The following is a 72,089-nucleotide window of genomic DNA, read 5'->3' as shown; positions in this document are numbered from 1 at the left end:
ATATGCAAAGGAAAACAAAGGTTGCTCGTGTAGAGGTTCATAGCATGTACGGGCAAGCTCTGAGCCAAGTTTAGTTTCCGCGTTTTGCTCCTTCCATGCTCGGACATATAGTATTTCACAGTTTTACAATTAATGGGATTCTCAGCAAAAATTCTTCAAATTTGTTAGCCTAGTAGAAATAGGTGCTGCGGCTTTTTCTGGCTGTGATGTTGTTAGTTAAGCAGCAGAAAACACATGTTCTGCTAAGACAGCTGAATTTTAAAATGAGATATTTTCTTCCCGCCTGTCTCTTCAAACTCGTGACGTCATCACGAGAAAAGACTCAGCGATAAGTGTTCGGACATGAACGGCTGTGTAGCTTAGACCTAATCATGCGCAGCTAAGAATTGCCTTGACTGTTGCCATCGCCGATGTTTACATGAGAACACGGCCTGCAATAGCGGTACCTACTTTTTATTTTTGCATCCTTTTTTTTGAGTTTCAATAAAGTTAGCCTGCTGTAAAAGGCTCACGGCAGTTTACCGATATCCCTCAAGAGAAAAGTGTGCAACAGCTGTATCTTACCGGTACTCACCTATGGGGCAGAAACGCGGAGACTAACGAAAAGGGTTCGGCTCAAATTAAAAGCAACGCAGCGAGACATGGAAAGAAAAATGACAGGTGTAACGTTAAGAGACCCGAACCGGGCAGAGTGGGTGAGGGAACAAGCGCGGGTTAATGACATCCTAGTCAAAATCAGTTGGAAGAAATGGGCTTGGGCGTGGCATGTGATGAGAGGGCAAGATAACCGCTGGTCTTTAAGGGTAATGAAATCTATTCCAAGAGAAGGCAAGCGTAGCAGGGAGCGGCAGAGGGTTAGGTGGACGGATGAGATTAGGAAGTTCGCAGGTATAGGGTGGGCGCAGCTGGCAAAAGGCAGGGTTAATTGGAGAGACAAGGGAGAGGCCTTTGCCCTGCAGTGGGTGTAGTCAGGTTGATGACGATGTTGATGGTGATGATGGCGGTTTAAAAGGTCAGTAAAAAGAGGCAAAAAATGTTTAGAGTTACAATTTCTTTCGCGGGCCAGCTTTCACACTGCTTGAATAAAGGGGCTAGCAGATGTCACCTTGTGGGCTGTTCACGTTTACTGGCAAGCTGGTGCGGCTGTCTGCAGCTGTCAGTGCATTAAAAAAAAGTCCTGTCAAAGGAAACACATCGCCCAGCTTGTCGAATGCAAAATGGCTGTTTTGTATGCAATTCTACTTTTGCAAAAAGAGATGTCCGGCTAACTGGACTTTGAAAGAGGCAAAGGCTCATGAATCACTGGACAGCGTTTTATCCGCTTATACAGGCGGCCTTCGAGTTGTTTATGGCGAAGGTCTGTTGATTTCCAGGCGTTTCTGGTACTTCTGCTATACGCGCGGGTGGGACCAGCAAAGATCTAGAGAGATACAGTATACCTTTCACTTATGCAGAGAAGGAACACTGCGTGCCAGTGTTTCGAGAGTGACATTTGAAATGTAAAAGGTCGACATTTTGCGCAGGAGCATGCTTCGTATGCAGGCGCGGAACGCTTAAGAACGAATAGTAGACTCACATAAGACGCAGTTTGTTTTGCCACTATTTGGTCACTCGTCTAAGGTAACAGGGCGAAATTTTACACAGTGCTTACAATGTGTTTCTTAGTAGCGCATACGGAGTTTGTGAAAAAAGCCTGAAAGCATAGAGAATTTATCTAACCTACATTTATTAGTTTTTGCTGTCAGCGAGGAAAAAGTTTTCAAACTTTTCCAGAACGTGGGCTTTTTGTCAAAGAATATGATAATAATTGTTTTGTTGCTTACAAAGATATAAATCGTCGACCAAGCATAATTCTTTTAGGGAAGAATAAGTGTCATGCATGCTGTAAAGCTTGAAAAAAAAAATTAGATGAATGATCTGCTGGTAGCAAAGAAAATGTTCCTTAAATACGCAAAACTTCTGTTTTTAAGAACTGCTGTGAAAAGTTTTTTCTCGCTACCACATTCATAAATATTGGTTGATGTGCGTAGTTTCACTGAGCTGCTGTATGCAGCAGTTCTTGGGAGACTCCTTCATCTTCCTTTTCTTCTTGCTTTAATGTGAACTCCAAAAGCCTGGCTTTGTTATCACTGCTGTCGAAGTGGATGACCGCCACATTACAAAAAAAAAATGGCAGCGCTTAGATCGGCTATGCCTGGTTATACGTAGCGAGAAATTGATCTTCTCCTGCCGATACCGCCGCTGAAAAGCGGCCGGACTCTCCTTCTCGTCACCCATGCGAAACGATTGTGACACGGCCGCTGCTGCCGCGGCTGCTGCTGCTTTTGCTGATAGGAAGAAAGAAAAGGAATGTGCATGGGTGTCACCTCCACATTTTATACACGCAGCTGTGCATGCGAAGTTATGCGCATAGCTAGCACGTGGCATCCACGTGTGTCATGCGCGGCCCCAGCGGCGAAGGCCAGCCAGCTGCTCCTCTCTGGTTGCCGCGCGTGCGCACATCCTCTCTTCGACGTGACGTCACGCGCGGCGCTGGCTGTGGAGTCGGCGCGCGGCGGCGGCGGCGGCGAAGCTCTGACGTCACGCGCGGCGCACCTGCTGCTCCTCTCCAGCCGCCGCGCATGCGCACAACTGGCCTCTCCGGACCCCGGCGAAATGCTCGACTGGTAACCAAGCGTAGCTCTCGCTACAAAATACATCTGCTCTGACGTGCAACTTCGCTTAAACCCTGAGCCTCTTTCAGGCATTGCTTCAAAAAGGCGCCATGGTTGGCTTCATATTTAATTCGAGAAGAAAAAGTGGCTACCAGCTTTCAGAAACTCCAGAAAGTAGGGTGCACAGTAAGTAAACAACTTATAGAGGCCCAACAAAAACTTGCAGCTACATTGTGCTCAAACGTGCAATGTGTTAACTGTTTTCAAGTGTCAGTCTTTTTGCTCGTAAAGTTAAACACGTTTCGGAGTCTTTTAATTCTTTTGAAGTGAATAAACAGCTATGTAAACTTTAACTGCCTAAAACGCGCCTCACTGAAAGCGGGAAACGGTGCGGGCGGTACCACTTTAAGGCATTTTCTAGTACTGACTGGCACACGCTCTTTGGATGATATGTTCTGCAACAATGCTAATATTTTAGGTGCGTAGTAAAAAATACACTTCTGTGCCCACTTTGAATGGGACACAAAAAGATTACTTCTAGCCCAAACGAACATTACGATTTGTTTGCGGGGCGTAAGGCGATGCCTTCTGGAAAGTTTCAGTCGCAGCATTAATTTAATATGCTTCTCTATGTTGTGCGAGGAGACCGTTGGCATTTCTTTTCGTAACGAGTGACGTCAGGTGCACTTGCCGCCATTCACTGTGACGTCACCTTGATCTTTGGTAGTTGGTCCTTGTTGCTTAGCGCTGTTTTAGTATTATGGACGTCACCGACCTCAGTGGTTGTACACAGGAACAACCAGTGCTTGCCGGTGACGACAGCCTCATCAGAAATGTAAGAGTCCCTGTTTGCCGGTACGAATATACACTTCAGCGCTTCAGACCAAAACTCCCAGCAGAAAATTGTTTTTCAAGAATTATTAGCTCTGCTCACTGTTTTCTTCAGCTCATTGTCATACAAGTGAGGCCCGCAGGGCTCTTTCAAAGTATGAAAAACGGACACCCAAGCACTCTGTGTCTGTACCACTTTACGGAAATTTGGATATGTTATTTCAGTGCTGCGTGCGCCTTGTATACCGCGAATGTATAAATGTTATGAGCACGTGAAGTAAAAAAAAATTGAAGTTTAGCCATTGTCCTCTAAGTATTTTTTTTTCAAGAAGCGAACCTCTTTGTCTAGTTAAAAATGTGAATGGCGCCATGGTGCTCTGTATCTTTCCGTTCTATGTTCTTTGGTTGACAGATTCGAAAGTGGCCGTACATTACTTTCGTAATTTGGTTTTCGTTCAATATGGCCCCTTTCACTCTTGACTGTCCTGTTGCTAAAATATAGGCGATGGAAAAGTGTGTTTCATGTTGAGAGGGCGCTTGCGAAAGCCGCTGCTTTCGACCATAGGCCCGTTCGATGAGGCGTTTGACAGGCTGCAAATAGGAGAACAGTTGGCGTTTTCTGACGCTGACCCGTCTCATGCCTTGCGGAGTGTGCTGAGGCGGGAATAACATTAAAATGGTTCCCACATATTCCGCAATAAACCAAAACATGGCGCAGTAAATATTTCGTAAAAAAGAACATAACCGCAGTCTTTGAAATGACACAAGCTTGAACGCTCCTGCAGGTCACTATAAACGTCTCGGTTTCAGGTGCTATTCGTGAAGCGCTTTTTTCACGACGCCACAACATTTTGCACCAAGGTGAGCAGTTACGTCACTCATTTTGCAGAATGCACCCGCCCAACAAGATTTTGAAAGCTTCGTTGCTTTGCAGGCAGGCACTGCCAAGGGTATACGCCCTACCAGTGGAAGAAAGTAACAACAAAGAATCGGCACAAAACGCAAAGTGAAACAGGACCTTGGGGGGTTGAAGAATGCGGCCTGAAATATCTTTGTGCGCATTGCCTTTTCACTTTTCGTATGTAATTGCACTCACTCCACCACCTACAATATAATAAATATACCTGCTGTCGAATACAACGACATTCAACAATGTCGAGGTCAACTTTGACAGAACTTTTAAGGAGAAATGTTAGCGACAAGACACGTACCAAATAAGCGGGCTGAAAAGCAGCGATTTTTCGTTGAAAGCAAATAGCGACGCGCGCACGTGGAACTCTATGAAAGGAGCATGCTGCGGCGCAGTGATAATTCTTTCGCATTGTGTTTCCCTTTCCGTTGATATTTTTCGTAGATGTTTCCGTATCCGTAGAAATATTTCCGTTAAAACCCTGACACTTTTTCATCTCGGTGTTTCCCTTTGCTTAGTAGCGACATCTTGTCGAAAACCGGCACGGGGTGTTTAAAATGTCTACAAATACGCAGAAACTTAATTCAATCGCACATATTTTTGAAAAAGAGCTTCAAATGGGCCTAGTTGGTTTGTAATCTTCGACATTCCTATTGCGCTACTCAAGGTTTACACAGACAATAACGACACATGCAGAAAGGGCGCTAACTATCAACTGATTTTATTGCGTGGGAAATTCGTTTTATATGAACTGTGTGGGGGTTGAATTGGGGAGATAAGTACGTTCTCCCCGCTCAATCGCGGCTGACACGGTTCAAAGCCGCCCGGACCCCACCCCGTGATCGCGTACGCTAACGAGCGCTCGCCGACCACGGCGGGCCTTGCTCTGGGGGAACAAAGGAACGACACATTGGCTGACACAAAAAGGCATTTATTGCTACAGAAACAATAACGCCAGCTAGCAACAAGGTACGCTAATGAATCGAGGTCGTCCGACTCACCAGCAAGGTTCCGAGCGAATGTTCGCCCGCGCTAGGGCAAGGGATATATACTCCGAAGGCCGGACGGGACGAGTACGGGAGCCTGTCTCCCCGTCGCTTCCTCGCCCCGCCGGCGAAGAGCGGAGCCGCGAGCGACGCGTCCGCTCAGGCCGACGATCCCAGCCGAAGCCCCTCTCCCGCGCGCGGGCTTTGGCAGCTCTCGCGCAGCGATGCTGGCGCCCTCTCTTGCAAGTTAATGTAACTGACAAGGGAATGCGCTCAGCCTCGAGGTAATGCTGCCGCTGCACTGTGCCTTGCGGGAAAGCAAACTCAGGGGGCTGCAGGGCAGGTCCCCACATCCCCCCAACCTTAAATAGACCCACGTGCCTGAAAGTACATGCTATGGAGGAGTCTCCTGGTCTTCATGTCCTTGAGGCACGTCTTGCAGCGGAGGTCACGCCGACAGCGTCCACGCAGACTTCCGCGGTATTCCGAAGGTGGCGTGAAGGTCTCCGCTGGGACGACTCGCATGGCCCGCGGACTACCGTGTCCGCAGGCCCGCGAATCGAAGGCCGGTGGGATAACTGCAGGCCAGGATCCTGCAGTAGTCGCCAGGGCAGCAGCAGCCGGAGGTGACTGCTGACTGGTCTCGCCATAGCTGCTCCGGATGGATGCGGCGAATAGGATACAGGCCGCTCCGTCGCAGCAGGTGGCAGCGAGACGATGTGCACCGGACAGCAAGCCTGGGTGGCTCCACCGAATCTGCAAAATTGCCGAAACGCTCTCAGCGTGCCTTTAACGTAGGTCACGGGAGGGGAAACGGCATCCATAAGGGCCTCGTGGCACAATGCCTAACTCGCTAGCAAAACGTGTCGGCGGCTGTGCAAACGCAAAGTTCGAGTGAACAAAGCCCTTTCTTGAGTTGAACGAGACTGCTCAGTTCGTGCGAGGTTACAAACAAAAAAAAAGGCGGGCAGCAAAGTGCTCCCCTCTCAACGACACGGTCCGGTGGTCGGGTCTCTTTTAACGTGGTGCCGGCAGCTCCGAAAGCCTCAGGCCTAACTACCACTCCGACAACGACCGTGACCACAACAAAGACCCGAAACGGGTTATGTGCGCGCAGCCGCGAGGAGACGTCAGCTTTGTGGGGTGGTCCTACCCCGCTCACTGCACAAAGCAGCTTCTGAGCGGTCGGCGCCCACCGTATCGGACGGTGTCGGAGCGCCTGGGCCGAGCTGCAATACCAGCGAGCTCGTAGCGGCACCCGTGGCCCCAGGCCACCCGGCTCCCGGAGCCGCGACTCCCAGAGTCGAAAAAGAGACAGTAGAGAAAATATATACAGATACTCGGACCACCCACGCGGCTTCCGTACTCACTCGCTTCGGGCTCGGCGACTCCGCGGGCGCTAGGCCTCGCGCTCCCTCGATGCGGACCAAGTGATTCTCGCGAAGAATCTCCAGGGGAAAAAATGCGCTGAGCATGTCGAAAAGTTCAAACATGCTGCAGCGCAATACACCTCGCACTCTAGAAAGCATGCCGCAGGTCCTAGCGATCAAAATTCATTCTAGGCCTAGCACTTGCCAAATCCGGACAAAGAGCGTTCCTCGAACCGAACCGACAGTCGTCCAATGTTCCAAGAGCAGGCCCCACGTTGGGCTGCCAGATGTGGGGGTTGAATGGGAGATAAGTACGTTCTCCCCACTCAATCGCGGCTGACACGGTTCAAAGCCGCCCGGACCCCACCCCGTGATCGCGTACGCTACCGAGCGCTCGCCGACCACGGCGGGCCTTGCTCTGAGGGAACAAAGGAACGGCACATTGGCTGACACAAACAGGCATTTATTGCTACAGAAACAATAACGCCAGCTAGCAACAAGGTACGCTAATGAATCGAGGACGTCCGACTCACCAGCAAGGTTCCGAGCGAATGTTCGCCCGCGCTAGGGCAAGGGATATATACTCCGAAGGCCGGACGGGACGAGTACGGGAGCCTGTCTCCCCGTCGCTTCCTCGCCCCGCCGGCGAAGAGTGGAGCCGCGAGCGACACGTCCGCCCGGGCCGATGATCCCAGCCGAAACCCCCCTCTCCCGCGCGCGGGCTTTGGCAGTCTCCCCCGCGGCGATGCTGGCGCCCTCTCCTGCCAGTTAATGTAACTGACAAGGGAATGCGTTCATCCTCGGGGTGAGACCGCCACTGCACGGTGCCTCGCGGGAAAGCAAACTCAGGGGGCTGCAGGGCAGGTCCCCACAACTGTTAAGATGAAAAGACACAAAAACAAGTAGCTTCATGGCGATGAGTTGTCTAATCTTCTGCTGACAGGCATGCGTAAAGAACGGAGTCTTTTCACTTCCTTAAGAAGTTTATCTCTCGCTTCGTCAGCGCTACCGACGTGTCGCAGTGGGTTGATAGCACCACTGTCATCCTGCGATCCCAAGATAAAATGCTAAGGGAGCTATATGAAGCATTTTGCAAGACGTCTTAGGAGGAACGCACTTGCGTAAGCGACCCATCGGTAGCGCTGACGAAACGAGAGATAAACTTTTTAAGGAAGTGAAAAGACTCCGTCCTCTACGCATGCCTGTCAGCAGAAGAAGATTAGACAACTCTTCTTCATTAAGCTACTTGTTTTTGTGTCTTTTCATCTTAACGGTTCATATAAAACGAATTTCCCACACAATAAAATCAGTTGATAGTTTGCGCCCTGTCTGTATGTGTCGTTCTTGTCTGTGTAAACAAACAATGTCGAAGATTTTTGAAAGAATTATGTTCACGTGCCCGGTCATCCACGAGTCTGCTGGTCAGTCTGACATGTATAGACCCTGAAAGGGGAAAGGGGTATCTTGTGCACGCTACGTGTGGCACATCCAACGAACTTGTAGTCATGTTTGACAGTGGATCCGTGGGACACTAGTTTTCTTAAACTGCCCTTTGTAGTTCCAGAACAGAGAGTAGATAGGATTCGTCTTCAAGTGACGTGAAACGCCGCATAGACAAGGCACTACTTCGCCCTCATTTCTTTACAGCCCAGCGTTTTCCATGCTCGTCCATTCTCTTCCTTCGTTGGCTCCAGCACGCACTCGACAACCGCACTCAGCACATCTGCGAGACAACCTGCGTCACTGTGGCGAAAGACCTATGGACGAAAGCTGCAGACATTTTTTTCCTGCACGGCATTGTTCAAGCAACGACGCTCCCTTGACAAGCGTTTACTTATAACTATATAAATAAAAGCCTGAGTTATACCTCTCATGGCTTTTATGCTGAAGTATGCTTTTGCCGACGGAGTTGGCTTGTTTCTGAGAATTGAGCAGGCAGTCTAGACGTCATGTGGGTAGGATTTTTCGATTAAACTTTATCAAGCTTTCGAGAGAAACAGGCACGTGCTACTTGAGCCGCATAGTTCAATATTTTCTTTGGACATCTGTTCGCAAAGTGCCGTTCAGATTTTGATGCATTGATGCACAAGTTCGAGATAGGAGGAATTGATTTTCAGAGCGGAGGAGAGAAATAGAAGTGAAGGCATTGTTGGAGAGTTTCAGCAAAACGTGATGAAAGGTTTGGCTCTATCGCTTCAGGGCTACTGCAGTGTGCATTGGAGGAGCCTTGGTGTCGGGACCGACATTCCAAGTCTACTAAGATAATAGGCATGTAGACACCGCAGCAAAAAAAACAAAAAAAACATAACTATAATAGTTCGGGCTCCCCGTCTCATTCATTCGGTAGTTGTAAACAATATGCACTAGGTTCTCTTCAAAGAATTTTCGCGTGACCTACACAGGAGCTGTTTTTGCCTGCGAACATATTCTCGCTAATAGTGGAACGTCACTGGCAATACCGGGCGTCAGAACGCAATGTATAGAACTGTTCGCCGCGTGCAGCTTGTTTTGCAACCTGATAAGAGAAGCGCTCACTTTGAAAATTTAAATCGCAAATGACTGCCTTGCTTGTCGAACAGAGGGACTTGCTGTTCATCACAGCTCTAGGAATTACGAAAAAAAACATAGAAGTGTAGCTTGTTGGGAGACACTGGAGGCAGAAGTCACAGCTTATCAGGCGCGCGGCTTGCAACATTTTTTTATTTTTGCTTTCTTTCCAGCTGCTTGCATCACGACGGAAAGTAAGCACAACGTGGCTGCGAGCTGAGCAAGCACTCTTTCTTCCGATCTCAACCTGCACCGTTCTTACCATAAAAATGGCATTTCAAAGAACTGCAGGCATGTGATCTAACGCGTCCTTATTTCTTATATGCCTCACTGCAGTTCCTATGGTATTCTTTAACTACGCGGTGCAGCTAAGCGGAAAAGACTACCGCTGTGTTTTGTACTGCGTGAGAGTGAACTTTGTCTTGTCGAAACACTGCTAATTTTACACCATACTATGTGTTTGTTAAGCTGAACTGGTTCCGGCTGTAGAAGCCTAGTTCGCAGGATAAGTGTGTTCGTCTCTTTCTGTAATTTTTAGCGCACACCATTACTCTCAAGGATAAGTTCTTCAACAGTACTTTTACCTTATATTTAGCAGTGTGGGATTCAGTCACAGTTGAAATATGACGATAATAATAATAATAATAATAATAATAATAATAATAATAATAATAATAATAATAATAATAATAATAATAATAATAATAATAATATTAATAATAATAATAATAATAATTTTATTTTGTCACCGTCAGTAGCAAATACAGGAGAGACAGGCCGGTCTAAGCTTTAAGATGGCTTGTAGGACCGTGCCTAAAAAAACTGACAGAAAAGTATGACTCATGCGTATATAGGCGAAGAAAGCAAAGTAACAATAAACATGAAAAAGAGCACACTGGAAGTTAGTACGTTCATTCGAAACACAACTGAAAATAATTAATAATAATAATAATAATAATAATAATAATAATAATAATAATAATAAACAGGAATAGGCATAATATTAAAATAGGCATAAAGGCTGCCATCCGTTGGCGGTCTGAGAAGTATAATCGAAATTTTGCAATTAACTCGAGGTGCTGTTTCTGTTATAAAGCACATTAATAACAATGTGACAGAAGTGAAATATGGAGTCCAGGGGCGCTATGCAGGCAGCCCATGATACCAAGGCTCTATTAGGACTCAATTTATTCAAACCGCTTATGCTCTGAGCGCTGAAGTCACCCACCGCGATCGTTTTCTTTTGTATGGATTGAGTTTTTTCGTCCCTACATTTATAAGCGAATATTTACACTGGAGCAAGAATTAATGCTTTGCATACGGTATATGTATTCAATCACTCCAAGTTAATCTATTGGCTGCAAGATGAACATCTGTTGCATATGAATGAAATTCATTTGAAATAACACACAGCAATGCAGCGGTACCGCGGTCACGACAGATGTGTCGAAGCGCTGATAATATCGCGCGTGACACTTTCGGCGTGAAGGGTCCTATACCTCCGGTTTCTGAGCAGCCGCTTCACTTTAGATGTACGCTTTAAGAAAGTTGGCTTTTGTAGAAATTGTTAATATAGCAAAATGTAGCGAAAGATATTTTAATTTTTTTTCCCACGCAACATGCCCCTTACGCTGTATAAGATCGCAGCCACAACTGGCGCAAGTAGTCAATATACTCACCGGTTACAATTACCGGTCCAACTGATTGTGCACGTGAATAAACCGCTCTTGAACACGGACACCGACTTCACATCATTCCCAGCGTTTTCTAAGCATCAGCGTTGTCCATTTAAATCCCGTTTCACCAGGCGCCATTAGTGCTTGCATGGTCCCGCGTGCAATCATCGCCTCATTATTTTCACGCGTGAAAATTCTGCCTTTCCTCAGGCGCTCAAGGCTTTCTACCGAAGAAGCTGAATGCCTTGCCTCTCACTGTGCTGAAGCGTGCGGATCACATTCTCCTCCCTTCTTTGAGCCCTCCTTTCCTGCTTTGAGAAAAAAGACGACAAAGAAAAGAGGGTGAGACTTGGCCCCGACTCAGAATGATTAGGGTCATGAAAGTTCATGCCAAAACGTTGGTTTTGGGTGACAGGCTTAATTGGGTTCTATAACTGACATGACCTAGAGCTGTGAGATAGATGTGCGGTTGGAACGGACGCCGCAATGCCAGCGCAGAGCGACAAGTATGATAGCATGGCCGGCTTGCACGATTACTTGAAAGCGTATATTGTCCAAAAAATGAGCTAGATCTGTTTCATATCAAGCAATTAGATTTAAAAATGAACATCTGCGAAAAGTTTTTTTACGATAAGTGGCAGTTAATTTATTCTTCCTCTGTGTAACGGCTTATGCGCGAAAAGTGGGCTTGGACTACCGCCTGTCAGTCACTGGCGGGCGAAGGTTAGGCTGAAGAGGGCCCACCTTAAAGAGCCCCTTCTAGCGTGTGGTGTGAACTGGCCTCAACTGAGACGGTAAGGCATCGTTGACGACGCATGAAAAATTGGATGAAAGATAATTCAGACTCGTGAGATATTGAACATTTCACAGATTTGAGTACGTAAGTGTGAACTGGTTGCTGTCTTCCACGTTTGGACCTGTAGGCAAGAGTTTTTATTTTTTCCCTCAAGGTGGCGAGAGAGGCATGTCAGCTGTATCTCGCATTATCCATTCAGGGCAGTCTCGTGCTATTATAATAATTCTAGGCAAGAACTGCAAGATACTCCTTTGCGCTTTCAGTAAAACCAAAATAACGATATTAATTTTCGTCCCCGGCTTGGCGCCTGTGGAGACGCGATTTAGGTTTTGAAATATAAAATCTTAGCATTGATCTAGCTGAAAAAATTGGTAGGCTTTTAACGTAGTGAAACCGAGTATATGTGCGAAAGCATGTGTTGAGCCTGGCTGGCTCATGGTTTTCCTTTTCTGGGTTGTCGGCAGGTCTGGCGACGATATTAGTTCGATAGCGGTACTAGTTTATGAAGACGATGACTTGCAATGAACAACGCTAGTGTGTGTTGCAGCTTAACACGAAGCGTGATAGGCTGCGGCGTCAGCCTAGTGCTCTCGTGCACAGAACAGCGGCTTCGAGACCCAGTAGCGGCAATGTGTATTTTATTTATTTTTTTATTCAAGGTAGGCTTCGGCTTTGGTCTGCTTTGTTTTGTGAAGTAGGGCGTTTGCTCGAAAAAAGTTTCGAATAAAAAATGAGTGCTGTTGCAATAACGGCAACCTTTAAATGGATGAAAAACTGCACTTGGAGACAGGCGTTTCGTCCGTCGTAACAGCCATGGCGGCGCCTGGTTGATGGATTGCAATTAACGCATTTTCAAAGCACATATAGCACTGTTCGTCAGAAAAGGTCCCAAGGACTTGAATTGTTTACACGTGTGCACAAATCAGAGCGTCATCTCTGCATCTCAAGAAGAATAAAAGTTTGAAAGCGGGCAAGAAGAGTCAGGATAGGTAACGTCATTAAAACGAAACAACCGAACTTGTAGACTTCTCGCCATCTGCCGATGCGAAGAGGTTGCAATGGTAGGAGTAGCGCAACACCCTCTCTAGCGCATGTGTATAGCAAGAGCACAAAAAGCACATGCCCACCAAAACAGCATTCTTATTGGTGAAGCAGTTGCCAGGGGAATTTTAAGCACGGAATTCTTTAAGCTACCATTGTCGGCAAACAAAAGCGAACATCGTTCACAAATCACGACGAATCTAAAGAAATACAAATTAGGGTGATCTCGAGGCCAGACTTACTGGAAGCATTCGGAAAGGTTCCGTCCGAGTGGTATCGAGGAGAAAATGCTTTCCTACCCCATTATAGTCAAGGAGCGGCATTTAAACCAGTGGCCTTGACAACAGGACAGCTTCATTTCTCGGCGTCATAAACAACTCGGCCATCGCCGTAGCATCTTGGGCAACGTTTTCCAATTAGTAGCCTTTCGTGCTTTGCTCGAAATCATCGTCAGCGTCATCTTTCATCTCTTCGTTTTCAGCCACGGATATTTGCTATGGCCGCTGACGGGCTAGTGATACAGTCTGTCTAACAGCGAAAGACAGTGAGTATGTTGGCCAGCACGAGAAAGAAAAGCGGCTGAGGGCTGCTGTACTTAAAACCACCAAAAGTGTTGAAGGAACCGAGCAAATGGTCGACCTAAGAAAAGAAACATGGAAGTCGGTCAGTGGCGGGGATATATTGATGAACGACAACAATAGGATTGCCTGAACTGGAGGTGCTCGCCTTACTGCGTCCGTCATGCGGCCGCTTAATGACCTCGCCCTTTTTGCTCGCCATCGCTTGGACCTTCTGTACCATCTGGAAGCACATACACGCTACCGGCCTTGCTTTTCTGGTAATGAGACTAGGAATGCTTTCGCATTCAAAGTTGGATGTTAATCTACATTCTTACGCGACGATAATATTCTGCATCTTTTAAACATATCCTTGCACATTGGGCTTGCTATTTCTGTATAAGTTGTAAAATATATTTCTGTAAGCTATAGAATTTTTCTTTCATGCAAGGAAACGAGGCATTGCGTGGCTTGCGTCACACCTTAATGTGCTCGCTATCTGCTCAGAATTATGGTGTTCAAATACATAGCGTTTAGTGCCAGGGAAGAATATAAATAAAAGAGGAACGCGTCTCAATAACCTACATCGTAATATACCGAAAATAGCAACTAAAGCGGCTCTTATGCTTCTCTTCCTTCGTACGTCAGGGTAATCAAAAGTGAGCTAGCCATATCATCAGCGCACATCACCATCCCCTGCCACAACTGAACGCTCTCCCACGCCCACCTGAACGACATAGGCATAGGTGGCAGACCACAAATAGACACCAGCGTCATGTCAAGAGTCAGGAAAGAGAGAAAAGCGATAACATCAGTTGGGTTCTCAAGTTATTTATTCTCTGCACTGATTTTGTAAACTTGCCTTTGTTAACTACTGAGTCCAGGACATGTTACACTTGCGGAAGAAATATATGGTAACTGTCACAAATGCAATTAAACTATCCTTAAAAAAGTGGAAAAGTACCCTTCATTCTTCAGTCAAGGTTTCCAGAAAAGTAAGTTCAGCGACAATGGAAAGCGAACTTTAGCGAGAAATGTAATGTTTACTTCAGCCAGCCGACATCTGAGGACCGCTCGCTTCCATGCGGCCGTTAGTATTGTGGCGCTGAGGAGAAACTTTCGAAAATTGAAGTCACAGAAAAAGTCAAATGTCGCGAAAAAGAAAGACAGTAGAGCAGCGATACTTCAAAACAGGTCTTTTAAGGCAGCTGCAGGGAACGGAAAGGACGGCGCCAACCTCCAGAGAAAAGCTTACATCAGAGCAGCCTCATCTCAAGCTCCTTGTCACGTGAGTGTACGTCTTACAAGATAACAGAGCAGTTTCGCCAGATTATAAGTCGGATTATTCTTTTATTTGTTTAGGCTCCTCATGCTTGATAATTTTTGTAGTGTTGTATCGGGGATTTTTTTCAATGACATCAATCACTGATTGATCCAATTTTCTCTTACTTAAAGAAAATAATTTGGCAGTAGGCATTATCAACAAGTTGTGTCAAGAATGCTATCACTATTTTTATACTTTCTGCGTTACAAGTGACCAGCCCAGCAATGACCCTACTCGACAGCAATCCGCTTTTTTAATTTCACTTGCTGATAGAAATATTTGGCATACTAAGCACGGGTAATGATTGCTCAAAACCGCCAGCAGTAAAGAAAAGGCTAGTATCGTCGCCGACATAAGGTGAGAAATTTGTATGACGTCAGCATCTGGCACGCAGCTTTTGGTGATTGATCCGTGGAGCGTGGATCGTGACGCATAGTGCAAAGTTTGCGAGAGCTCTGTCACTCAGCTGCTAGCTAGCCTTAAGCCGCCCTAAACAGTACTGTGAAGAAAGAGCACGCGAAATTATTGCGAAGGCGAGCGCATGTGACGACTGTGAAGCGGAACGAAGTCGTCAGTCGCGAAAGAATCCATACGTGCGATCTGGTAATATCCAGATGAAGAAGCAACGGCACCAAAGTTGGGAGATATGCGCCCGGGAGCCGAATCCACGGGACGCTACACACAAGCGAAGCACAATTGCACCACTCGGGCGTTCGAGTGTCATTTCAGTGCCCCGCGATCAGCTTTCCTTTCCTTGTTTGGTTAGCAATTGACAATAAATTGATGCTCCTAATTTTATGGTTACCTGTGCTTTTAACGCGAGTTTTAACCAGCAGCGTCATAAAGAGGGTAGGTCGCAAAACCGGGTATCACTGATGTTTACAGCATGTTTGATGTTCGCTAGGTAATTATTTTGTCACGTTCTCCCAATAGCCTCAGCGTAAGGCCCCAAATCAGAAATTGATCTGGGTAACTTTCCTGCCTTTGTTTCTTTTGCTCTCTTTCGTGGAAAAGGAATCAATTTTGTCTTCTCCGTTAGATGTTTGTTAATTACCCACTCAATTATATATTATACTCTAAAACTGCATGTAAAATTATTGATGTGAGGACTGTTATATTACGTGATGTGCACGGTGAACTAAAAATTTATTAAATTGCAACAACAAGCGCACAAAACTACCGCTTGATTGAGATCCGTGGTTCGTTAGATATGGAATGAAATGAAGGAAGTTTTGCACACACCTGCTTCCCTTCAAAGATTTTCATTGCTGCATCTGATAAGAGGGGCCTGGGGCTGCATATATAAAGAACGGAGACCATGATGACAGGTAAAAATCAGATAACAGTAAGATTATTCTTACTGATTTATTGAAATTGTTCAAGGTGAAATAAATTGAAGAGAGGAGTCGCCAAAATAGACAGGAAAAAAGAATGAAGTAGTGCCTCCAGAATATCATCGCATAAATACGAGAGCTTAACGACAGATGTTGGTCAGGAATCAAATAAAAAGTACAGCTTAAATCTGCAAGAAAAGTTCAAAAGGTTTAGATTTTTATGTAGCGTTAGTAAAAGACACATAAAATAAATAAATCTTTAATCTCTGGTCTTGATGGAGGTATTTTTCTCCACAGGATGGAAGTTCTAGGGAGAAAGGTGTCAGCGCTTGTAGCGGTATTGCAATGCAGCACGTCATTGCTAACATTAATTGGATCATGAAGCCGCGCAAATGAGGTTGAGTGAATTCAAAACGGTTTGGTTTGGTTTATGAGGGTTTAATGTCCCAAAGCGGCTCAGGCTATGAGGGACGCCGTAGTGAAGGACTCCGGAAATTTCGACCACCTGGGGTTCTTTAACGTACACTGACATCGCGCAGTACACGGGGCTGCTCCTTATAAGTAATTAATGTAATTGGTATCTCCGGTGCTACCGGTTTAATCTAATTTCCTACTAAAGGGATGGGCGAAATATCAGAAACAGAGCTCCTTTCACATCGCCAGATGCAATACTGCGTTTTCACGACCATTGCACCGAAAGTGTACCACCTATTCGCATCGTTCTTAAAGGATTCGCCGAAGTACACCGGCCGATAGATAGAGCGATTGTCTCTGAATCGCGATAGAACATAACAATTTGAGAAACTTTCCTATATAAAAAAAAATAGAAGGAGAGCAGGTTCGAAGATGCGGGAATTATTGCAAGGCGCTGCGCTATCGTTAGGGGATGTCATTTGCGGCTCCGCGTTCTATTTGTTTTCTGCCGTCATATGATTTAGAATTTTGTAGCGTTTAGAAATTTACACCTAATTATACGCTGCCTTACTACAATTTCAGCGAACAAAATTCACTTATACGTTGTAAATTAGCCTGTTCGCATGGACAGGCGGATCTCTTCTTGATGTTGAAGGTTCTTTGCCTTGAACGTTGCAAACAGCTTCTGCATTGTTTAAAGTGGAAACACTGAGACGTTGATAATTTAGAATTATTTTAAAATTAGACTGCCCATTGTTGATAAGGCAAGTGCACCTTTATCAAGCTCAGTAAACATCCACGCCAAGCCTATGGCTCCGGCTACTGTTGGTTTTAATTTGATAACAAAGGCCACCACTTTGTCATAAGGCCAGTAATGGCGAGGTTGCACTCCTAACGCGTTGGTGGCTCAGATAGTTAGCTGCACGTTAGTCGGAGATTGGAGCACCGTCGCAAAGCGCTACAATGGAGTTGACGTCTAATCGCAAAATATGCAAATGTTGCTTATATACCACCAACCGTGATCGCAAAGCACTACGCAAACAGCAAAACTTATAATAGGTAAGGAAAACACGAAATGTCAGCTCAGCAGTGCTAACGTATACTTCAGCCGATCCTAATAAGGTTGAGGACGTTGCTAGCTATGGGAGGGTTTAGGCCGGGAACTGCTTCATCGTAGCTACGCACTGCTAACTGAAGGCGAGGGTACGCAAAGCAGTCATCGGCAAATAACCGCAAAGAATATGAGATTACCTCAGAAATATCGTTTACATATATCAAAAACAAGCGTGGCCCAGAACCGATCTCCCGGGGACGCCTGACGTAACATCAACGTAGCCTGAACTATTCTTATGTCTTATAACGATCTGTCAACACTCAGATAGGTAATTTTTCTATCCATTTTTCTATCCATATTCTTCGAAATTTATTTAATCAGCAGCGAGTGTAACACTGTGTGAAAGGTCGAGTGAAAATCTTTCTTCTGTATTTTAAAAAAGATTTGTATGCATGGTCCGTAAAGTGCCACAGTTGACTCTCACAGAGGAGAGTCCTATTTGCTTGGTATGTGAAGTAAAAAGGTGGTGGTTGTTTTTACGTTCAGGTAATATTTTCTCTCCAAAACAGTAGTTGCGGCGGCTCTATAGTCTGATTCAACTTAGAAAAGAAGCCGGAAATGCACCGGACGGGAAGTCTTAAGGCCAATCATATCGATTTATGTGATGACGACATGTCCAGCAGCACTGCACCTCCTCGCCCCTGCAATGCTGTTCTTGCAAATGCAAGCTGATTGGCTGCGATGTGATGACAGTAGGCAGATGCCATTGTATGTTTGGAGGGCTTGCATTGAGTGTTTAAAGCTTCATTCTAGAGTTGAATACTCTTATTAAAAAAATCTGTCAAGTGGTTTTAATAAATAGCGCTATATTGCAGCTGGGTTGGTCTATTTAAATAAGCGTTCTGCCTCGACGCAACTTTATTCTGATGCTACAGACGAAAACCGAAACTATGCTGATCCTGCTATGGCTGATGGTTTTGGCGGGGAGAATTCCGTGTCCAGTCAAATCGCAAGGTATTTTTTGCAGTTGCTATCTTCTCATATATGCCTCATTTCAACCTCAAGAAGATGTCTGCAATAGTAGAATTGAACCTCCTTATACTAATTTTAAGTTCATGACTGAAAATTAAATAGATTCGTCTGTAATTCTTTGTCCGGTACTTTATAATGTCCCTACAAAGTTATGCGGACAACTACGTACTGCTGTGTCGCTCGCATATTCCTTCGCAAAAAACTCGCCCTTATTACTTTGACGCGTAATGTATATGTGCCTTTTCTTCATACAAATACATTTTGTTATTGAAGATCTATATTTATAGAAATAAATGCAATTCACTTAAAAAAGTGTGTAAGAAACACTGCTCAGGAGTCGAGAATTTTATTTGCCTAAATGGTTTTGTCTAGTGGAGGCACTTCAAAAGTAGATGAATTTGACTCAAAAACACATCAATTTTCAGGGCGACCCAAAAGTCATAGAAAAGATAATTATTCAGTATTTTTGAAAGCAAACAGAGTCGCTTAATTCAGCTTTGAAAGAAATGCACTGACTGAGAAAGTAGTTTTAAGCAGACAAAAATTGCTGCTAGAATACTTACATTTGCCACCGAATTTTGGCGTTTTAATGCCATTGTGGAACCCAGTGTAGTCTTCCCAAGCAGAAGAGGTAATCAGCCCTAATTTCAAAAGGATGGTTTCATCCTGTTCCTTTGGTTTATATCCTGGTCCTGGTTATATATATATATATATATATATATATATATATATATATATATATATATAGAGAGAGAGAGAGAGAGAGAGAGAAAAACGATCTAAAGCTCTACATCTGGATATCAAAGAGAACGAGGTAAGCCTTCCAGTAGCTTTTGGTTTTAGTTACACTAAGAGCAAAATTAACACATGAGCGGTACAGACGAGGACGAGAAAATAAGATGAGTGGCGGCGTAAAAGCTGAAAGAAAATTGTATTGCACGAGCCGTAACATAAATGTTAAGAATATAGCTGTGAACTTAAAAAAACAACAACTTCAGTAGAGAAGAGAAAGAACAGGACTTGAAGCAGGGAAAAAAATAGGTAAAACAGCCACTTTAACTTGTTTGGAAAACAGGCACTCGCCTCTGCCCTAAATTAAAGGAGATGCCATAACATCTACCCGGAAACGACTTACACAACTGAAGCATCACCTGCAGTTTGGAAATTTTATTCTGCTCTAAAAGCCTCCACAATAATACTGTACAGTTCTTGCAGAGTGTAGTTATGAGCCAGATTCTGTTCAGTAAAGTTTAAAAGTAGCAGTAATAGAAAATTGTCTTTAAGCGGCATAAGAATGCCTCCTGCGAGGTCGCGATAACAGCAGCCGACTCAGGAAGCAGCTCAACTGTGTTAGCGTGACTGAGTAATACTAACTGACATACTGTTAAATATTGCGGTTACACGCCGAATCGTAGGTGCGAATCCGTACCCAGAGGCGTCACCCTCTATGAAAGAGGGATATCCCAAATTCGTCCTGCAGTGACTTCAACCTTTCGGCCCATTTTATTTGGGGTCACGTTTGTATCCGGGCATAGTTATGGACACTTCAGCGCAAATAAGTTGATTTTACAAATTGTGATTACGGATATGGCAATTCTTAAAGCAAAGGCACGTAACTGTAAAAGGTGAAAGTAATCGAGAAGATAATAATCACTCACGTAACTAACAATCACTCACAATACACATTTTTACGTAAAAGCCTAGTCTGGAATATTTTATAGTATTCGCTGAAATTCCTGTTAAATCCCCGCATCGATGTTTTCAGAAGCATGCGCTGTGGAGCAGTTTCGATTATTCGCACAGTACGTGTTTCAGAGAATTTGAAGAAAGGCAGAAAAGGAGAGAAGGAAGAAAAGGAAGAAAAAGAGCACACAAAGCACTTACCGGGAACACATACGTACAGTACTCACGGATTGAAATAGGACATTCGGAGCGCGTGGCCGTCGCTTCATGGAGCGCCGCCCGTAGACGCTCATGGAACCAAGGTGGTGCATTGTGGTATGGCGCGAGAGGGAGAACATCTACAAAGCAGAATTGTTCCTTCCAGTAGCCAATGAGCCGGCCTGTGGTTTACCACATGCCTGCGTGGCACTGCAAGGCTAGCGCTCCGAATGTCCTATTTCAATCCGTGAGTACTGTACATAATGTTTCGCACGGCTTAAAGAAAGTAGCCGACAGATATGATGTTCCCCTGGTGTTTACCGCCCTCAGGAAATTAGTGAGCCTTTGTCATAAAATGAATAGGTCAAAGAAAAAATTAGCTAACACTTGTGGTATCGCACACCAAGAAAAGTTCGTAGAATGTGCCACCGGTATAGTCTACAAAATTCTCTTGTCATGCGGCATGAGCTACATAGGTCAGTCAGGCAGAGGTCTAAACACCAGGTTGGAAGAGCACAGTAATAACTTAGGAAAAACAATGAATCCTGGAAACCTCGACCCCCATTGCGCAATTCGCAAATGTTCATCGTACTTTGATCAGACAACAATTTTAGCTCGGGCAAAGGAAAATCAAGAAAGGGAAATAAAAGAAGCCTTTGAGATATGGGAGGCCGGTGAAGACGAGTGCGTAAGCACACCCTCGGTGTTGTTATCAAGTGAGGAGGTGCATCTAATCAAGAAACGAAGGAGCGTGCGACACAGCCGTTGGCAATGAATTGATTGTTTCAGCATGTTCGTGAAATGCATTTATGTACCCTCGTATTAGAATAAATTTTAGTTGTTAGTGCACGCTTTTCCTGTGTCCTCCGTTCCAGTTGTCGTTTTGTTAGTGTGTAGTGCGTTATTCAAACCAAATCTACAACCAACTAGCCCACATTGCTGCCTTGCTTACAAAATAGCGTGCGCTCGTAAATAACAAAAACGCACTATAAAAAGGCGACAGTTGTTAAGTACTCGGGATGAACTAATTTGCACTGTAGAGCTTCTTGGAGCTTCTGATATACACAATACACTATGGCTCGGACAAACCACGGTAGACGATAAATATGCAATATGCAATAGCGCCATAGTTAGATGACAAGGTTTCTGAACAAGCCACCTTTGTTGCATGAATGATGTTACTAAATGTCACTAAATGTCACTAAATGTCACTAAAAATAATCGCATGTACAACTTTGGGATTTATTTTGGGTTGCAGGCCTGCCTTTCTACAATGGCTCCTTTTATGCTTGCGGGGAGGTAACGCGCCACGACTTCTATATCAAAGGCAGATACTTTGGAAAAGAACTTACAGTGGTAAAGGAAGTCTTCGACAGTAAAGGCAAGAAGACAGCACTTCAGATCACAAAGAAGGACGATGTCATCACCTATCTGTATGATATGAAGGTGAAGAAAATGTTTCTTCTTCGAACTCAAGGAGGTAACGTACACTCCACGGCCTGTGAAAAATATTCTAACGTGTACGTACGAAACCCGCTGTTGAAGTGAAACCTTGAAGCTTTTCAACTGCTCATTAAAATATTACAAATTAAAATAAAAAACTTGACCATTTATCGGCTTATGATAGTATGAAAAATTCTTTTTGAGGAACCACTCTCTAAAATATGTCACGTTAACTGGAACTGCAGTTTTTAAGTGGCGCTGTTTTCGTAGGTCACCGCTGAGAAGCCTGTTTTCCTCGTCTAGATTGAAAGAGCTAGGGTCCGATAGGTTTTTAATTGGGAAAAGAAAGCACATGATCTAAAAAAAAACGCGTTGAGGAATTGAACGAGATAGACGCATTTCATTACATTCCACGAATGAATCCAACATCTCAGATACCTAGTGAGAACTTTCACTGCTAATACGCAGCAACCTTGGCAGAGGACCAAACCAGAAAAAGGAATGGTTCAAAATACAGCACCAATTGCTGTCAAGTTGGAGGCTGATGTCGCTCGAAATCATCCAGCACCACGTGCTTTAAATTACGGTGTCTTTCCTTGCACCGGCCACAGATAGATAAACAAAGATTGAAAACGTCCAACTAACTCTTAAGAAGCTGAACGCGACAGCCTTAGAGGTCACTTAGCCTTCCTTCCAGGTCCACAAGCACAGTTACGGTATGCACGGAACCGTCTCGTAGCCTCTTTCATTTTGAAAAGCATGCCTTCATCGCTCCTTTGTCACCACAGCCACGTCTTGCACCCTGTCATTCGGTCACGTGACCGAGGCACCATACACACGCTCCGACTGCTGCGAAGCTGTCACCCCGTCAACCCATCGATGGATGGATGGTTGGAAAAAAACTTTATTAGCGACAAATTTAAAGTGTCCTTGACCCTTACGGGTCACTGGGCGCCGTGGTCGATCCTCGGTCCAGGATGCCGCACTTGACAGCTGCCAACGTGGCTCGGCGTACGAGGAATCGTTGCGCGTCCTCGTCCTGGCTGGCCAGCAAATGTTCCCACTGCGTCACACTCGGGTGGTCTATTTTAGGGTCTAAGTCTGTCTTAGGGCAGGTCCACGTGACATGCTCTAGTGTAGATATACCCTCGTACCACGGATAATCGTCTACGTATTGTGTAGGGAAAATCTTGTGTAGTTTGTGCAGGTGCAGGTAGGCACCGGTTTGTAGCCTGCGCCAGTCTACCGCCTCCTCTTTGGTTAACCTTTTTTTGTGGGGCTGGCCGTACTCATACATACTCGATCACTACAGGGGTGAGCGGAAACGCTACCCAGGCAGCCAAACGACTCTCAGTGTCTGATGTCATTCATCGCTGTCATTGGTGGTCTTTGATGTGGCGTAATGACCTCATGCTGACCGATCCTGAATTAGCGTAACAGCACGCACGGGTTTTCCTCCGAACATCAGCTCTAACGCTATCGTGTTTAAAGTAAGAACTTGTGACAATAAACACATACTTATTCGCGCAAGTGCCTAATGTTAAGCCAACATTTTTAGGTACAGTCCGTTAGCAAACTGGCTCCGGAGTGGCGTGCCCAGTTCGGTCGCCGACTTTAATCTTAATCTGACGCCAGCGCAATCTCTCGTTCAGGGATTGCACCGCGTTGGCTTTCTTGGTTTTCTCTTGACCGCCCGGACGCCCATTGCCTGTTTTTGCCCACGTGGTCAGTTTGCTGCATAAATGGTCCACACTGGCTCGCGCCTGGTATCGTCTACGCTGGGTGTGGCTGTTTTTGGCCGCGCGGCGCTACTGACGTTCCTTTTTTGCATTTCGACTATGTATTGAAAAGTTCGCGTGAGTTCTACGCCTAAGGTACGAAAGGGCATGATGCTCGGGGTTGAGTTTTTTGGTGTAGATCTCGGCAGGAACTCAAAGTTCTACCCGTGGTTCCACACGCTTCCGCTGACGCTGCTCAAGCAGGGAGTAGCATAAAGTGACCGCAGCGCCATTGATAGTTGCGGTCACTTGTCTCCACTACGTTTCCCTGCGCGCCGGCGCTCTTTGCAAAATGGCGCTATTTAAAAACATTGCACTAGGCCATGCCACCAACTTCTCTATTTTTTTCACTGCCACCGAATCTCTCGCTTCACAATGGGAGCCCTTTTAACAACTTAGTTCTGTCAGTTGCATCGACGCTCCGCTGGATAGGTGCAGCGTTGCAATTTTACAAAAGGCACACTCACAAAACATCACCATCGTAATCGACTGCTGTAGCGGCTCCTTGCATGAACCTCGGAGAGTGCTGACGGCCGATAGCGGCTTCTTCAGTTCATCCGCGTTCCGTCGTAATGCGCCACCAAAGCAGCTCTCTCCTAAACATTACTGGAGTAGAAGTGAAGGTTAGCGGACAGGGAAGAGTAAGAAAGGAAGATTGGAGTGGGCTGCATCGGTTAGATGAGCCGCATCTGGCTGGCTGTTAAAAAATAGAGAATGCGCTGGCCATGCACTCTCTTCGGCGAGCTGGTTGTAAATGGTTTCTGGCGGATAAGCAAAACTAGACATTTTTTAAAAGTGAATTTACTGAGACGGGAATTGGAACCACCGGGAACTTGTTTTTGTTGCAGTATGCCTGAAAACGGCGTCGTTCCTAATTATGCTTTGCAATTTTAAGTGCTGCGCGGAATTTATGTGATAGTGCATTTATATTCAATATTGGTCGATAAAAATTTTGAAAATTAAAAAGTGTCAGATACTGGTATAGAAATATTCAAGGCAATGATCTATTCTTCCGATATGTAGCAAAATCTTGCTTTTATAGCGTTTCCATCTCTCGCATCAAGCAGTTAAAAATAACAAAGGAAGCCAATGGGGAAAGCTTTTGACACCAGAAAGAAGTTAATAGCAACACAATGCAAGCCAGCCGACTGGAGATCTGCGGATATATTGATCGGTATAGTGAAAGCTTTTAATGTAGGGAAAAATTATATATAATTATAATTGGTTTTTGGGGAATAGAAATGGCGCAGTATCTGTTTCATATATCGTTGGACACCTGAACCGTGCCGTAAGGGAAGGGATAAGGGAGGGAGTGAAAGAAGAAAGGAAGAAGGAGGTGCCGTAGTGGAGGGCTCCGGAATAATTTCGACCACCTGGGGATCTTTAACTTGCACTGACATCGCACAGCACACGGGCGCCTAATGAAATTTTCCCGTTAGAAAAAGTTTTTGTCCAGAATTGTTGAATATGTTGATGACTAGGTACAATCGTGCTTTACAAACTTCGTATCGAATGTATAGCGAACAGAACGAGTAAACTGTTAAGATAAAAGCTGATGGATTTCAGCATTTGTGTCATGGTGAATCTCATCATGGTGAACAGGGTTAATTGGAGAGACATGGGAGAGGCCTTTGCCCTGCAATGGGTGTAGTCACGCAGAAAAAATGATTATCATGAATCTGTATTTGTGGACCCTCGTTCTTTATGAACAGGCACAGGAATAAAACATCACTTTGAGAAGTGACCTTGCATTATATTAGAGCTGCGGCTGCGCCTTTTGTATCCCTAGGCTGAATTAGATATTCAGTGGGTATACATTCAGCTGCACAACAACGTAAAGTTATCCGGAAAAGCACCGTAGAGAAGAAGAAATAGAACCAAAATGTACGGCTGGGCGACAACATTTTGGTCATGATTGCGTAATGGAAGAGTAGTTAGCAAGACGCCTTTTGATTGCCGTCCACGGATAGCAGATGTATGAGCTTGGGGAAGATGCTTCTCATGCATATCCACATGTCTCGAATATCCTATTTTAAAAGTAAGCAGAAACACTTGAGGTTTAATTGCCAATAAGAAAAAATTCGTTCTTCTTGAACACATGACGATTTTATTGGCGAATGATTAATCTTCCTCTTCACATTATTTGTAGGTGCGATGACAACGTGCGAAGATGTTGCACCGCCTGTTCGTTGGAACCCAAGGATAATGTCGGACATTTTGCATGCCCAGGACGGCAGAGACTACATGCCTTTGCGTAACATGCTTGTCCTGAGGTCCAAGCTCAAAAAAATGTCTCGGGAAGAAGACCTGACTCGAGGCATATACACGATGGTATTCAGCGGCCGCTCAGAGGACAACGTGGGTGCAGTACTCAAGTGGACTTGTAAGCATACATAAGCGCTTCCTGTTTCTTAAGCTCTTAAGTGCGACGGGCAGAAACACAAGTATATTTGGTTGTTTCTTCGAAGTGGAACGGAAGGTGGCCGGTGTTGCTGAGGGCATCCTTCTTCTCTTGGAATTGCTAGGACGCAAGTGTGCATACAAGGAAGCCAAAATGAATAAAAAGCATGCAAAGCATAGGATAATTGTATATTTTTCTTTGTTTTCTTGTGCTGCTTCGAGGCCAAATGGTTGTTTAATCGTTTTTTAGAATATTCCTGTAAACAAAGTATAAAAAGCAACAACATGCAGCAGCTGTATAATCCGAACCCACAATCTCCGCATGCGCCGCACAGAGCGCAGTCTTTTTTTTTTGTTTCAGGTAGCCTTACCTTAAGAGCGCTCACCAGCGCTACCCTCGGCCATAGAGGCGGACATAGAAGGTCCTGTCATACCGCGAGAGCCACGTTGAACGCTATCGAACAGCGAAGTCAGCAGCTGCGTGCGAACCCTAAAAACTGCGAAAAACGAGGCCCTCGCTAAGCTTTTGAGCACACAACGACAGGCAAAGCAGCAGCTCGTGACGTCTTCCAATAAAAAGAAAGCCAAAAGTCATTTAAAGAACTGAAAGCGTAGGGGAACATTTCTTTTTTTTTTCTGGTGTCTATCTATGAGAATATAGGAATCATTTTTAATTGAAATACTCTTGATTACAAAGTAGATGCAAAGACAACCATACGCAGTCATTGGAACCCGTACCCACGACTTTGTGATGTTGCGTACAGTGCTGCGAGTGGTTATGAATATTGGACTCGGAGCAGTATGCCAGCCGGTGAAATGTGTTGCATGTGCTTTTTAAGTTTTTGTTCACAAATTATCTTGTCTAATCTGAGAGGTATCGTTCTTTTCTTCATGTATAAATTCTGTGTGCACCAAATAGCCTTAGTGGAAGTTTAGCGCTTGTGTTTGTCCCCTGTTTTGTTGCTGCGCTATGGATCATAACGCATACCCACTAGCCAGAACCATCACCTTGTTATGACACAACAAGCGACAGAAGAAACGACGTTTGCCATAAAATCTCTCCAACTAGAAGACACTACAGTTTCCTAGCACAGTGACTGCTCATTAGCATCCACGCCCCAATATAATGAAAGGACTCAAAGTGGTTTATGGCTGAATTTGGACGAGATAAAACTTCTGATTGCGTTTGGTTGTTTGCGTATAACTCTCGCTCTTTGTAGTAGTGATTTTAGTCCTTGCTTAGAGAAGACAGTACGACGCAACCTTTGGTGTTGTTCTGAAGAAATTCCTGATAAAGACGCTTTTATTTTTTTTATTGAAGACTACATTGTACAACATGCTTTTTCGGCAACTGATGGCATCCACGGGCATAGCGTTTTTGCTTATCCTTTCACAGAAAGCTGTGCATGCGATCTATCTCGCGCCTGGTCGCAAGGATGGCTTGTAATTTGAAACCGGTTTTGAATCTCTTTTCCACAGCTCTGCCATTCGTGTTCGGAGGCAGATATAAATACTGTTTTCGTTCACGTGGCCAGTCTAAAGAGGTTAATGTTTTGCAAATAGGCAGGTTCTGCTTGAGTGCATCACCAAAATAATATCAAAACCCTTCATTATTCCTTGTCGGTAAATTAAACACGCATTCATTTTCGTCACTTTAAAAGTGCATTGTCTTAGAATTTGCTCTAAATTTAGTATTCGTCGCGAAAGGCTCAGAAGGCCTATAGGTACATCAGCCGTGATTTTGAAATGATTCTCTGAGGCGTTGCAGTTCCACTATGCCTATGCGTGATTGCCAGTTCCGCCGGACCATATCGTGAACCTGTTGCGAAACAGCAAGAAGCATCTCGCGCCCTGCTTCAACAAAAAAGCATACAGTACAAACAACAGCATTTCTAAAATTCACGACAACCCTAGGGCAAAATGAATGAGGCGATGACTAGAAATGATAGGGAAGCTGATGCTGCCACAAGACAAGTACTCTTGTGCAGTGCCTTTTCTGTGAGTTAGACGGCAAAGAACGCCGTCATTTGACAGCATTAGGCATGAGCGAATACTGAATTTTAGCACCAAGCCGAATTCAAAAGGAATAGCAATGTTCCAGAAATGATTTCGAAGTGAATAGCGCGAATACTTAAACCAGCATTCCTCCCGCAGTCTGCAGCACAAGGAGAAATTAAAATACCGCAGTGTGTCAAGGTACACCGGGCCAAATCTTTAACTGCGGTTGAAGTAGTTTCTTCTCTTGTGTTAGATAAAAAAAATCAGGATTTGCACTAAGTATTTTAAAGTTCAGGGAACCCTGCAAAAACATGTATGGAATTCCTGCATTCTTTGAGAGAAATGAAGCAGTCATATGTATAACACACATTTTCAGCGCATGACACACCTGTTAGTTCAGAGAGTCTGCGCACGTAAGTTAACAACGCTATGAATCGTAAGGCGCGCTAAAATATGCATGCGAGTTTTCTTCGTAAAGTGCACTATATATTTCTCGAATATACTATAAACTCTAGCTCTGACACGCATAGATGCAGCTGGTGTCTTCTTTATGTGCGATTTGGGGGTATTTTAGTGCATGCGGGAAATGTAGCAAGTTTAACGCGATGTCAGCTTTCGTTTGTAGCACCAGGGGAGATTGTTCTGCATGAATGACGATGAATTTAACGCCGCCGTGGTCTTGAGTAAAAAGTGGTTGCAAAAGTATCCACGCTGGTTTGCTTTTAAAATAGGCCAAAATAAATTTTTACTCAAGCCTTCACTTTATTGCTTCCGCGCTTTAATTCTTACACGATGTTAACATGATGGGTTAGGAGACGCTAAGCATAAATAATACACAGAAGTTATTCTTGAGTTATTCTTGCTCTTTCAGTGAACAGGGAATATGTGCCTAAAGATTATTACGACTACAATGGCGACATGGGTTCTCCAGCCACTACTACACAAAGAACAGCCCCTGTGCCTGATCCTCCCATATCATCGTATCTGTGGCCACCAAAAAGATTTCTTGGTAAGACTGAAACCGGACAGCATGGGGAAAAAATTAAAGTTCGTGGAATCTGCAATATGCTTTATGCAAAATAAGCCTTTTTTCTTCTTCTTTACGCTTCTGCTTCTGAAAAGATGCTTTCTTGATAGCGACCACCAGGATAGTCATATGGCGGTGAAAATTAAGAAAATATTTTAATGCATCGCCATTCACGGTTAGCCTTAATAGCATGATTCTGCTTAAGGAAGGCAAGCCTGATGTATTGGACACTGCATAAAAACAACCAGGAGCCTGACGGTATCGGAAAAAAAACAGTTCAATTAGAACGTATACAGCATATGTACGGCATACGGCACATGGATAAGGGTCGATTCTGCACTCTGTGCTGTAGGCTAACGCTGACGATTTTGTTGTTTTAAAGCGAGGAGACCGAACTGTTAGCGAACGCAATTAATGTAACGCCTATTACAAACGTAGATATCTCAGTTGGTGGGCTTCTAAGCTATGTATTTGTACGTGAATGTTTCGAAGTGGTGAAGCGAAGAAACCCTGTTCCCTTCAAGAGACTTTTCACGCCGGTCGTGCATAGCGTGTCACACGGCGTGACTTGCAGCTAAACCTGATAGGGCTGTATAGTTTAAAATAGGCTGCCCCACAGGATTCACGACTGAGTAAGTGCGCTATTTACTGTGCCTACCGTAGTTGCGCTAAAGTGGCCTGTTAAGATTACAGAGAGAGGCTTCGCGCTTGATTTCCTGCTTGCAGCAATAATAGTTCGGGAGCTACAGCGCATACAGTTGAGGGCTGGAGCAGCAAAAAGAACACGGTGTTTACTAATGCGCAACCTGAAAAAGAGACTGATTGGCGATAGCTGTCGTTGTGTTCAAGTCACGCGTTGACAAAATAAAAAAGTGCGCCCAGCAGGCATTTATCAGCGAGATTTATGACTGTCAGTCGTAGTGCTTACCGAACGTTTTGTAGCGTGCTATAATGTACTTAAAATTCCAGGCAATGAACAGCGTCAAACAAAGAACAGTTCAAAAAGTGTGAAAAAATAGGCGAAATTTGTTTTCCAAAAAAATTTATGGTAAAATTAGAGTACTTGTTTGAGAACACCTTACCTTTTCAACGGTTTGTCTTGAAATAGTTGTAGATGATATGCTTTTTTTTTTCAAGACGCGCGTCGCCTGCACCTTGCAAACCGCGGATATTAGATGGCAAGCTTCTATGGATGTTAAAGAAAAGTCGTTTGAATAAATTTTAAGTACTATATTTTCCCATTAACATGTGCACGCATGCTGGTGCACTTTCGGCGTCATTTTACAGCGGGACCACACTACTCTGCAAATTAAGCAATAATTTCCGGGATTCATCACTCTCCTTTTACGTCAGCACAAGGGACACGCTTCCCTTTGAGACTGCAGCAATGAAGGAACCTTTCCCAAATTTTTTACGGCTCACGAGAAACGTCGCTGAGACTTCGCGGCTAGTGTTATCCCCCGGGAAAGAAATTCTAGACATGGAATAAAAGCGGGCAAATCAGATGCATAGTGTTTAACTTCTAGAATTCTTGCACTGGCATTCTGGCTTCAATCTTTTCTCGACTTGCGACTCCAGGAGGATCAGCAAATTTACGAATGCCGCCGCAGATGGTGATAAAAGGGAACCGCGGTCCTGCGAATATACTAAGATCGCACGCAAACCACTCTCACCCTTCCCAGCCCTTCCCAATGCTTAAATCCTAAGTAAAGATGGCGTAGCAGAGCAGAGCCGTAAGACAAGTAAGGAACCGTCCCTTATACGCTCCAACTATGAGAACTACAAACCGCTTAGGACTGCATAGTTTGGGTGGTGTGTGCATGGCGGCGCACTGTATTCGCTGATTGTAAACACTGGCCTAGCTAAAGGAGGGTTAAAGGGATTTCTGTGAGAACTTCAGGACAGAATGTGCAGTCACCTGCGAAACAGAAGCGGATTAGTAATTTGGTAACTGTAGTGAAGTTTCATCCGATATGAAATTCAGGGTGCCCGGAAACATTCCCTGATGACGTTTTTATTCTTTGCAGATGTTAATTCCGCAATGTCGGCTCCCTTGAACTCAACGCCTCCAATATTTTGGGAAGGATCCCTCAGGATGGTACAGGCAGGAAGTTATGTTGAGCCGACAATAACAACTCGAGTGTTCGATTTTGACTATATCAAGCATCCTATACATCATGACCTCCTCCAAGTACTAATTTGATTGCCACTTTTGTCCTGCATGCCAGATTTTAACATGATATTTGTTACAACACTGGCATAAATACCGTATTATTCATTAGCGTTCCGTAAATTCAGGACTCAAAGCATTGTTCTTGCTTTGGTGAACTGGCCTATTTTCTGCTTGACAATTTATTATCTGTTTCTAAGGTGTAATTCCTGTCGGTTTTAGGCCCACGCTTAACGGGCGCAAAAAATAACCAGGGCAAGCATTTCTTTTGAAAACTGCCAGACAGGTTCAAGAGCCGACTGCCCACGTATTAGAAAAACTCTCTTGATCAAACGCAACAGAAATTCGCCCATCCGTTTCAAAGCGCTGATAACCTTCCTGATTTCCAACAGGAAAATCTTAATCTTGAGAGTTGTTAACGGCTGCAGCGTTCGTATCCTGTGTTAGCGAAGCACGACAGCCGAGAAGACGGTAAGAAAGACGGCTACCAATCTCAATTGCCAAAGTAAAGATACTTAATACGCCAATTGGGTGATAACCTCATGCACCTGTAGGTTGCGACACCGAGCGTGGTGACAATTTACACGCTAGGCCTTTCAAAGCTTTTCTTCACTCCCATGGTGACGAACGATTAGTCAAAGACGTTAAGTTTGTAATATGCAACGTCATTCGAGTGGTGCACGAAACGCGAACGTCAGATACGTACCAGAGCCTTAGCACTCAACATATGTTGCAGATTCCGGATGGTGTGCGTTGTGGAGGATACTGGAACCCAGATCTTAGACGACCTATATATTCTGCGTTACGCCAGTTCAGTTTCTCAGCAGTAACATGGACAAATAAGAAGAAACATCACAGAAGAATCTCGGTTCGTATCCTAAATTTAATCATGGTAACAAACTGAATCAACAATAGTACTGGCATTGCCATCACGTTGGATATTAGAGGGATATGATTCTCTTAACACCCCTGCTGTCTCGAAGCCTTTGAACCCCGTAAAGTGTCATCTTCTCCTGACCTGTAAACACTATGCGCAAAGGAAGTGAATAAATAAAATTGGAGGGACACTTAATTTACGCCTTAAGTGTGTGCCCTGCGTTTGTAGGTGCTGCTAACAGTGGCGGGGTTTTTGCGACCCAGTTTGCTCTCCCCGAGCGACCAATGATTAATTTAACTGTTACCTGCCACCGTGGACAGTTTACTCACTATCCGGTGGGTAGGTTGTGATCGCGCCGCAACGTCACGTGACCTAGGTGCTCATCTGCCTCCTAGGTTGGTCTCTGGGCGCCACCTGGCAAAGTCGTGCACATGATTGTTCTCTCACAACGCTGACACCAGATATTCTGGAAAACGGGGCTTTTAACGCTTCCGTGTTAATACACGGACGTATGAGAAACGAGGAGGATAGACAATGCAAGCGTTGTAGTGTCTACCGTTCTCCTTTGTCCTTCGTCCGTGCGCGCTGGTTTTTGTTTTCAAGGTGAACTACTTCTGTCCAAGTCACCCTTCTGTAACAGATCTCACTTATGTTCAGTATTTAGCGCAGTAAGGAAAGAAATTACATATGCCTTTTTACTTATGTGTTTCACAATAGAGGGCGTTGTATGTTTTTGCGATTGTGCTTTTGCCGCATGAACTGCGTGACGTCATACTGGCGTCCTTTGCGCCCCATGACTCATATTTTAGCCTGTTTTGTCTTCTTTCTTTGCCATGACTACCTACCATGCGGTGCACAAAGTACAACCAATCAGAAGAGTCGAGTGCCAACAGGATCGGTGAGAGGGGTCGCGCCTGTACGGCTGCATGCTCGCGCTGCCGTCACGGCGCAGGATCAGCTGGACTGCACTGATCACATGGGTGACCGGCGCTATTCACCTGTGCGGCCCTGATCATGGAATAGGCATCAATAAGAATACCAGTGAGGACACTGTACCAGCAGGTTTGCGGACAACTCCTTGTTCTCGGTGGCATCACAGTGACGTGACCGATAACGTCACCGCAAGCATTAAGTCAGTCGAGTTCGATTAGCGCCGCCCGCGGGACCAACGTCGGTGTCCCACATGAACAGTGCCGGCCACCGAACCCTGTGGTATGACGCCCCGTTACAGTGTCGCAGTGGTCAGTCCATGCACATCACCGGTTACGTGCAGGTGGCATAAGCAGGTGGCATAATCTGAAGTGCAGGTGGCACAATCTGGCATAACACATCACGTGACCATAAGACGGCTACATCACGTGGCCATCTTATGGCCACGTGATGTGTTACACTATTATTGGACACCGTCACACACCCAATAAGCGGTTTCCGACACTTTAGTTATCTCATAAGCCTTCAAAGCTGTCTCCTCCTTGTCCGTGTAATTTGATCTTGTGTACAATTAGCACGTAAATGTGAAAAGTAAGAATGTGGATATACATTGGACTACTACACATAGAGGGAAAAAAATTATGCGATGACCAGTGGAATTAATGTATTGGAAATGTCAACGTGTTAAGCACAAGCACAACAAACTTTCGAAGCGATGGTCCTGGTAGCGCCATCTCACGTGCACTGGAGGAGGAACGACCATTCTAAAGTGGGTGCGAGACAGCGCTACCGGTGAGTCAGCGAGCTTTTCACATGTCTTTTTGAATGCAGCCACATTTCCACTCGGCTTAGAGAACAGCGTTATGATTGTCTGATTTTATACAGGCATCCATGACGCATGCGCAGCACAGTCCAATACTCACGCGCGCTGAGTCAAGTTGAAAACAGTGAAAACGTCTATAGGCGACAGTCGTCGCTCGCTGTACATCTCCGAAAGCGCGTTTTGGTGTATGGTCGCCGCTGACAATGAGTATTTAACGAATGATTCTGGCCTGAGTTCGTAAGTACCGAACAAAGGCCACAAAACACAAAGCTGACCGCCAAATGCCCACCTGTGCGAAATTTAAGCCTTAACAAGCGAGGACTTAATCCGAGGGAATTTTTTTACATTCTCTCTGAGTGGCGCAACACTAAGTATTCACACCGAAACAGCAGTGGAATTCAGAAGGGTGTACAAAGTGGTTCGGGCCTGAAAAATCCTAGGAGCACCAGCGGCGGATGCCTTGCGCAGCTTATCTGTCAACGCGCGGAACCGGCACCACTACCATGTGCGCGGATGCTGATAAGCGGTGCCAGCCCAATAACGCTATCGCGTTCTACTCTTAAAGGTGAACCTTAAGCGCCCTCGAACTTTCTTTTCGTAGTCTCTGAATCAAGCAATACTAAGTAATAGCACTGAAACAGGAGCGAAATTCAAAGGGGTGTGAAAAACCGAACGCCTATCCGATGCATCATAGCACTTTTTTCCGTTATAATTATAATTGATTTTTGGGGAAAGGAAATGGCGCAGTATCTGTCTCATATATCATTTATTGCAACACGATAAAGCTGTCGAACGAATTAGAAGCGTAGAAAAAAAATTTTTCGGAGCAATCAACTGGTGACAGGCGTGTCCAGCATACAGGACCACACTGCAGTAAGACGTCACATCTAAGGCCTGCTTAAAAAAAAAGAACACCATTAGCAGAAATAAAAGGGAAGCAAAATTTAAGAAGACATCAACAATGAAAATCTGGCACAGGGTGCCACATCCTTAGCATATCTTTCTTCTATCTTCTGGAGCACCTTTTGTCTAAAACCCTGTTATGTGGAAAAAAATGCGTTGAATACAATAGTAAGGTACGTGCCCTCGCTTTTGAATTTTCACAGCAGACCAATGTAAATAAAATTGTATACTAAGGTACATGGTAATGCGAACTGGTGGCACACATTCCGTGCTCTTGGAATATACAGGTACAATGCTCTACGTAGAAATTTTCTCTATGCGAAAATAAATTCTGATTTTCAGAAATAAAGTGCCGTTCGTTAGCTATGAGTGCGTGAGACAGATGTAAGCTGTTGTTGTTGCCTTGGAATTAGACAAATTTTCTTCTTCATAGAAACCAGCAGTAACATGCAGAGCAGCAGCATATAGTTAAAGAAAAGCATATACTTTCTGAAAAAAGTAAACAAAGAAATATTTTCCTGCTCCAAGAAAACAACGATGAAATTGCCTTTCATGGTGCATTAAGCAAATGCTAAAAGCACATACTACCTGCCGCTGGGTTCAGTTATTTATTAGAAGCTTTCTAGTTCGTAATTTAAACATTACGAACTCAGGACCTCTTTTCTTCATACCTTTAGAGGTCTTGTCGCTACGGCACGTTTAAATTTCCCTGGGTCAGCGGTTTCTTCAATGTGCTTGAAAGTCGAAAAACGGCTTGAGTGGCAACTCACAATCCCGAGAACTCTCCCATACTCATTATGCTATTTTTCTCGAAATCAATGTATTCAGCCTATCAATTCGTCTTTCATGATTGGCGCCCACCCCAGCTATGGTTGCTCACTCGGCAACTTCTCTGCTTAAACTTTCACTCATACCTGTTTGCGTGGTTTTGAAGTTATTACCATCAAATTACTTCATGTAAATTGCCTTCCACAGCCATGAAAAATGACTATGCGGTTTGCTGTTCCTGTTAGGGGCGTGATAACCACTGAATTAATTAACAGAAACAACGGTGGGGAACTTTTCTGGCTTCTGGAAATAAGTTCCTGAAAGTGGACGCCAGAAAATTCCATATTGTTCGTTTCCACATCTCACTCTATCTACTGAAGTGCTCTGTGACGAAATTTAGCTCAATGATAAACATAGCCGGTGTTTCTCTATTAACAATTAAAAATGATTGATTGTTGTATCTTTAAGACAGCTATGCTTCTTTTGCTTCATGTCGCCGATACGCAAAAAAAATGTTTCCTTCATGCAAAAGCCAAACGATACCAAACTGAACGCAAAAAATACCGAAGCTTTTCCAGCGATTCGGTCGAGATATGTCACACACTATCTCCTGTGCAGCAAACTGTGATTTTCTGTAGAACAGAGTAAAGTATATAAAGAAACGCCACGTATCCCATCTTTTCCAGGGATGGGTAGATGCTAACCAACAGTTGTACCGACTTGACTATACACCGTGGTCTGGTGGTAGAGCATCGAAATACCATACTCTTATTATATCTGGCAGAGAAGGTAAGTAATCACTTCGGACGTAGAGAAGAAGAAGCACATTGATTGGCATGCAAAGCACCCCTTCTTGAGAAATAGACTAAAATTAATGCATTCGGAAATATTTAACTTTTTTCCCTCTTGTATACGTATGTCAGGAGATTCGGCCTTTTACCTGCAATATGTGGCCAGGCTCTGTACGGCAGCCTTTTTTAACCACAGTAAGGTATGCTGTAATTGTGTGCTGCAAAATGCACACTCTAAATAAAGCGCCATCAAATAACCTGCAAAATATGTGAATTATATTATTATTAACTGTACATTCTACGAACCGGAGAAGATCAGTGATTGCCTACGTGCACAGGAAAACCTGTCTCATCAGAAAAAAAAAGAAAGACGTGTAGGGATAAAGTGATATCGCACGTGTTTATCAAATTCTACGAAAGGCATTGTTGTTCCTACTGGCTCTTCTTATACCAAGCCTTCTACGAATTGGATTGACCATCGGCGCTCTTGTGCCGGCTTGCGCAAAAGGTGACGCTTTGTAGTAACGTAATAATTAAATGCAAGCATGACCACTGGCATATCCGGCGTTCTTATGACTGGGATACTTAGCAGGCACCCCGTGAAAGTTGTATATCTTCTAATGAGTTAATCTAGGAAACTAGGAAAAGTCTCGGAAAAATGACTGATCTCGGTACTAGGAAACTAGCGTTGTGCAGAATTTGACGATGCTACGTACCTAGTGCTCTCTGCAGAAACAGCCGAGAGGAGCACGGGGTTGCCACTAATTTAAGAGAGTACAGTCTGGTCTATATAATGGCGTCAAAAGACCGCATACATCGGCAATACTCTGAACTTGACGGATCACGATAAGCTGATGCCCTAGTGCACCACAGGCTTGATATTTTTCTGTTTACTATCAGCGTAGCGCCAGGAAATTTGATCCAGCTCAGGGGGATTCTGGTGGATTGTTTATCTCTTGCCCTTCATAGCTGACAGCAGGCAGTAAAGTGCCGTAACCGAGCGCTAACCTGAGTGCTTAGCGATACAACGCAAAAAGGGCGCCAGAACATTTAGAATTAGTAACCAACTTTACTACGGCAAATATCTTCTGCCCATGTTTCGGCCTTGTTGTGCAACCTAAATGTAAGAAAACGTTTCGTGTAGAGCTCGTCGTCCCTTAAAAAATTTAAAGCGCTCTATAGATGACCCCCTTCTACCGTGATGCCTAAATTCACCAGCACTTTAATGATAAGTTCACTTCTTTGAATACCTTGAATATTCTGGGATGTAATTTGTTTTTGTTTCAAACTTTATTCCAGATGCTGCATACAAAATTCCTCATGAAACTGGAAGGCCTTGTCAACTTATGCCTATAAAGCAAATTTCTTTTGATCCGCAAATGATAATTGATCCTCAAGAAGTGAAGAAACTAACCGCGAAAACATTTTTTACCGGTCCTGACCAAACAAAGTCTCTTGACTACAAAAAACCCGTGAGAACACTTTCCGCTTCTAGATTCCTTCATTGAGCATTTATTGTTACATGAAAATTGTTGTGTATCCCAACCATCAAGAAATGAATGAATTTTGAGGGCCTTGAAGTATGCAAAGCAATATATAAATATGCTCAGTGCGTTCTCCACTTACTTAAGAACCAGGTTAGTAGTAAGACTAATACCTTTGTGCCAGCCCGGCATACCTAGCTCTCTGCCGTTTTAGCTCATAGAATTAGAGAAGAATATATAGTTTGTTGTGGTCTTTAAAATAGTTGAGCTCAAAAGACGGCATTACACTTCGTTATGAACTATTTTCAAAAGGTTGTCATTAATTTTCAAGAAATGCTTCCTCAGCATCACTTATAGTATTTTTTGCGATTCGGCGACGTGTACGGCCTGCAAATATGACATTGTAAGCAGCGAAAATGGGATTTATACTTGTGGAAAGTTTGCTCTGTATAGAATAATGAGATGGCGGGCGGACAGCTCGAAGCGAGTGCTACTAGAATTTACAGTGATGAAATGGCGTCACATTCACAGTGTACAAAGAGGCAATCGCACGTTGCCGTAATCACGATATTTTAGCGTCTGTACCCAATGGACGTTGAGTTGGCGTGTTTACAGTGTAGCCGATACAACTTGTAATAAAGCTCGGATGCACTGGTGAAGGTTTGTGCGGGGAGGAGGCAAAAAATTTTAGTGACAAAAGAAAAGATGCTGGCTGCGATGGCGCTTGGAGTCTTCAGTCCAAGATCCCAAGAGGCCTCGGACAACGGGCACACCAGTTGAATGAGCTCTTGTTGGCTCTTCAAGACCTCACTGGTCAATTGCACCTCCCACTGCTCGTTTCATGTGTGCGATGTCTCTATTTGTTTTAGTTTGAACCGACACCCCCGTGACATAACAAAGTGTGTTGGGCTAGCAGTGCACCAGAACAGGTGCTTTGACACTGTGTTGGGTGGATTTTGTGGAGCCATGAAAGGTTAGGAAAAGTATTCTTTTGAAGTTAGGAAAACCGCCAGTAGCGCTCTTCTTGCGTGTATCTCTTGCTTTCAAAGCTAGACTTTTCAAGCGATTTTCCAGCTTGCAGTTACCGGAGCACTCTCAATAGTAAGTTTGCTGTTGATGGATGAATCTTCGAAAAGAAGCAAAATGTTCAGTCAGGATATTGCATTCAAGAAAACTTATTAATTTATTAATGAATTTTGTATAATTGCAGAACATAAATTGCGAAAGAGATAAGCTGAAGTAATGGCACGGTTTTATCGTAGTTAAAACAAGTCGGACGTGCGAAAGGACTGAAGGCAACCGCATTCAACATCACATAAGAAGGGCCATCGGCAGTCGTGCGTGGGGAGTGGGGTTGAGTACAAGTACCGCGCGTTGACGGAGCAGCTGCCCAAGGCCTCCGCCGCTGGTGCTTCGTCAAAGGTCAAAGGATGGGGCTTCAGACTTATACCCCTGTCACACGGCATTCCTCGAAGGCCTTTCCAGTAAAGCCACCTTTTTTCACCAAAGGAGCGAAAGTTAAAGGAGCAGCGACGCTGTTACTTGGTGCAGCCCAAAAGTGGAATAGTCGTTAAGGCTTAGCACCCGCTGAGCCGCTGCTATTCAAGAGGCGGCTGAAGTGAGTGTTTTAAAATTAAAGTGGGGTATTCTGTTCATTCGTTGAGCTCAGAATTTTTTTAATTCTGATTGCTTCCTGAAAAGAACTACAGCAGCTACTTTCATCAGCAGCACCAGGTGTTGTGTATTGCCTTGGCCACCAGGGGCACTCGGTTTTGCTGCAACACTTTCATTGTCGTGAAATCTGGGCAAAAAATAAAAGCACCCGTACAAAAAGCAAAGCCAGACACGCCTTCCATACCTTTAAAAAATGTTTTCAAAGATTGTTGGCTGTATTTATTTTTTATTGTTTTTACTTTTTACGTTGGTGGTGCTGCGATCGCAGGTTCTCGAAGGCCGCGCCTTTGTGCTTCAAAGGTCTCGGACGGGCACCTTCGCCTCCAAGGCCCTTAGCGGCAAGGGCACAACCTTGGGCCGTGTATCTGCACTCCTTACGCCTTTGGATATAAAGACCTGGTTCTCAAAGGCCTTTGCGGTGCCTGTGTGAAAGAAGTATTACTCAGGCTTTTCAGCTTTGCAAGTTGTTGCGCTTTCGCACTTAAAGTTATCGTATATCTCGCCGTAGTGATCAGATGTAAGCATGAAATGAAGGCGAACCCTCATAGATTATGATACCTACTATAAAGTCTAGGAGTCCCCATCTTTTGTTTTCCTAGCATTTGATAGCTAGCGACCGCGTTCAGAGTGCATGCTTTCGCCGATTTTGTATATGGCGACCCTGTTGACCAAAGACGACTCCGAAAATGAGAAGATGACGTCAGCATGCGATATGGACCGCTGTCGCAGTAGACTGCTCTTATGCTATCCTGAAAACAAATTTTTCTCTTTTTATGCCACAGGCGTTGTGCTCGCACCGTACGCAGTGTTTGCTCAATACTTGGAACCAGGCGCCCTCCACTGCTAGCTAACGTAGTTAAGCAAAGAAGGACGTGTTGTTTTGGGAGGGTTGTGCGGGGAAACTCATTTTCAGGTGCCAATTGCGTCGCGAGTCCCCACAAGGTGAATGAGCAGGTTTTTGGGAAGGCAAAAAAGGCGGTTTAAACATTCCGGGTTTAAGTAGGTAGGCTGGTGGAAATTATTCTTTGGCTAATATTTCTGTCAGGCATCAGCGAACTGCTCTTGAATGAATAAGCTAGGTGGTAGGTGGTGTGCGGTAGGCGGGATTTAACATCCCGTGTGGTGCATGATATATAAGAATTGCTGTGGCACAGGGTTCCGGATTATTTCTGACGACCTGGAGTTCTTTAACGTACGCTGACAACACACAACACCCGGGACGTTTTGCATTTGCCCTCCCCGAAATTAGGTTTCGCTTCCGAAGGATCGCTCCAAGAACATTTATGAACACTGCCCCTTCTTTAGCACTTAAGGGTGTCACTGCGAGGAATTTAGGCTTTGGCGCAAACAAACATAAGAGCACTGTTTCCTGCTCTTTACAACATAGATTATAATAAACCACAAGTCAATGTGACCATTTTATATTCTGCCCAAACTTAAAAGTTTTTTGGGCGTAACATTAGTACAAAAAAATGTAGTCAGGAAACAAAGATCTCATGCAGATTTTGTTTAAGGACGGTAAAGTACGAATGCTATTTGGAATCACTACAGGAATTCGTACCGATATATACAGTTTCTTTTTGCATGTCTTAGGCGTTCAGAGCCGGAATCCCATGCCACATTTGGGACGTCGTTAGAGAAGACTGGCCTCCAGGAACTTCCCATGTTAAGACATTGTGGGAATGGTGTTTTGTTGACATGGTAAGAAAAAATATTCTATACCTCATCTTGTGAAGGTGCCAGTACATATGTGCTTGGTACGGTGCGATCGAAAGAATATTTGCGCTAAAAGAGGTAGGAAATGCTTTTATGAATTTGCGATATCCTTGTAAGCTACGGCTACGGCTGGTGTGGGAAATTTGTACTGTACTGTACTGTGTGGATTTGGTTGTTTTAGTAAAAGCCTAAAATAACATTTTAGCTTTTCTTCTATGACCTATCCTGAACCATCTGGTTAGACCACCAGAGTAAGTTCAATAATAACACACAGTGCAAGGCAGTATGCGATATATTATCTGAATTAATTTTATTTTGTGTCTGTTTTTTGCGCTCACAGACCAAGTACTCGAACGAGGAGAAAACGCTGCAGGTTATCAGCCTGGACATTCATGTGCTTGAGGCACCAGATGTGAGTATACTTCGGAGCTGATTCGCCTTTGAATAAAAGGTGAAGTGTATTTACTCAAGGGTGAATTTTCATGTAACTATCAAATCTACATACGGCTATAATCCGATGCGAAGACAATTTTTTTTCAACGAGTTTTTAAGAATTTTGCTGTTTCAGAAAAATAAAGATAAAAACATGTCGATTTTCTGGGAAAGGCTTTTATCACTTGATCTCACCACCGCTGCTCCTCGCGCAGCATTCGTATAGGGACGGAGACGAGCATAGCACGCTTCTCGCAACGCCGCGGCCCCAAAGCCGTTCGAGTTGCTAGCGTGCGCCGCAAGTTCAAGGCATGCGCCTGGGCATTCTGCTTGAGCAGAGCCAGTGAAAAAGGCTGAGTAGTCCACTGCTTCCAAGGCGACGTTAACGCAGGGGGTGAACGTTGTTGGATCGCATAGATGGGTTCGCAACATCAGTAACGAATGTCTGCGCAGAGTCCTCCTCTCGTCTCGGCACCTCGGCCGCGCATTTTTGTTTCATTTGCTTTCATCTGCACATGTTTGTGAAGGGCAAGCCCCGCGCAGCTCTCTTCTAGCACCGCGCGCTAGTAGTAGGGGATTATTGAAAGAAAAATACGAAAAGAAAGGAAAGGATGCTGCCGGCCATGGCAACTGCTAATATCTTACCGTTGGGTTACATCATTCATTCATGGTATGTGGCTACAAAAGTTGGGTCACGTGACGAAGCCACAGGCCATATTTTATTGTGAGGTTAATTAAGGAGGGCCTCCCAACTAGAGAGAGCTAGAAAGACGAACGGAAAGGCAGGGAGGTTAACTAGGCAGCGCCCGGTATGCTACCCTACACGTGGGAAGGGAAACGGAGGGAGAGATAGAAATGGGAGATATAGAATGCCTACTCCCCCTAATCGCAATGGCAGACTCTCCTGCGTGTGACATCTGTGGGTGCGACGAAACAATAGGACACCTTCTTTGTAACTGCCCTCGGTTTCAGCGTGAGCGTGCACTCAAGGCTGCAACACTCCGCAGTTTAGATCCTCGGCCCCTTACTGAAGCCAAGATTCTGGGTCCTTGGGGTAAGCCTTCATTGCAGAGGACAGCTTTGAAGGCACTTTTCAAGCTCTTGGAGGACTCAGGACTGAGTGCAAGATTGTGAACTATCATTGTGTGCCCTGTGCACCCTGCAAGTAATGGCCAACGGACATGTGGAAAAGTCATCATCTCCTTTTGCCTCACAACAAAATCTGCCCCAAGGCTTGATCGTGTGGCTTAGTATTCGAGGACTCACAGCATGAATAAATGACGCGACCCACCCATGACATACGACGCAGTGAACTTGTTAAGCACAAGAGCTCCGGCCGGCGAAAATGAAAGAGACAGGGATAGGATAGCGAGGACAGTGGGCAGCAAAAAAAAGAAAAAAGATTCACTTGCTCTTTGAGGGAATTTTGAAATTTGTTCGGCAGTAGGCGACGCATTTATCGCCCGCAAATTGTATTAAAAAGCCTTCCCACTAGTAAATTCAGTCCAGTGACGTCTTAACCGATAGGACGGATTGCTACCGTTTTGAAGTGAGTGGCGGTGTAGAATAGCCTCTGAGATCTGCGCGAATATCGGGGTCAGGTTACTTGCATAAACAAGCAAATGATGGCGACACTTGCATTTTGTTCTTCTCTAGTCTATAAAAGCTCCGTTTTTGGAAGAGTGGTATTTTTCTGATTCGAACACGGTACGCTATCAATACAGGCCGACTTATGTTTGTCCTCAGGGTCTCTTTAAAGGGTACTTTTCGCATGAGCAGGCCCGTAAAGTACATCCGGGTTTTAGAAACGGTGCAATTTTTTTTTTCAGTGTTCGGCCACAGTTTGCTGTAAAAGCTGAAGTTCGAAGACTGTTAATGACCTCAACAAGTGTGTTCAGAACATAAAGGGAACAGTACTTTGAGCAGCTGCGCTCCGAAAAATAGTACCTGTCACTCCACTGCCGTGCTCAAACTTCAGGAACAACGGCGGATTCGGCAGTTAAACTTGACTTACCTCTCGCCCGACGTGCTCAATGGGCAGTTGGCCTCTCCGACCTGTTCTGCTCGGCACCTGAAGAGTCGCTAGAACCACGGGAGGAGTTTTTGTCAAGTGTATTGCATTGGCCGCTCCTCGTCATTATCGCGATCGAATAAAAACTGTGTTCCTCGTTGCTATCTGCACAAGCTGTAAACCAAAACAAAATACACGCTCTCTCTGGTCATTCCATGCATGCAACGCGCACCTTCAGGTCAAGCAGGCGTCCTTAGAAAGTCGCGTGGGGTGCCGAATTCTAGAGAGCGCCCCACACACCGTTGCCATCGATGCTGCTCGCTTAAACGTTTTGTTCTTCTACGCCGACCCAGCGCGAGCAGGACTATTGACGCTGGACTTCTGGACGCTGGAGCAGGACTTCGACTGTTCAGCCTCTTACCCAACGCGTCGTCCTCAATCGGCGGTCAGAAGAATGTCGCCTACAAAGCTGGCGCTTTGTGGCGACCGACTTCTGGTCGTGTACGAATCGTTCTAAGCACGACAAATATATACACGCTTCTCGAAGTTCTTGTTGTTGTTGTTGCCTTAGTGACATGGCACATACTTGCCAAAAAACTTCTTCGCCAGTGGTGTCTGTTTCATTCACCAAGCCAAAGTCTTGATGACCCGCGGGTCCTTTCCACCCACTAATCCTATAAGTGGTTGCGATGAGGTGGCTTATTGGGTCGTTCATTGACATCTGTGTCGAATTCTTGAGAGCTACAATAAGGTTTATTTTTGCAGCTTGTACCAGTTATGCTTAATTTACGGCTAACTTAATCCTGGACAGTTTTCTCACACTACGCAAACTCAATGCCTTCAGTGCCGTTTATGCTCCTGTTCTGGCGCCATGCATGCAGATTAACTGCTGTAAGAGCACAAAAGATGTTCATTGATTTATCGAACTATCGTTCTGGTAGTTGTGAAACAGCACGTGCTAATCGGATTGTAGGTGCTAAAATAAAATCATGTTGTTCAACATTCACAGGGTTTAGCACAAGATGCTGAAGATTTGGCTGCTGGAGATACGTATTTTTTCCGCTTCTTTCACTTCAACAAAACGTCACCTGGTGCGGTGGAAATCACAAGCTTTTTTACGAACCGCTGCTATCCGAGAAGCAACTGGATGAAAGTTCGATTTACTGTGAACGGTAAATATTTTGTCTGGAAAATGTCGTGCCCCTATTCCCCAAATACTCTGGAGACGAGCTCTATAGAATACAAATGTTTTGTTTGTATTTGCCCTCGGTGGCTGAACGTTTCGCATTAGACAGATCTTTATCAGTTTCTTTTAAATATGAACCGCCGCGGTGGCTCAGTGGTTATGGCGCTCGGCTGCTGACCCGAAAGACGTGGCTTCGATCCCAGCCGCGGCGGTCGAATATCGATGGAGGGGAAATTCTAACGCCCGTACACTGTGCGATGTCACTGTACGTTAAAAAACCCCACGTGTTCGAAATTTTCGGAGCCCTTCACTACGGCATTCCTCATAGCCTGAGTTTCTTTGGGGTGCTAAACCTGCATAAACCATAAATCATCCTTTTAAACATGTCATTTTTCACTGTCTTGCTTGGTTCAATTTCTACAAATCATGCATTTGAAATATAAAGATGTTTTGTGCACATGTTTGTCGCTAGTGTATACGCAAAACATTCCTGAGAAATATGTAATTTTGTTCACTGTGATTCCTTTCATTCAGTGAAGAAAAACGTTGTCATGTAAAAATTTTCGGAATTTTCAAAAATTACTACTTTAAATTTCCTCCTTGTGCTAGGATCGCAAAGTTTCTATAGTAGGATACAACTTAAAAAAAAGTTGTTAGCACTAGGCCACGGTCCGCGACGTCCTGTATTACTCCGCTATTCAATCACTGTACAGTAAATGAAATCAGATTATTTTCGACTTTTTAAACAAGCCAGGTACCAGAATTTTAGAGCTTAAAATTTTTTTTGTTACTATAGCTTCTTGCTCAAGGAAGAATAAACTTTTTAGCAACGAACTACTTTTGTTGTCGTGCACGGATTCTGTGCGGCGGTCCTGAGTATGGGCGGAGCTTCACTGCAGACTTAAGTTGTATTCCACTATAACAAATTTGACTCCCATTGCCCACAATAAAATGCAATCAAAATAGTATCGCTGCATTCTGGATACAGTAAAGCTTGTCCATATCAAATTTAATTATGATGTTACAAGAATAAATGCAATAATGTCGTTCATAAGCGCCGAGGCTGCCTGAAACTCATGAACGAAGAAAAATGCCTCCCCCCCCCCCCCCCCCCCCCCGATGTGATTAAGGAGACAGTTGCGATGCAGCTTCTGGAAAGTTAAAAAACGCTTGTTTAGAATTTGTTTAGAGCTACGAAACTGTCGGAGGTTGTGTACTAAACCTAAACAAGAGGTCTTTTTTGACCTACGTGCAGCCCTGAAATGGCGGGAAACCATTTAACTTTCTGTCAATCGTAAAAGTAGCTCAGTAGTGCTCGATTTTCGTTCACTTGGTATGTTTTATTTGCAGTTCTTACTAATTTTGCAACTATATTCAGCGCTGGTATTGTTGGATCTGAGAGAAAAAGGCATCAGATAATAAAATGAGCACGAACCAAAATTGGATTTTTTATTTTACTACACCCTTCGTAATTCATTTTTCAATTGCTATTAAGCGTGCTATAGCTTGCTGATGTAATAATGCGGGCGTTTTCAGGTATTTTTATTTAGTGCCCTTTTCCCAAACAAGAACACTTTACAGGCGCTGGTACTTCGCGTTGAGTACATATTTTCAATCCGTGACAAATGATCAAAAAATAAAAGCGTTTCAGCACCCAAGTCTAAAGATGAAATCATTCAGGTTTCTTCATCCGCCTTCTTTGCGGCGGAAATATTGTTTTTTGTGACAGCGACTTTTTCTGGGTTCGGCTGAGGACAACCTTTAACAGTAGTAAAGCTGCTACTCATCATGTGGAATGAACTGTGCACTAGTGTTCATCTACGCAACTTTACACCGAGCGAGCTGAATTGTAAGTTAAATATGAGTTCAATTTGTTGGGCGCCATATTATGGAAGACATGTAAGGTTTCTTCGCGCAGCGTCAGTGTTTCCACGTAGCTCTGCCGTCACGTACCCGATTTACTGTGGCGCCTCTAATACCGGCTATATCTATACAGGAGATTATTTGATTTCTGAAGAACGAGCATCTAAGCTGTGCGAGCACTGGAATGCGAGCTAAAACTTGCTGTTACTAAGAATGACTCGCGAACTAAAAAAGAGTGCGGTGAAAAGTATATCTTCATTTGTAGCGCTTGATTAGACAATTTTGTCTTTTATCGAATTTTAAAGAGTACATAATTTCTTTTATGGGTTATTTCCACAGAAACAATACCTGCCGAGGTACTCCGGGACCCAGCGTTTAAAGCCGCCGCCCTCAAAAAAACAGGGAGTATTGCTCGAATCCCAGTGCCTGCACTGCGCGTTGGGCGTATCAAAACGGTAAGCAAGCATGGCGGAAACAAGCTTCATTCCAAAAGACTTGTCGTAAAAGTTCCTTTTATAAACTTTTCATGGTACTTGTGGTGACGCGTCTTTAAAACCATTCCAGTAAAAAAAACTAAAGAGAGGTAAAGGTTCCAAGCCCAAAAAATACGCTTTGTACTAAAGAAACGGAAGTATTCTAAAAAAAGGTGTTTCGACATCTGATACATTGGGAGGTTACTATTGGAAACAAAACAACTAGGAAGCAAGAAAGAAAAACAGACAATAAAAAAAGTCAGAAAAAACAAACAGAAGAACAGACAAGCCAACTGTCAAACAGGAGTCCTAAAACGCTCCTTTTTTGCTACTTCGGCAGGCTTCAAGGAAGGACAATCCTTCTGTAGGTTCTCGCTCGTCATCGACATTGTACTCTAAGGGAAATTGGGCAGGACAGCTTGCAATTCACGCTTGCTTCTTTAATGTTTAGCGAAACCAGCATAGCATAGCTTTGTTCGATATGCATGGCGGACTGGCGACAGTTGCTGCTCTTACAATTCTCGACATCCTAAAGCCTCATGTATCAGAACGCGGCTTTTATTGCCGTTCTATTGCGTCAGCATTACAATCCACTTTCGGAAAAATCTGCAGTCCGTCCGTCCGTCCGTATGAAGCCATAGTTGGCACGTGGCACAGCAGAGAGAAGAGAATACCTCCTCTACTTTCAGAGGAGGGGAGGAATTTTAGTCACTTACACACGACCGGCATTTTCGACACATAGGAATGTATTCAGCACTTGAAACGAAATGTGTTTTTTCTCATCATGTTCTTCCATTTTTTGCAGTATAATACGCAGACGAATGCGCGTATTGAAACTGTTCTCCTGGACCGGTTCCCGAATTCTACGTACGCCCCAGGCTCAATCAATATTTCGGAATCAATCAAGAAAATTCAATACAATATCGGAAGAAAAACGTTTTCAATCGAATTCAAGAGAGTAAGCAATTGTTTCTTCTGATTAACAACTATTAAAAAATCACTTTGGATGTTTTTTTTTTCTTATCCAGGAGAATGACATGGTGCTCCGCTCAATAATGCCGCGAATCTTTGCAGTGTTTGCTCATTCTTTCAATCTGCCGCCACGCCACTTTATCGCTTTGTTTGCGACGCAATTTACGCGACTAGATTTATCTCGATTGACCGCAGCCAGGCAGAGCTGATTCTATGTTGTTCCGGAATGTTATAGTAACGTTTCACGCTTTATCTCGAAAGTTCGCTAACAGCTTTAAATTGAGCACGGCCGACAGCGGCGGGCATTCTGTTCGACGACCACCGAGCACGCTTATCGCTTCGCCGCCGCCGAGTGATTCAGTCCATTGTGGGTGCAAGTCAGCCCAATAAAAAGTTTTTTTTTAGAAGCCCCTTTTGTCCGTATTCATCGCTGCTTCGACTGCCATCACCACTACGTGACAATAGTCTGAATAGATTAAACATGAAGTCACTGCTGGAATGGTTTGGTTTATATGGGTTTAACGTCCCAAAGCGACTCAGGCTAGGAGAGACGCCTTAGTGAAGGGCTCCGGCAATTTCGACCACCTGGGGTTCTTTAACGTGCACTGACATCGCACAGTACACGGGCCTCAAGAATTTAGCCTCCATCGAAATTCGATCGGCCCGGCCGGGATCGAACCCGCGTCTTTCGGGGCAGCAGCCGAATGCCATAACCACTCAGCCACCGCGGCGGCTCACTGCTGGAATGAAAGGAAAACAGTACCGTAAATGGTCACTTATAAAGAAGGCAGGACACTTTTCAACATCCAACAGTTGAGATGCAATTGATTATAGGCATACCACTAAAATTCGCTTGTGCGGCTCTCGTTACTAGAGGTCACGAAGGTCTTAATGTTTATATCGCCAGCTCTAGCGGAAAACGTATTTTCACACATTTCACGGCAACAACTTGTATTTTCAAATGGTCATTTGGAGCTATTCTGCAGTTCTCGTTGAGAAGCCAGCATAAAATTCGCACAAAGTCAGTAGCTATCGCTGTCCTCGAATTCCCGCAATTTTATTTCTACTCTGGATGTCGCACAACTAGTTAACATTGTTAAAAACGGCGTTGATAACTAACCGTTTCATGACCACATCATTGGGTGACATTTTCACGTTCTAACGTTGCAATTGAATAAGTTTACGTAGCTCTCGAAATTTAAAACCACCGCAGTAAAGGCAACTTATTTAAAGGAATGGTACGAAATACGATATTCTGACCGCAAAGGTGGGAACCACCAGTAACGTTCTTGCAATTTTATACACGCAGCCTCCAAGTTTTTGTTAGTTTTGAAGCCGTGGCTCAGAGTAATGAGAACCACTTTTATGTCGCTGAAAAGGCGATGAAATTATTCTGCAGCAAAAGTTGTCTGCTTAAGGTGGGTGTGACCGTAGTTGGCTGTAATCACTACGTCGTCGTAATGTGGCGTAGTCATTACAGCCTTTATTATTTTACTATTAAAAATAGATAGCATATCTTCAATCCCTCAGACGCTGTCGCGGACGAATACATGTGGGAATGTCCCCTGGTAAAGGACAAGTTATCGTCCTTGGATCTTTTGGAGCAGGGGACACATTACTGGAACTACGAAGTATATGCAAGAAGGATTCCCTATTGTTCTGTAACGGCTGACCTGCTGATGACGTAGAAGCATTTGGAAAAAAAAGGTGTAGATCGAAGGCAGAAGGGATGAAAAAATAAACAAGAATGTCGAAGACATATAAAAAACGAATTACGTTAGAAATTTATAGAGGAATTTAAAACATAATAGAGAGTCATTTCTAGATCCGCTTTTTTACCTTCAAGTCATGCAAAGGAAAAGAAGTCCTGCAATACAAAATTCTAATAAATAAAAAAAAGTCTTAATGACAACAGCCACGATTGTGACAGGCAGTATATTTAAAATTCTTGCACTTAACAGTTACAAAGTTGGCTTCCTCTCGGTATTGTAAAAATTTCTTCACTAGATCGGGTATTTTGCATACCGGTCTATTGATGAACCTGTTACTCTGGAAGTTGACGGAAGTAGCGATGGAGCAAATGACACCTACAGATTGGGCTTCCTAAAAATATATAAAGTGAAGTGGCAGCAAAGCGACAAATGAAGTGAAGAGAGGCATGAAAACTCACGCGGAAAGGCAAACCGCGTGCGATGTAGCCGCTTGGTTCCCCGCAATGTAGAAAGTAGGATACTAAGCCCACCTTCCTCAGTGATACAAGTGATACAATGTCGCTGTTTACAGTGAAAGTGACAGCACAATAAAATGTCAACAATATGTAGGGATTGTTTATATTTAATGTCGCCATATCTGCAAAAACAGGTTTCACCATATAAAATTTGTTCTCGCCAAAAATACCTTTAAAAATATGTATAATAACCATGATGAGCTCACAGCATCTCTAAAGCTTGGAATCATTGAGTTTACATTGTAGCCTGTTTTAGCGATATTCTGTTTTTTATAGAGTGTATGAAAAGTAATCTCTGCTTTCTATAAATGATCCAATAAAGGTTGTCATATAATAAGTTATCGAACCCAGACATATTGAAGCGCGCGAAAGCAACTAAAAATATTTAATTGAAACACTCTCTTTCGCGCTGTGTAGTGCAGCAGAAGCACAAAAAGTTGAATTTCGTTACATTCCTTGCAATAAAGCCACTTATTATGCCTGAAAAAAAAAAACGTTTTCGGTCATTTTTTTCGGTTAGTGTGCTGGCGGCATCAAAAAACTCAATTTCACATCGAGAGAGTATAACAGAGAGACTACAGCTAAGCAGATTACTTTGATTTCGCAATATGGTACGCTCCCCTACGCTCACGTGTGAATTTTCTCCGGCGAGTGGTTAAATCTGCTTTGTCTTACAATTCAGCTGCTCATTTCCTGATTTCCACAAAACAGATGGCACATTGCACTGTCAAATAGAGCGCGCTTCGTCTTCACGTCTTCGTCATTGTCTTCTCCACTCCGCTTGATATAAATAATTTTTGTTGCGTGGATTTAAGCAACCGGCTTGAATAATTTCGTAATTCAAAATAATGCTGAAAATTTTATTTGGCAAACATTGGTAGTGAACACGATCAACGCTTCGAATACATTAGTAGCGTCGTTAATTATTTATCGAACAAAGTAATAATAAAATTTTAATTTCAATCTTCTGTAGAAATGGGTTTGCTAGAGCCGTTTAAACGGTTCTAATAGGCTGTAAATAAACTACCGTTTTAATAATAGCTGCAATAAAAGAAAAGCAAGAATTCATTGCTTACACCTTAACTGAACACGAGCGTGGCTAACACCTGAAGCATGGAGAAGAATGGAGAAGGGAATCAGAAAAAAAACAACCAAGAATATATAAAAAATGCCATTATGTGTAAGAGAAAATTCTCGGTGTCAATTAGCTGAGGGAAGCCGGTAATAAGAGAATGCGAAGATGAGCCGATTCAAGGTCACCTATACTCCGGTGTTAGGTGCCAGAAAATAACAAACCCTTTCCACATGAAGCCAAATGCAGGACAATTTCAATTACCTTGGCATAGATAACAGCATAAAAAACAACTCCTATAGCAAAAAAAAAAAGACATCGTGTGAAGGTGTCATATAACAGTAATGAACTTTTGCTCACGTTTGATAGAAGAATTAAAGAGAGGATCCGGGAATAAAGGGGTCCCACGCAAATGTATAACATTTGATTCCAAATTTTAGAATAAATTTTTAGCTGGAAAAAGTAAAGAACACGATAGCATATTTCTGGAGAATCGTGAAGCTTGAAGAAGACACGCGAAAATCACACCGGACTGAAATTAGCACGTGGGCCAAAAGCATGCTGTCACTCTGGTGCCGAACTACAGGTACGCTGAAGGTTGAAATTATTGGCCGTTAGTTAACAATGCCTTGAGAAGTACGATCTCACATGTACATACTCCTCTCTGAGTCATAACGGCTACGACTATGAGAAATAAACCCATGAATAAAGTATCTGCTGCGCGTCTTACACACTGTCATGCTTTGCTGAATGAAGCCTGACGAAAGATCTTCACGCGTTTGCTTTGTACCATTGAAACTCCCTGAAATAAACAAGAATGATAGTGAATATTACAACTTTCAAAGAAAACGACTAATTGGAGAGCCGTAATTCGAACGTGAGCGCTCACGCTAGTCGTTACAAGGTTGATCACCTCGAAAATAAATGTGCTGAAATCGACGTTAGCATCGTAATGTTGGCAAGCTTTCTGAAATATTATAAGCGTGTCATAGCGAGGAGTCTGGAGAGCAAAATACTACCGGAAATCCTAGCGTCTGTCTTTTCCTTATTACGGATTGTACTCACTGTGCAATGAAAAGAAAATATGAGATTTCAGGAAGCATGTTCAAGTTGTGTTCCTTCTTTTCTTTGCAGAAATCATATCTGATTATTGACATGTGCAAGCTGGACCGATGACTCCTTGTCTCCCAAGCACAGCGTAAAAGGCACTCTTTTGCAATAGGCATAGGGTGGTGGAGTGGGAATACAAGCAGGTCATCAGTCACCATTCGCCGGACTAAATAAAGAAAAACATATACTGCAGACGAGCCGCCGGTGTATGTTTCATTCGTACGAACAAGCTGCACTTTCCCGCGGAGGTGTACGCTGCTTGTGGGTCGGTACTCAATGTAGCGGTGTAATAAAAATGCCAGGTTAAAGAGGAAGTCTGTTATAACCTCACTCTAAGGCTTTATTTGTTTTCAGCAAGTGGCCCTGTCGTACAGAACCGTCTGGTTTTTACAATCCACCGTAAGGTGTTGCGGCACAAATCGGCTTCTGGTCAGCCAACTATATGCCTAACGGTTCTGAAGCGTTTCAGGTGGCGTTCTCTGCAAGTTCCTGCTAAAGCAAGAGATTTATTGTGACAGGGTGCATTTAGACATCAGATATCTTCCGCAGACCACTTGGAGCGCTGCCAAGTGCGCGGAGTAAATGACACTCTTGCGTTAACTTTATAAGTAAGAGGAAAAAAAAACACCACCATTTAGTTTTCCAGCCTTCAAAGAAGATCAGTAGACATCCATAGATTCTAAATGGCTCCCCCTTAGCTTTGGTTTCTGCTTATAAATACCTTGTTGTATACATTAATAACTCATGGAAAACGCATATCGAACACATAACTAACAATGCTAATCGCATGCTTGGTTTCCTTCGCCGTAACATTTCACTTGCTCCGGTTAGTTTAAAACTTCTTCTGTACAAAACTGTCATCCGATCTAAAATAGAACATGCGCATTCCGTATGGGACCCTAACATCAAGTCACTGTTTAATGCTTTGGAATGTGTTCAGAATCGTTCAGCCCGTTTTATCTTGACTAACTGCTCTCTTTCGCCTAGTGTCACTCTCATAAAGCGAACTCTAGACCTTCCAGATCTTTCACTGCGGCGTCATCTTTCTAGTCTTTTCACTTTCCACACAATATATTACACAAAATGAATCGCTAAAAACAAAGTCTTTGCACTGCTCCAAGTTATGTATCATCTCGAATTGATCACCTATTTAAAGTGAGTGTTCCAAGTTGCAGAACTAACCACTACTTTCAATCTTTCCTGCCCAAGACCGGCTCAGACTGTAACCACCTTCCCGTCTGCATCGTCTCCATTCCAGAACCAGAAGCATTCAAATCTGCGCTTCTTCATCATCTGTGTTAATATCACTCCTTTTAGTATATGATTTTGATTAATACCTTACCACTCCTATCTGTAATGCCTCATTGGCCCTTATAGTAACGAAATAAACAAATAAATAAATTCGTGAAGGAGACGTACACTCTATCTGGAAAAGCGCCACATTTAATTTAGATATTGGCAGCCATAACTTTCTAGCTCCTTTGAAATATGTAGCAGTGTAAATACCACCGGGTTGCAAGTTTGGAGATACAGACTAATGTGATATCCTAGGTATAAACAACTGTTCCCCACCGTATAAGTGCTTTGTAGGTTTGGGGCGGCCATATCATGTTCTAAGTGACACCCCGTATGACCCGTTATACATGAGATTATTACAGGATATCAACTTTCTATTAGGCCCCTTCGTGTGATGGAAGAAGAAGAAAGTACTAAAGAAAGACATACATCTGACGGAAGAGCCATAAAAGTATGAATTTCAAGATGGAACATTGTATTTTAAGCCAAGTCACTCTCTTAACTCTCCACATGACAGAAGCAACTTGAGTAGAAGAAAAACACATTGTGCCATAGCATTCTTTGGCCACAGATGTCTTTCCACCATAAAAAAATTCGTCAGCATCAATAAAAACAACTTAAAGGTTTTACTTTTTTTTATGGGGTAAAAAATTGTTGACTTTAGCGGGGCTCAGCGAAATTGTTGTAGTGAACAACGTGAAGCTGAATGTGCGATTTTTGTGTGAAAAAGCAGCACTACACGCCGCGACACACTACTGTGGGGGGATATGCGTTCATTTCGATATTTCAAGCTCTTCAACGGCCACCTACTTATGAGCACACTGTGTTTCTTTCCATTTCATCTCCATCGAACTAGCCCCCGAAGGCCGGATTTGAGCCCTCAACATGGTTATCAACAGAAGAAGACCACCGGCACTCAGCCACCCTGGTTGATGTATCGAAAGTCCTACGCGCTCAGTATTCCTCGGCAAGTCTCCAAAGAAAACCTGATCTAGGCAGTTTGAATGCGCCGCTTAAGTAAGGGTTTAAATGCGCATTCTTATCGTGCCACTGTGCTCCCATTGTGCGAGACTGTCGGTTCTCGCGGTTACCGCGGTGTCGTGATGTGCGGAGAACCTTATGAAAGCATGATCGTGAATCAATTTCTACAGTCAGAACAAAGCCTTGCATCCTATGTAATGCATACTAGATTCCTGTAACACCACGAGTAATCGAGGTTTTGCTTCCACCATATGATGCACTCTGAAAACGCTGCCCGTATAACATTTTTGACAAGACATGAGAGAGAGAGACGGAAGAAAGCAATTATTGAAAGTAACGATATCCGACGCTAACGAATGTGGACGCGCGAAGTAAATACAAAAATGCTGAAGATCCGCTGTAGCAAGACGTCTCATGACTCAACGAGTGCACATGCCGGAAATCTTGAAAGCGGGCTGTTGTCAAGTGAGCAGTGTTTGAAATAAACGAAACAGTTCCACAAAGCGCAGACTTTGCTGAGAATTCAGCCATCGCATTAGAAGCAATGCCGGAATGTCCAGGTACCTAGTGAAAGCGCACGTCTTCAACGTGTGGAGTTATGAAAAACAAAGGGAGCTGTTCATAACAGCGTCCATCGAGCCTTCGAGCGCTGTCAGGAAAGAAAGGCTGTCAGCAAGTATAATCAGCTGAGTGACATTGAAAAGGATGTTTTTTAGGGCCAGCTTAATCACAAGAAACAACTCAGCAACGAATACAGGCATATAATCAGGGGCTCGAAATAATAACTTCAATGAAGATTCCTGAAACAAATGCCATTAACTGCATTTCATTTTACTAAGAGGCATCTGTGAAAACTGCGGTGCGGATAGGAACATTGTCCAGATACTCCTCTACAAGCCCGTTTAAGACATTGAACTTTATAGGACAGGAAATTTCTAGGTCAATCCTCTTCCTCCGCTGTTCCCTTGGCTAGCACGGACCGGGCCCCGAGTTTTAACTTCTCGGTTAAAAGCCACTCAGTGTTCTTTGCTGACGGTTCGTTCAGAAGTGAAAACAGGATTCTTTCGTGCTGCCTAAATGAAGACTGTGAAACAACCTGTCGCCATAGGAAAGCCGCATGGAAGACCCTAGCGCATAATCAGTGCCCAAAAAACTTGGTTTATTAAAACTTCATTGCAGCTTCGTTTAAAAGGACATGTCTACAGCTAAGGGAGAATACAATGCGGATTTAAGCAACTATTTCTCTAGCCCTTTTAACCTAAAAGCCTTGTACATATATGAGCAAGAGAAACCTGTAAAAGATGAAATCACTGATTATGCGGGCACACAAGACCCACTGGCCTCCCTGATACAGTGGTGTGCAGAGCGAATGCCAACACCGGCATCTTTAACAACCCCAACAATCTTTCGGGGTGCACTTGAAGGATAAACACCGCGGATGACAACGTTAGTGCAGGGAAACTTTTCGGAAACAAGCGGTTCGGCCAAAATATAGGCGAAGGACGCGTGCTATAGCAAGTCCGCCACACAGTCTTAATCAGAGGAGCTGCAATTGTTACCCTCCTGCAGAACCTCTGAAATTTCCAGATGGCGGCTAGACATAGCCTTCAGCTGCTCTGAAATGATCCGATTTTTTTCTTTTCCTTTTAATCACACCATCTCCTACTGGGACCAACGCCACGGGAATCACCTAGACTAAATTTCGGCTGAATGACTGCAAAGACGAACCAGGATGCCGGATCTCTACCTGGAGAGGTTAAAGCACGGTCTAGAGCACGGCGAGGCCTGGTTCCAACGGGACAAAAACGTGGCCAAATCCCCGCCCCGTGGAATGGCCTCACCATCAAACGTGGACAGTAAAGAGGACGTAGCAGCAGAGGTCTCGTAGAGGCAGGCACAGCTAGAGAGATGAAGGGAAACAACGCTTTTTCTTTGCGAATTATATATTTATTATTGGGAGATTCCAGCGAAGTTACTACATGATGATGTTTCGTGAATAACATGAGCTCTGAAAAGTTTGTAAATCTCATGACATCTTGTAATCTTGTAAATCTCATGAAAAATTTGTAAATCTCATGACATGTTCATATATAAGAAAACATTACTAATCTCACAAAGCGCGGATTCATTGCGTCAAATAAGCATTATTTTCTAAGGCAATTCAGACCTGATGCGAACGAATTTATTTAAAGTTTTGTCTTCTTAAAGAAAACAATTTGAATTTAGACTGGCGCTTGTGATGAGGTAGGAAACCCACTACAACGCTCATACTTTCAAGAAGACCGCCTCGGACTGTTCACATCATGGAATGCGTGCATCGAACTCTCCACTTTCTAACTTGTGCAAGTCTCTTGCTATACAGATTCTTTGACCTTTCATGAAACGAAAGCTTCATTGCATTCTTCGCGTTGAGGGCCGCATGTCGGCTTTGTCTACAACTGCCGCAGCGCTATGCACTGTTCTGCCAAAAGGGAAAACAAAATTGTTGGTTGAAGAGAAAGCGCTGCTATGGGTAGCAAAGAAACGACGCCTTAGCATCACTCATCCTTGTAAGGCACTTCTGAGCTCATAGCACATGGATGAAACGAATCTTGTATCTCAGCTTGAGCCCTGCATCAACGTTATTAATCGTAAATATGTTTGCAGCCTCTAAAACGCTTCTACTTATGCCCACTTCTTGCCTTCTGCAGTAGAGCACTTACATTTGTGAGCAAAATTTGGCTTCTTTTGCTTCTCTCCGATAATCAGCGAACGTGGTACAAAATCTTGACAGACATTGTTTTTGATCTGTATCTAAATATCTTGAATAAAGGAACTTATGTTGCTCATCGTCTTCCAGGTTTGAGCTAGACGAAGCCTTCCATCACTACGCCTGCTCTATCAAAACGCTATAGTGTTAGTTATTTAATCGCCATGGTCTTAGTTCTTGTCACCGATACTACCGGAAGTGTTTGGAGCCGCAGGGGTCTGTTTCGCTCTAATTGTGTCGCTGTAACGAGGAACGTCCGCGTTCAGAATAAAAACTATAGCGAAGTATGTCACGCCCCGACCCCCCCTCCTTCCCCCTCTCTCCTTTTGAATACCGGCGTTCAGAGCTCGGCGCTCTAAAAAAAAAAAACGCCGTTGTTGTGGCGAAAGGTTACGTGGACAAAAATAGTTTGGTTTATGGGCGTTTAACGTCCCAAATCGACACAGGCTATGAGGGACACCACAGTGAAGGGCTCCAGAAATTTCGGCCACCTGAGGTTCTTTAACGTAAACTGACATCGTACAGTACACGGGCCTCTAGCATTTCGCCTCCATCGAAATTCGACTGCCGCAGCTGGGATCAAACCAGCTTATTTCGAGTCAGCAGCCGAGCGCTGTAACAACTGAGCAACCGCGGCGGCTGAAAACAAATGGGGACAGTGGTCTGCTTCTCTTTATTTTGGATGCACGTGGTTAATGACCACTAACGGTTACATCTGATGTGAAAAGAAAGAAAATCAATAAATGTAGTACAGATTCGTTCCAAGAATTTCTTGGTCGGTACTATGCAGCGATGGAGAATTAGTTTCCAGCGGTACGTTTCCTTCTACGACAGTGCTTATTACAAAAAATTTATGCTGTGTGGAGAAGCAAGTTAAAACAGAGAGAACACGACGCGACCCCCAATCATCACGGCATGAGACAACACAACACAGCAACGCACTAAAAAGAAAGCAAGGCTGAGCAGATGATTATAAAAATGTTGCGCGAACAGTTTACAGTGAGCTATACGCAGCATTGAGAGCGCTCTCGAGAAATACGGTTAGGTCGGCGTAGGAGCTTCGATAGTAGCGGGGTAGATGGTACAAACGCTAAGGTACAGACGCCCGACTAAGAACGCGAAGGTAATACGTAGTAGGGGTGACAGAGGTTTGAACAGGTTGGGGAAGAGGCCTATCAGCGATGTTGAAACATGTTCGACCCTTTCTCGTAGATTACGCAGAGGCTGCCTGTGTACACATCAGTGAGTAAGCATGCGGGAAATATGCGGTTCTGGAGGTATATCGAAGGATATAAGATCTGGATGTGATCCGATAATGAATTACTTTATCGTAATGATTTCAGGCGGAGAACAAAAATGCAAAACATCCCAAAATGCACCACACGAATACCATTTCAGACAGGCCACCGCGACTTAGGAAAATTTCCTTAGCACAGACAAAAATTGAATAGTTCTCGCTCTGGATGCGTTTCGAAGTCATATCTAACATATTGATGCAACTTATGGAGGCAACTTATATATGAAACTGCAACTTAATATGAAATTTATAGATAGAACTCTCCATGCACAGCAATAGAGAGGTTTAATGCATTCATAAAACTGAGTCGTATGTAGGGAGGCGTATACCTAGTTGCACACAGAGGAAGGCAGGCTATGGTGTTTAGTAGCTGTGTGCAGAGGCGGCCAGGAATAGAAAAGGTTTATGAAATAAGAGCTGCCGAAACACTGAACAATGTTGATTCTCGGCTTACGCACAAGACCGCATGTGCAGATCGAGCATAAAAAATATCGCATGCCGGGATACGATATAGTGGCGCCTGAGGCTCTTCACATGCCTGTCCGCAGCTGGTGGCCGCTTACGCATAAACACAACACGTCGTGCGCGCATACACGTAATGGATCGCTTGTCGGAATGGCGTGCACAAAACCTGGTGTACTTTCTGCGCCGTGGCCCGTGAATTCCGCTTACGCGAAAACAAGAATATACACGTATAAGTGAGATCTCTGCAACTGTTTTCCCGCATTCAAAACAGGAACTTGATAGAAAAACGACCTAGTAGGAACGCGTTTTAGGCCGATTCGGTGCAAACATGCAGAAACAAAAATATTATATGGTATTGAAGGCTGTGTGAACTTTACATAGCTTTTTGTTTGGAAACGTGCTGAGAAATCCACATCGCACATGACCTGAATATAAAAGAAACATCACGAAAATTGCAAGAATGAGCGAGGGCCATCAAAACAATAACTAGATGCACCTTAAAAAGCGCGCTACTTTATGGGAGTGAAGTGTGTCGGAAGAGCATAAAACCCGAAACAACCTGTCGCATTTAAAGATAAACAAAGACCCTAGCCATGAAGGACTCGGATATGTAAATATTCTAATAGATTGAAAGAACCCACCTAGCATATCAGTTGAAAAACGCCTGTGAGAGTTGAATATAAAGCCTATCGCGGTAAATTATTAGCATGACATAACAAATTTTCATGACCAGAAACAGGTTACATACAATCGTTATGCCAAGGGTAAAGATATTACGCGGAACAAAAGTCTTTGCTAGCATAGTGTCGGTAGCCCTCTTTTCCAGTAGGGCACACTACATTTATGGGCATTTATTGAGAATGTAAGGTACTTGTGTGGCGCACACATCCGTACCAGGCCAGCATATATCGCTAGTGAAGGTTACGACATCGCGGATCACAGACAAGGAACACAACTCTTAGAAAGATTCTTCTGAGAGTCTGAAACTGAAAAAAATCGTTCTATTTAAAGAACAACTTCACTGATTCTCCACTCCTCAGAGATAAACACATGAGTTCATTTTAATATTCAGATACCAGGCTATAGTGACCCACACTGGGAAGACGATTAACGGCACAATTGCTCGTAATGGCGTTACAATTGCGGTACGCATGGACGCATAGGCTTCTATAGTTTTATAATGAGATAATAGGTGGCTATTTGCAGAAAGCCTAAAAATTCAACAATTTCTTCTTCGATTAGACAATTACCTACTTGACCAGTCAAACGTTTGGTCTCTGTTCTATTAGCAGTCTGGAAAAGAATGCATCCAAGGAGTATATTCTTGAAAACTCGCGGTTTAATCAGCCTGAACTCTTTTATATTGTGGCCGTTGTCTCAGACTGTCACTGTTTAAAATTGGAATTTTTTGTGCGCGTGATCGGCAAAGCATCGAAACGCCGCTTCTATTGATGTACGGGGCATGTATCTCGAACTTAAATTCTTCAGAAACGCATTCTTTTGTTTCTACCACAATTTATTTCGGAAACCACACCTTTATATCACGCCCTCCCCTTTCTCAAACCTTGCCTATCACCGATAAGCCCTCTAAACGGCAATGATTGCCTTAGCATCTCCCTTCCCTCCTCTTAAGTTTGACCTTTTCAGTTCCAAAACACGTTTATACAGCATGGACAACAAATTACTTATTTGAGAGCTTGCCCTTGTAACATTGTAGGAAATAATTGTTCGATTCGCAAGGTTTCAATGGATCGTACTTCAGTTACCTTACTTATATATATTTAACCAACACTTTGCCAATGTCACTGTTCGCTTTTCTTAAGCCCGCTGTGGCTGCGGTCGGTCTCATACGCATCACAGCTGCGCGCTCTGGCAATGCCCGTCTTCACTTTGCCCGAAAGTCCGTGCACTCGATTCTTTAACCACGAAATATTGTTCAAAGCTCAATTCCATCCCCTCACACGTTGTTAGTGACACTTGCTTCAGACATTCCTGTTTTGTACAGTTTCTGCCGTGTGTCTTTGGTTTTGCACACTTCACTTCATTTCGCTCTATATCAACTGGACGAGCTGTCAACCATGCAACGCTTCCTGAACAATCTGTACGTAAAAACTATTAGGACGGAAGTGGATTATGGGCGTATCTGCTCCGTTCACCGGATCCGAAGCAAAGTTATGCATTATGTCAAGAAATGTTACGTCACTGCTCCCTGTGCAGCAAGAATTACGCGAGCTAAAAAACGCAACCAAACAGCCCGCAGTGGAAAAAAAATACAAAAGATATTACCAATTGTCTCGATGCTTATCAGCGTGCACTTCACATTTGGGATATGAGTGGCCTCCCGAGAGCCTGAAAGAGGCTTCAGTACACCATCAGCGGCAGTCCCATTAGTTGGAGCCGATATTCCTTCACACGAAAAAATAACCTCATTGCAAAAATAATCTCTAGACTGGTCATCATATCAGCGGCAGCCGCGGCTAAGTAAGTTGTACTGCGAGCAGTGATGAAATAATCACAGTTGATAAAACTGCACCTTAGTGACTAACTCGAAATGAAACTTTAAATAGAAGTCAAAAGTTTTTGCCTGTGTGCAGGACGGCTGAAAATTTTTCTGTGCGTATTTTATGATATTTAAGGCAATGAAGAAAAAAACCACAGCTAAGGGTTTGTGCTTAACGTGCGCATGCAGAGGTCATGAGGTTGCCATTTCGAACACAACTTTGTGGAACTTCTTGTTCAGCCGTTGTGCGTTTTTTTCCTGAAAATGCATTGTAGGTTGATGATAGGTTGGATATTTTTTTAATTCTAGCCCTGCTATTCCGCCTGAGCTACAAGTGTCAGCCTGTATAATAGACAACTATCCTGTGACATACATGAGCGGTTCAACGATTCGGTTCAGCTGAGCTTTGTGTAAATGCAGTGCCGCATTTTGAAACAGGGCCGTGAAACTAAGCATTTCCTCAATCTCTTCCCTTGCAGCCTTTCCCGTGCCACAGGAGTATGTTGAACTGAAAGCAGTCTAAATTTATCGAAGAACCATCATTTGGCATCCCTTGCAAACAGCTCCTTCAAATTTATCTTTCATATAAACTGCCTTGCTTGCCATGTTGACAGCTTATTATCAATTGCTCCACTGTTCGCGCTGATATGAACAACCTCGCCTAAACATCAGGCTTACACACTTCATGCCGATGCATCAAAACTGTCTTCCTTGTCATGTTGACAGCTTATTATCAATTGGTCCACTGTTCGCGCCGGTATGAACAGCCTCGCCTAAACCTCAGGCTTACACACTTTATGCCGATGCATCACATTCAACCGAGCGACCAGCAGTTCCCGCTTTCTGCAGTCTGAATCTTCTTTAGCGTCAGACATACACCGCGCATACTTGTACGCTTCTAGCCATCGGAATTCTTGGTCATGACGAAGGTCTGCTTAGTTTGTATAGTGGATATCCTAACACATCTTAACTCATTTACGACCGGACACCCTCTTGTCTTCCTCTTGTTCTGTTCTTATGCCATGTATCCAAAGTTCCGCCTGAGCGAACTTGAACACTGAGTCATCCATGCTCGCACCATTTTCAGCGCGGGACGATATGCCAGTACGCATGATTCGGACAAGCACAGCTCTCATCCTTTGTGTCAGCCTTTGGTGGCGCGACAAGCAACTGAAAAGAGCTGACAATTCCCTGCATTGATGCTCTTTACCAGATGTTAGCGATGTGCGGCACTTGTTGTGGACGCGCCCAACAACGGGAGGCAAGCTCATGGTAGCACAGCGTATCGATCATAAGTGCACATCAGCCCAATTATACAGCGAATCAGTCTGCCAGATTCATTTTGAAACTCGTCTCAAATTGCTTATAACATCCTCGCACGTATCCCTCTGCCTGTCTAAACCTAGTCCTAGAGGCATGCTCGTTGTAAACCAAACTCTTCGAACATTGGAATAACCTGGAGCTGTTCACCGGCAGAGCTTGATTACATTGAGCCGTCGTTTAATGAATTCATTGAACCATTCAGTCCCATAACTGAACTTCAGTGTTGGGCTCATGACACCCCAACACCAGCTTCAACTTTCAAAACTTTACAACATTCAGAAGTCTCGTGCCGTCCTGAAAAGTGCTCTGGAATGTTAGGTTGTTTGGTGGCGACCTATGCAGAGGTACTCATACTGCGCGTAAAGGTAACACCAGAAGATCGGCGGGCTTGCAGTGTTAGCCAAGCGTTGAGATGTAGAGATGTAGATGTTGAGATGTAGAACTACTGTACTGAGGTGGTTGTGACCTACTGGCGCCCTAAGGTTTCTATGCTTAACCTTATTCTGATCAATCCTAATTTACACAGGCGGGCAGGCAGCTGATGAAGTTAGCTGACTGAGCTGGAGGAAGTACACTACTTTGCTCTACTCATTCCTAAAACTTGTTCATATGACAGCAATAAAAAGAGTGCAATGCGGTTCAGATCATTTACAGTGTACGCCAAGGAAGCTTACATAACTTTATAGTTGGCGCTTTCTTGTAAAATTGACCCTAAAATTGAAGGATATGTGCAGGATGTTAAAAATTAGGGTTCGGAATTTGTTGAAAGCATTCAATGAGGAATGCATGAAAGGCGTGCTGGCATATAGGTTCTGCAAACAGGCCGATACAAGCTAGGGAAATAATAGTCGTTATAAAGATCGGTTCTCACTATTCTCTACAGCCAACGACTTTGTACATTTAAACAGTCGGAATTCAAAGTAAGCCGCCTTTCTTCACATTTAAATTGAGGCATTCTCGCAGCACAAGTTGCATGTTGCGAAGTATTTACATGAAAAATCCCAACTTAATTCATAAAATTACGCGCGTTAGGCAGCGACGACCAGCGCATAGCTTCTTCTAGTTTGATCGATGGATGGATGGAAAAAAACTTTGTTTGTGACAAATTTAAAGTGTTCTTGACCCTTACGGGTCACTGGGCGCCACGGTCGATCCTTAGTCGAGGATGCCGCACTTGACTGCTGATGCAATTGACTGCTGCTTGATGGATGTGTACAGTGTGACGTTACAACAAATGCCACGTTGGAGAGCGCAAGGTGAAGTCAATACTGCACCTATTGCACTTTTGACTAGTATTTTCAAATAACGATAATTTGCAACAAGTGCGCAAGCCCATGCAAGAGTGTCGCGACTGCCATCACTTTCTTCATTCGAAATTACGCAGATTGAGTTGTAAATGAGAATGCATGAATGGAAATCGAAACACATTTACGGTTGCAAGAATTTTTCCGAACGGAATTGCCTAGGTCCTCGAACGGCTCTAAATACATATGAATTCCAAACGCAGATCCCAAGCAGTCCGCCCTCTCCGCGGCAAATCGCCTGAATCCGACGCGGGCAACCTGGACAAATCTGCTTTGGAACACTGCTCCAGCCGAAGCAAGGCACTAAGGGACTCGCGCAGAGCTGACGGAGTAAATTACATAGCGTTTTACGCGCTCTCCTTCGAGCATCGTGCACTATGGAATGGCAGACTTCCCATCGAATCCGCCGATTTCGGCGAACACTCTGATTCGCTCCACGGAGCCATCTTGGGCTAGCGACGACCCTGAATCTGGCAATGGCACAAACGACCTCAGATATCAATCTGCCATTATAATTGCCTTGCTCTGAAATGAGCCGAAAAAGCAGAAACGGAAGTGCTCCAAACCTGCGATTCGAATTCGCCCTTTGTTTACAATAAAGCATACACGCTAACAACGGTTAAAAGATAAATAACTGTTCTGAATAAGGAGATCGATGATGTGAATTACTCGAACACACTGTGTCCACTTGGTCGGTTGTATAACCTGCGAGCAACAAGACATGCGAATCGCAGAGCTTGCTCGTGTGGTCCGGTATACTGATAATGGAGTAACTACTCATTGGCAGCCACTATCGCGTGGCCATACGGCTACAAAGGAAAGAGATATATTTATGCTAGGAAGATCGCTTAGGAACTGTGGGTGCGGTGTGTCTGCCGCGATATCGCCCTTAAATTCTTGTGCACCACGTTTCCCTTCGGAGAATGCATTTTGCTGAGAGTAATAGAGCAGCCATGGACAGAAACCACTCATGCGCGTGTGGTTGGGGGTATGGGTGTAGGATTGAACTCCACTCCATGACATACAATTTGTCTTCAATCCACATAAGGTTGGCATTCGGAGCGACAGGCGCAGCGAGAGGTATGGACAACGAGGAGAGTGGAAGGTGAGGGTGTTGAGAGGAATGATAATGCCACTCGGAGCGTATTTTGTAAGTCTGGGCTTGGGTTCAGGAGTAGCAGTTAACATTAAACATTTATGTTGCATGACTCTGGGTAGTGCGGCAGTGGGTGGTGCGCAGTAAAGCGCGGTTGTTCATTCATCCTTCTAAAACAGCGGTCCTGCATCACAGGCGCAGCGACAGAGCGTGGCAGTATGAGAGAAAGTTACGATGCGAATGGGGGTTGAGTGGTGTGGCGTTTATGGTGTTGGACAAGCCGGGCGCAGTAAGCAGTCATGTCGTGGGATACTGAGGTGAGGTGTGCACGGACGTCTCCGGCGACATAACCTCAAGGAACATCGCTTTTAGAGGTGTCGTTGAAGAGGACTCTCGCGTCAGTGTTTTCTCCTGAAATACATTTCGATGCAATTCTGTATCGGTATTGGGCATCGCTTGCCAAAAATGAAAGTATCGTTATTCATAACACATTTTTAGTGCAACGTCTATTTTCGTTCAGAATCCGAATTGGTGATTGTTTGGGAATAGTTCGGAATCCTAATACCACTGCAGGAGCAGTGGTGCAGAAGTTAAACAATGCGTCAGTGCCCTGTGATGGAAGCTGCAGCAACTGCTGGGGCTTTTGAGTCCCAGGTTGTTCTTCCCAAGCAATACGCGCCGCCAGAAAGACATGGGTGAAATCGGTGAGGAGGTGTCTTGATGACCAATTGTCTCAGGAGCAGCAAGCGAGTACTGCGTAACCAGCCGGTTCCAGAAGGCCCAGCACAATCAAGCATGCCAAGGTTATCGTGAAAAGCACCACTGTCTCGCCCCTTGGAGCATTTCAATGACCCCGATTTTAACTATTTGCAGATTGTTGCTGGTTCAAGTGGCTTTAGGCTCGACAGCATTATTTTTCCCAATAAGACGCACATCGTTTTTTGTGTGAGGCCACAAAATGTATATTCTTTAGTATATATAGACATTTGAACGGGGTGCGGAATCTTTTAGGTTATTTTCACCGGGCATATGGCCCAAAGGAATGCAACAATTCTGAAATATGCAGTCAATGACCGTATCTGGCATGGCGGCTAAATATGCACCTAAAGCTGGGGACATCAAGTGGGGGCTATCTTCAGCGTTGCACCCTTTGCTAACTATATTTATCCATCATACCCGATTATAAGTACGCCGAGTTCAGCATCTATACGACTGATGTTCATGGAAAACAACGACTGCAGATGTTCCTGTAAAAATGTGAATACGGCAAAAACAGCAGCCTCACCCACTATCGTGTTCTGGCTCTAGAGGAAGGGGGCTAGTTGGACGGCGGGTGTCCGTGAGCACGTGCACTTTTGGAATATATGATCGAGGATGGTTCATGACGTGAAATTTGTTAACGTTGCCACATAGTGCCGTTCACAAACGCGCAGGAACTCTACCCACTTGGTAAAATATCTCAATAACGACCAGGTGAATGTCGGAAACACTCGCTTGAAACTCTGTATCACGGCCATGTTACTGCGCAAGCAGTGTGCTGTGCCGTCTTAGAAGTAAAGGGTGCCTTCGTCACCGAGAAGGAGTGAGTAAGTTTACGTCCTGACGGAAAGCTTCCAAAGGTAGCTCTTCCCGTAAGGGTCTGTTGTCCGTGCGAGTCACAGAAATAAATGATACCTGTGTGCGAGGGAGCATGCGCTGGTGTTTGTCAAAGTTACTTCAGTGACAGGACGGGTGTGGTGATACATCCACTGTTTTTATTTACGTATATTTATGCTTTCTTATGTCTTTGATTCGGAGCATAAAATTTAGCGAGGTTTTCGTCCTACTAATACGTTCCATTTGTGGCTCAGGATATATAATGTGCGTTGTGCTCTGAGAGTTGCTGAGGTGTGTCTGAATTACCTCGAATAATGAGAGGCCACGAAAAACGCGCATGAATACCTAATTGCGTGGATGCTGTATGTCCAGACCAGCACGCTGCTGGCGGTTATGGGGTTTCCTCTCATAGTGAATAGGGCATTTTCAAGACAACTCAATGGCATGCACGACATCGATGCCTAAACTGAAGTCGGCAGATAGTTGCGAACACTTCATGGGAAGCTTGAAATGAAAAGCCACTCAATCTTATTCTCTGCGCTCCCGTATTCCATTGTTTTCGTTGCTGCGTCTCACGCTCCGAGCGGAATGGCGAGGATGTAAGCGTTGTTTTTTATCGGATACACGAGCCTTTGGAATGCGAAATCGTGTTTTGTCAAATGGTCGATCCCTTTGCTACAACTATTGAGAGAATGAACGTTGTTTCGCAGAAGAAGGCAACAACCGCTGGGAGCGTAATGACTATTAATTCCTTGTTGAGTGCATTTACAGTCCAACTGCGTCAAAGCAGGTTTCCACGAAAACAGCCCTAATATCTGCGCATGGCTGGAACGGAGCTTAAACATGCGATTGCTTCTAAATAAGCCTTGTGAATTCATAATAAAAATCATTCTTGTTTTATTGTGATTCCACCTGCGGAATTGTGTAGAGAAGATAAGAGATTTTTTGAAAAGCTCTAAAAGTGTACATGCAGGAATAAAGCTCGGCAATATAAGCCGTCCGGAAGCTCTGGTTTATAAAAACAGTAAATGCGCAACTAACTTATGAGCAGAACAGTCTCGCACAGGAGCCGCAGTTCACAACTGGTAGCGAGGTGCTGGGAGTGGCAAGGCAATACGTCTACTTAGGGCAGGTAGTGACTTCTGATTCGTATAATGAGAGGCAAATAACGAAACGAATAATGTGGTGGAGTGCATATGGCAGATTCTCTCAGATCTTTAATGGTAGCTTAGCTCTACCCTCAAGAGACAAGCATACAACTTCTGCATCTTACCGCTACTAACATATGGGGCAGAAACGTGAAGGCTTACGAAAACGGTTCAACATAAGTTAAGGCCAACGCAACGACATATGGAAATAAAAAATGGCCTGGCTTAGCTAAGGTTAAGCCTAGGATGCGAAGCATAATAGATTTGTGAAAGGGATTCGGCTGCTTGTTCGCTCGGCTGCAGCGCCCCTAGCGGGAGGAGCGGGAGTTAGCCTTGGTGGTCGCGGCCGCGCCAGGCTAGGCTATGGTTGAGCTAAGTAGTGTCCCTGTTATGCTTCGCATAAAATGGTAGGTTTAAGGAAATAGAGACGGGAAGCAGTTCAAGCGGGTGAGTGAACAAACCCGGGTTATTGGGGATGTAAATCTGAAATACCAAAGCTGTACGGACCGTCTCCAAATCAAAGTTCATCTTAAGCAACAAAAAAATATCGAAACGGCAAACATATAGAAGAGGACTGAGAGCCACAAAAGGGCGAAATAAGTAAAATCGATTCTTAAATCCACTAGATAGGCGTCTGTTGTGCGCGTGGTAGGGTCGTCCCCGAGCACGGCCAGAACGAACGATAGACCTATTTTTATTCGTGTCTGCGATGTTTGCGACTCAGGGGCGACAGATGAATGCTTCCTCAGAACAACACGAAATGGAGTGGGGGACTGCAGAATGGCGCCTGCAAGACGGCGAAGAGCTGAGGCGAAGAACTGGCTCCTGCTAGGCACCCCGCCCATAGAGACGTGTCGTCAGATCTGGCGGCAGTCAGCGTTTGGGAGCGGCGGACACCTGCAGAGTGGCTGTCAGGTCCAGGGAACAACCGCGGCTCTTATGCTTCGAGAAGAATCTAGAAAACAGCGCATAAGAGAGACGGCGAGCACGAGCGCGCTGGAAAGGAGGACTCTGGGGGGGAAGAAAATCCTCCGGAGTATGCGGCTGGCGCCGGAGACGACGAGAAAAACGCGCTTGGACAAAGTGCAGACAGGCATCACTCTTGCGGCAAAGTTCTGTAATAGCACTTGTAAATGTTCGTAAATCAATTCTGCACTGTGTAATCGCCAATTTCCGATGCTGTTTGGATGAATGGATAGAACAGAAATAGGAAGGAACCTTGATGACTAGCGCCGTCGTTAAAACTTACCGACGGAAAGCGGACCAGCGAGGGGACTCACCAAGAAGTCAGCAAAATGCCCATGGCTGAGCAACCAGCTCTGGAGCCCAGCCATCTAATGCATAGAAAAAGGCTTCCGCTGGGTGCTCTAAAGCTGAGGGGCATAGTGTTCTCAGTCGCACTGCTGAGGAAAGTAACCGACGACCACGAGCAGGAGGTATGCAGGCGGATTTGGGTTATAAAGCCGAGGAGGTAGCACGCGTCAGCGGAAAGTCTCGGAGGCGCCTTTCGATGACAGATGGCGCTGTTAAAACAGAAAATGAAAATTTGAGTCAAAACTAGAAACTGCAAAAACTGCGGTACGAGAGATACGCAAGGATAGAGGCGGCCAGGTAAACGAAGAAACCATGTGCAAGAGAATGAGGAAGGCACTGTGGAGTATTATAAGGGGGCTAATGAACAGAAAGGGTTGCCGCACAGTGGAAAACAAGAGTGGCGACATTACGGACGTGATCGAGATACAGGAACATATTGTGACTGCGTTAGAGGATCGCCCTAATGGTACGAGAGAAAGAGGCTCGGACAAGAATCCCACTGCAGTTGTCGCGGGTGCGGCGAGCAGGCTGGCATCCAGGGTAGATACGATAACTCCGCAGATATCAGAAGCCATTCCAACCGTGTCCGCTGATGTGGTGTCTGCATTGCCCGAATGTATTGGCAGCGACGAAGAGTGTCTAGAGGCAGGTAAATCCGCTGTGTCACGATAGGAGATAAGATGAGCAGCGCCGCCGCTGATAGAGGCGACGGCCCGCAGGGAAGTCACATGGAATGCGAAGGTTTCAGTGTCTGAAAATTGATAGCCATGCGCTTCGGAGGCGGGCCAACTGACGACCGAAGCCAGGTGATGTGCATCGTTATACTATATGAGACGGGGTGGCGGAGAAGTCGCACGAGCAGTTTGGGCTACCGTGATCGCGCTGAACGGTAGTGCTACGATTTGATCATGGGTTTGTGCGCAGCGGTCGCCTAAATAAAGAGCATAGCGGAAGGTGCAAACGTACGCTTAGGTATACATCCGAATTTCAAGTGGGAAAAAAATGCTTGGTTCAAAAATTCTAATGAGCGTCAGATGAAGCCTATTAAGGGGTTGGATGGGAGGAGAAGCACGATATGAGCACTCGCTGGGCGGGACACATCTTTACAGCTTAGCAAGGTCGATCGCGTAGGACCGACACACCGCCGTCCACCTTAGTGGAGCGTACGTACAGCGCAGCAGTGAGATGTAATAGCCGTGGGAATGATAAGGAGTAGTATAAGCTGAATATCAGAATTCGAAATTCCTCATTATATTTTTATTTTTAAAAATTGCTGAATATCTTAGTTGAAACATCCGGTATGTATCCATCATACACTGCTCCAAGTGCGGCAAGCTCGACCTTTATACGGCAGCTGTCTGCGAAAAACGACGCCTCTCAATGTCCCTGCCAAGCACACACCCGCATCCAGAAAAAACTGGAGCATCACTACGTATGGTGCCCTGGTTTTAGAGGAAGCGCGAACGTGGCGGCGGGAGTGCTCTTAAAGGAGCATCGACACGTAACTTTTGGGTGTGTGTTTTCTTGTTTTTAATGTTGCGTCACGCATTAATATACATGGATTACCACCAGGTATATTCTCCTCCCACCGCTAAATAATTTATGATCGCATTTTTTTTTTCGTGCTGTTTCGGTTTCGATTTCAACAGCTGAATGAGCACTGTGACTTCAGCGTGTACTTACAGGTTACGTGAGACATGAAAAACTGCAATATAATAGCTGATTCCACATTCGTTGCCATTCTGGCTCTTCAGGGAGGCTGGCTTCAGCACTGCAGTAAATTTAAAGGATGAATGATTGATTATATAGACAATTTTCCATGCGTCACGTGACAAAAAAACCACCTTCTGACGTCGCAACCATCGTTCGGCTCTTGAAACCGGAGCCGAAACAGCATGACAGAATAAACTTGATTTTTAAATATTTTAGCGTTTGTAGGTGAATATGACTTGGTGGTTCACGCGTAGTAGTGTCTTCAGCATCATTGCAGAGAAGAAAACATGCCACCGAAACTAGGTGTTTATACTGCTTTATGAATACCCAGTGTTCGGATGTGTGATCGAGGGTAGCTGACGACATTAAGTTTGATTACATAACCCCATAATGCGGTTCACAAGCGCGAAGAAAACCTTCCTATGGGAACAACAATCTCAATGGCGAGCACGTGAATGTTAGAAACCTTCGTGTGCGACCTTTCGATAGTGACGTTGTTACAGCAGCAGCAGTGTGAAGGAATTAGTAACGTCTTGAGGGTAAAGTTTAAAATATAGACTTTTCCGGAAGGGTCTGTTGTCCGTGTGGGACGCGGCCATAATTAATAGTCATGTGTGCGGAAGGTGATGCTCAGCTGTGCTTTGCAGTTAATTCGCACCCAGGATGGGAGTGGTGACGCATGTATTACTTTGAATTCTTTGCTGTGGAGGTCTAAAATTTCGGAACGTTTTCCTCGGAATAAGTTGGATGTGTAGATATTGATTTGATGTGT

General features: G+C 44.3%; 1 protein-coding gene across 1 annotated transcript; it reads left to right on the top strand.

Annotated features, from left to right (window-relative positions):
• Positions 1-14,543: 14,543 nt before the first annotated feature.
• On the top strand, positions 14,544-52,732 carry LOC144121307 (uncharacterized). Its single transcript, XM_077654453.1, has 15 exons — positions 14,544-14,656; positions 18,430-18,508; positions 21,666-21,887; positions 25,778-26,011; positions 28,898-29,035; positions 31,081-31,244; positions 31,960-32,091; positions 36,211-36,313; positions 37,615-37,787; positions 41,067-41,174; positions 41,530-41,601; positions 44,642-44,804; positions 47,021-47,136; positions 47,960-48,112; positions 52,560-52,732. The coding sequence occupies exons 2-15, from the start codon at positions 18,445-18,447 to the stop codon at positions 52,599-52,601; spliced, it is 1,884 nt and encodes a 627-aa protein (XP_077510579.1). The 5' UTR covers positions 14,544-14,656; positions 18,430-18,444; the 3' UTR covers positions 52,602-52,732.
• The last annotated feature ends 19,357 nt before the right edge of the window (positions 52,733-72,089 follow it).

The sequence above is a fragment of the Amblyomma americanum genome, chromosome 2 (assembly GCF_052857255.1).
Source record: "Amblyomma americanum isolate KBUSLIRL-KWMA chromosome 2, ASM5285725v1, whole genome shotgun sequence".
Classification (NCBI taxonomy): Eukaryota; Metazoa; Arthropoda; class Arachnida; order Ixodida; family Ixodidae; genus Amblyomma; species Amblyomma americanum.
Note: the sequence above shows the minus strand (reverse complement) of the source record. Positions and strands in the feature narration are given on the sequence as shown.

Excerpts from the sequence above, each read along its gene's own strand:
- LOC144121307 (XM_077654453.1), top strand. The coding sequence starts at position 18,445 with ATGCTGATCCTGCTATGGCTGATGGTTTTGGCGGGGAGAATTCCGTGT. Across the intron at positions 26,012-28,897 it reads TGCAGTACTCAAGTGGACTT|TGAACAGGGAATATGTGCCT; the intron begins GTAAGCATACAT and ends TTGCTCTTTCAG. Across the intron at positions 44,805-47,020 it reads AGTTCGATTTACTGTGAACG|AAACAATACCTGCCGAGGTA; the intron begins GTAAATATTTTG and ends TTATTTCCACAG.